The 72,089-nt window shown below is 39.4% G+C and overlaps 1 protein-coding gene across 1 annotated transcript; it reads right to left on the reverse strand.

The window, feature by feature from the left end:
- Positions 1 to 16,556: 16,556 nt before the first annotated feature.
- SYT10 (synaptotagmin 10) lies at positions 16,557 to 51,446 on the reverse strand. The gene is made up of 7 exons (XM_009557595.2): positions 51,165 to 51,446; positions 39,321 to 39,678; positions 32,990 to 33,554; positions 21,614 to 21,734; positions 21,083 to 21,254; positions 19,528 to 19,657; positions 16,557 to 18,669 (listed from the first exon to the last, which is right to left on the reverse strand). The coding sequence occupies exons 1-7, from the start codon at positions 51,313 to 51,315 to the stop codon at positions 18,598 to 18,600; spliced, it is 1,569 nt and encodes a 522-aa protein (XP_009555890.2). The 5' UTR covers positions 51,316 to 51,446; the 3' UTR covers positions 16,557 to 18,597.
- Positions 51,447 to 72,089: the final 20,643 nt, after the last annotated feature.

Raw genomic sequence — 72,089 nt, forward strand, 5'->3', positions numbered from 1 at the left:
CATACTTGCAAGCTCTCACCCTACTCGGGGACTTCAACCACCCTGACCTATACTGGAGAAGTAGCATGGAGAGCTGTAGGCAATCCAGGAGACTCCTGGAGTGCATCAAAGATAATTTCTTTGTCCAGCTGATAGAGACCCTCACCCAAGGAGAAGCAATACTGGACCTTATGGTCACCAATACAAGCGAACTCAGCAGTGACATTAGGATCGGAGGCAGCCTGGGCTGCAGTGATCATGCACTGGTGGAGTTCAAGGTCCACAGGGATATGGGACATCTGAGGGGTATAGTCAGGACACTAAATTTCAGGAAAGCAGACTTCCAGCTCTTCAAGGAATTACTCAGTAGGACCCCGTGGGATGTGGTCCTCTGAGACAAGGGAGAGGAGCAGAGCTGGAAAATATTTAAGGAAGCTTTCCACAGGGTGCAAGAGTGCTCAGTCCCTGTATGCAGACAATCAGGCAGGAAAGGGAAGAGACCGGCATGGCTGAGTTGAGACCTTCTGGTTAAACTGAAAAAGAAGAGAAAATGGCACAGGCAGTGTAAGCAGAGACAGGGAATATAGGACGTGTATAGAGACGCTGCTGGCTGTGTAGAGATGAAGTCAGGAAGGCCAAGGCACAGCTGGAGCTGAATTTGGCAAGGGAAGTGAAGACCAACAAGAAGGGCTTTTACAGGTACATCAATCAAAAGAGGAAGGTCAAAGAGAATGTACTCCCACTGATGGTTGGAAATGGTGATTACATATCAACAGATGAGGAAAAGGCTGAGGTGCTCAACAACTTTTTTGCCTCGGTCTACACTGATAACTGCTCTCATCGCCCCTCCTGAGTCATGGAACAGCAAGATGGTGACTAGGGGGGTAGACCCCCTCCCACAGTAGAGGAGGGTCAGGTTCACGAACACCTGAGGAACTTGAATGTATTTAAGTTCATGGGACCTGATGAGATGCATCCCAGAGTCCTGAGGGAATTGGCAGATGTGGTTGCCAAGCCACTCTCCATGATATTTGAAAAGTCACGGCAAATGGGAGAAGTCCTTGGTGACTGGAAGAAGGGTAACGTTGTGTCCATTTTTAGAAAGGGTAGAAAAGATGACCCTGAGAACTACCGACCTGTCAGCCTCACCTCTGTGCCTGGGAAGATCATGGAGCAGATCCCCCTAGAAGCTATGCTAAAGCATATGGAGGGCAGGGAGGGAATTAATGGCAGCCAGCATCGTTTCATCAAGGGCAAGTCCTGTCTGACCAACTTGGTGGCTTTCTGTGATGGGGTAACTGCAGCAGTGGACACAGGTAAACCGACAGATGTGATCTATCTGGAATTCTGCAAAACCTTTGACACAGTCCCCCACAACATCCTTCTCTCTAAACTGGAGAGAGAGAGATTTGATGGGTGGATGGTAAGGTGAATAAGAAACTGGTGGATGGTTGTATGCGAAGAGTAGTGGTCAATGGCTCAAAGTCCAGACGGAAATCCATGACAAGCGGTGTCCCTCAGGGGTCTGTACTGGGACCAGTGATGTTTAATATCTTTATCAATGATATTGGCAGTGAGATTGAGTGCACGCTCAGCAAGTTTGAGGATGACACCAAGCCAAGTGGTGTCATTGCCACACTGGAAGGATGGGATGCCATCCAGAGGGACCTGGACAGACTGGAGAAGTGGGCTGTGAGAACCTCATGAGGTTCAACAAGGCCAAGTGTTAGGTCCTGAACCTGGGTTGGGGCAATCCCAGTTTTCAGTACACGATGGGAGATGATGTGATTGAGAGTAGCCCTGCAGAGAAGGACTTGGGGGTGCAGGTCGATGAAGAGCTCAACATGAGCCGGCAATGTGTGCTCGCAGCCCAGAAGGCCAACTGTGTCCTGGGCTGCATCAAAAGAAGCGTGGCCAGCAGGTCGACGGAGGTGATTCTGCCCCTCTATTCCTCTCTTGTGAGACCTCATCTGGAATACTGTGTCTAGTTCTGGAATCCTCAATGTAAAAAGGATTTGGAGCTGTTGAAATGGGTCCAGAGGAGGGCTACAAAGATGATCAGAGGGCTGGAGCACGTCCCACATAAGTACAGGCTGAGAGAGCTGGGCCTGTTCAGCCTGGAGAAGAGAAGGCTCTGAGGGGATCTATAGTGACCTTCCAGTACATGAAAGGGTCTACAGGAAAGCTGGAGAGGGACTTTTTACAAAGGCTTGTAGTGATAGGACAAGGGACAATGGGTATAAACTGGAGAGGGGCTGATTTAGGCTAGACATTAGGAAGAATTTCTTCACAATGAGGGTGGTGATGCACTGGCACAGGTTGCCCAGGGAAGCTGTGGCTGCCCCATCCCTAGAGATGTTAAAGGCCAGGTTGGATGAGGCCTTGGGCAGCCTGATCCAGTGGGAGGTGTCCTTGCCCATGGCAGGAGGGTTGGAACTAGATGATCTTTAAGGTCTTTTCCAACCCAAACTATATTATTATATTATGATACAATGATATTATGATACTATAATACTATATAAAGTCACTTCAAAATCAGTCCAAGAGAATTAATGAGAGTCAGCTGAGAGCAAGCAAATGTTGTATAGTTTGACAATACCGTTTGTTTTCTTTTTCTTATCTACCCTGGATTTCTTCTTTCTGCCTCACCCCAAAGGCACTTCTCTGAATCTGGCTGAATGGTAGTTGAATTTATGGTTCTGCTGATCTCACTAAAGAGCATTTGCGCCACAGCTAGAGCATGTCAACCAGTTTCTGCTGCCAACAAAAATGTGAAACAATGAGAATGATCCCCTGTGTCGTTGCAGTGGGTGGTCATTTTGAATACGTAAGTAATTACATGGTCCTTGGGAACAATAGGAGGGAATATTTTTTCCGATGCTTGCCACTGTTGTATGCCTGTGTGACGAGTTCACTTCCCAACCTCAGCCTTAGTGGACTGATCAGGTTTGAGGAATAAAAACTTGATACACTGTTTAGGAATACAGTTTTAGGCCAGTTTCTTCCTGCTAGTTAGCTGCATGGAGGTGATGTTCTCCAGTCAAGTGTTCCCTATGTCTGCCTCACCAGTTAGATGGCCTGATGTTATTTGTATAAATCTCAGTACATTTAATTCAGAAGCACAATCCACAAAGGAAAATCAGTTTGATGCTGTCTCTCTGGATACCTTCCAGATTTGGGAGTTTGACTGCTGTACCAGAGTCTTATGGATCTGGGCACGGGTACTTTTCTGTTTGGTTGTAATTTGTTAATGATGTAGAAAGCATTAGATGACTATCTAAGATGGTTAGCTAGCTTGCTTAGGACTTACTTGGTATCAGAAGGATTTTAGCAGGATGTTTTCTTAAAGAAAAACCTCTTTCAAGATTTTGAATTCAGGGATGGTCAAAACTGTTAGTTATGACTTGGCTTTAACAAGCTGGCTTTAACAAACATACCCTAAAGAACAAGGCTAAAGGATGGAGAAGCTTATTAGGCAAGTTTGTTTGTGTACCGACTGGACATAGGGCTCAGAAACAGAGAGCTCAAATGTCAAGAATTCCCAAATTTAAATTCTAAGTTAAATAAAACCTGAATATAAGTGAGCCAAACTTCTGTTTTTCTAGTTTCATTTATGTTTAAGTACAAAATCAATGTAATATTTCAATACTTCTAGGATTTTTTGTACTATTGGCAAAATTAATATTCAAAGAGTAAAACACTTTGCATAAAACATGTCTACCCATTCCCAGTACTGCAAAGACTTTACAAATATTTTTTGATACGACATCACATATAGTTTTAATATGTAAGTCTTGAATCTTAGTGAGTACTTCATAAAAGCCAACCTTACAGAAAGTGATCCTCAGTTACTCCAAAGAAAATTTTGATCCTCAAAGTCTCTGTGTTTGAAATTCTGTTAGAGTTGGAACAGGCAAAACACTCTTGTCAATCTTACTCACCCTTTGGAGCAAAGCAATTTTCTTCACCATTTCCTTGAGAAGAAGCATTAGAGCAAAGAGAATTTGTTTCAAAGAGCTATGAAAGAAATTAAAATGGGAAACTATGAACGGCCATCTTAACTGGAAATGCCCTATTCCATGGGATGTATGACTCTAACACAAAGAGAACTGCTGTTTTTTTTAAGAATTGCAGTGTGAAACTTGAGGATATAAAAGATATATGTTAGAGAAGGCAAAAAGTACCTGAGTGGGAGTGAGTATGCTCACCACTTCAGTAGAAGGCTAAGACAGTAACTACTGCATTTTAAAATTCCAAAGGGGAGAGTGATTGAGCAATTTAAGCATGGTGGGCATGTTAAGCAAAATCAGTGGATAGGCAAATCAGAGCACTTGCACTGCTCCCAAAACACCACCTTCAGAATACGTCGAGTGCTAAAAATTTCTGTCTTTATACTGCTATAGACTTAAACCTTTTAAAATAATCTTTTTTGTGTGTGACTCTAACCAGCACTGTGATCAACTGAGCTGCATATGAGCAGCACAGAGAATGGAGTTCATGCAAGACCTTTTGTTCTAAAAATATATGTCTGTCATTTCAGTTAAACAGCAGACTCTATTATCTACAACAGTAACAGCAGGAGGGCTTTAATTTGGATTTCAGAATGAAATAGTAGGAATTATTGTGAGAAATTAATATTTCTGTTTCCTTATCTGAACAAATGTGTGTTAGCAGGATAAGAGGGCACTCTCTCTCTATGTATATACATAAATTCATTTTCTGCCTCCATACACGTAACACCTTTTCCTTTAAGAGACTCCTCACTTGGTCCATGGGAACTAAAAAACCATCGAGATGAATGGCAGTTATGCGGACTAGAAGAAAGGAGATCTTGATTCAGTTGTAATCCCTGATTTTCTCTGCATCACTTTTAATGTTGTGGTAATAGTATGCATTGGGAAAAGCAGAATGCTCTTCTCTACGTTTATATTTAAAAATTTTTCAAATTATATCATGTTTATTTTTTTCTAGTCTAAAGGGTAGAAGAGTGTGGCTTTTTACAGGAGTCATTCTACTCTTCTGAAGTCAATAGGATATAACCATTTTAGCATATTTCTGAGGCAAGCCAGAAAGGGAGGTAACAAATCACCAAAAGTTTCCCCAAATCGTACTGTTGTCAGATAATATATGAAAGTCTGGAAAAAACATACCATAGTGCATCATGAGTCCTTTCACTTGCAGGACCAGTTACAGGAGTGGGGAAAAAGTAAAGCCTTCCCTCTTGCAGCACAACTTGTGTCCTGCACTGGGGCCAGGCTGGGCTGGGGATGTAGCACTGTAGAAGGGAGAGACACCTACACCACCAGCCTGACACTTCTCTTGCAGCCTGCATTGGGAAGCCTCGGCGAAGCTACTACACTGCCCGAGGTAATACCTATTTCTTATTTCTTGATTGGGGGAGGACTACAGTGGTGTTTTTTTCCCAGTTTTTATCAGTTGAAATTAAGCAGCTGGTACAAAAAATATCACATCCAGCTTAAACCGAACACTTGCAGCTTAGGTTTCCTCTTAAAACACTATCATCCTACTTAATGCCAACAAAGTGTCTGACATGCTTGAGCCTGTCTACCCTGGATCGTCATTGCTTCATAATATGTTTCCATTAGCACCAATTCAACTTACACACAAATTAAGTCTTTTCCAAACCTGACTTGTTTTTCTTTTCACAGTGGTAAAGTTCTTGCCTGTTTGATCTAAATGATTAGGCAAACAGGCACAAGGAACCCGCAAATTAGGTTTGTGTCTCTCAAGTGAAATACTTCACTAACCTTAAATATTTTAGTAATCTTAAATTGAATAATTAACCCATAGTTTAAAATATGGTTTAATGACTCTTAAGATTACAGTAAGCAATATCATAGCAGGAAATGGAAGACAGCGTGGCAAGCACTACACAAAGTACTAGTTAACAATGGACCTGCTTCAGACTTGCAAAGCTGGTGGCAAAAATGTCTTACACCTTTTTGTGGTGTATTTTAAAGTAACAGATTTATGAGAGGAAAACAGTTAGCAATGATACAGAAAGAGGTGCTCACCCTGGGCCAAAAGGTTCCTCTTCCCACCCATGGAAAGTGAACTGACTTTTCCATTTTAGAGTTGATCTTTAGGCATCAACTCAATTGGAATATGCTGTAGGTGGCCAACGAATTCTGGCATGGAAAATACAAAGAATGAATGGGAAAAGATGATCTCTACATCTACTTAGTTATAGCTTTGAATCAATAGCAGATCAATAGCATTATTTTTCCAGTATTCACCAGTCTTGTTTTCCAGTAAATAGAATGCTAAAAGCAATTATAACCCGCTGACTTCTATCTACTTTTGAGCAGATTGGTTTTGCAAGAAAGACAAAAAAAAATGACTAATTTTAATCACTTTATTTACTGTTTAAAATACATATGAAACAATTAGAATAAAATTATTTCAAATGTGTTCTTTATCTTCTCTTTTTTAATATAAAATTATCACAAACTGTACACTTCATAACATCTTTTGAGGTTCATTGTTACATATTTTTTCAGAACTGACAAATAGATTCACACTTTCTAGAGAATACATTGTAAAAATACTGAAATGTGTTACAGCTCTCAGAGGCTAGTGCAAAAAAACCCATTTACTATCAGTAGTACAATTTTAGGCTGTCAAGTTTCACAAATGGCCATTTAGCGCATACAAAAAGCCAGTAACACAAGTTTAAAAAGTTTTCTTTTCTTGTCTCTATAACGCAGAAGCCAAGGATATTGACTTGAACAATGGCTAGGTATCAAATCACAGACTTCTTTTAAAAGTCACATCATGAACACTGAATAAAGGGAACTAAAACAGTCAGGTATTTAATATTAGATCTTGGTCAACCAACACCACATAGCAAGAAGAGACAAAAATCTTAGAACTCTGCAGTTCTTTGTAAGCTACATAGACTTGGCAACATTTCTGATCTAATCATAAAGATTATTTTAAAGGTAGGGAGTTCTGTTAGAGTTTGGGCCAGTTAGGGCCTAATCCAGAACCCCACATTGTCACAGCAAAGTTGCTTATTTTGACAGGCATCATATTGAGTGTTTTCTTTTAATATTACAAAATATGAAATGTTGAAATTTTGTGTGGGGATTTTTTTAGTTGTCAAAGTTTTCTATGGCCGGGAACTCCAATTTAACCTCCTACCTTTTGAAGCATACACTCTGGAGAAGGTCTTCCCCATAAACAAGTATATACTAGAAAAAACATTATGTTCTGTGCCGAAGAAAAGATGTGGCTAATTTCTGTATTCTATTCCCCTTGTTTCAGTTCTTGTGAGAAACTCACTGAAGCCAGTTGGTTTGAATGCAATGCAGACTACAAGCTCGTGAAAAGAAAGGAGAAGCTTTTTGGGATTCCCCTTCAAGCGATTAGAGGAGCTTCTGGCTGGCATGCAGAGGAGCCAGTGCTGCCATCCTGCTGTCTAAAGTGGTGAGAACTAGACAGAGTAGGATGATAAAGAAATGCAATTTGGCTTTGCCCACTGTCATCCTGGCTAGTGGATACCTATGCTGATGCGGAGAGTGCTGCGGTGTGCTTTAGCATAGACTGGCCATGACATACCCACATCACTCAATTCCAATCCAGAAAAGCACCTGAGCAACTGCTTTGCTCAGAGTGATATCCTAGCCATTGTGACTTCATGGGGACTTGATTAGCAGGCCAAATTTGAAAAACATTTTGCATGGTTTGCTGATCAAAGGCCCTCATGATAGCCACCAAAAATGGGAGAAAGCACAATTCAGAAGTGCATCTCCAAATCAGGAGGCCAACAGTGCCTACTTGTAGGGTAGAGAACTAGCCATATCCCATCCTTAGACATGTGCATTTGGATCCAACTTATCCTAATGAGACTACTCAACTAAATAGAGAAACAGACAGAATTTAGACCCGCCAACGGAAGAAAAGGAAACCATAATCAATATGAAATATATGTCTATACTTTCTCCTTTTCTTTAGAAATAGTTTTCTATTTATTTAACAAAAGTAAATTTTGTTCAGTATTTTTCCATAGAAATATAGAGTGAAAAGAAGTACTTTACATCTGATGTGCAACAGGACTATGTAAATGTTATGTATTAAAGGTTTAGTCTTTACAGATACCCTCTGAGCTTTACTAGCAAGATGGAATCATGTGGAAAACTGTAGGCCACTATTAAAAAGGAAAAATCCAGTAAAAATATATCTGACCTCCGTGCCTGACTAGAGAAACCAGTAACTTTTACCTACCAAATCAGACAGCTAAGGCTCATATTTCTGGCTGGTAGTAGTAAAATCAGCATTTGCAATAATAGTTCGTACCCTAGAGATGCACTGAAGACTTTCAATACAGCCTGAACTATCAGCAAGCCACAAACATCCATGGTACATATAAGAGAATTAATTCTGCTTGCCCTGAGACTTCTTAGTGGGTTCATTTCGTAAGACGCTACAATATATCACCACACGCAGTCTGGTGGAAAGCCAATTGAAATCAAGGGCAGTGCTTCTGCTCAGTTTCAGCGGTGAGACGGTCAAGTACATAACACTGCGCTTTGAAATTAACTGACATATTTAAAAGACCTACAGGGTAATTTTACTGGATATGTTTAATAGTCTATTGGCATGATATTAAAAAAAAATTCTTTTTACTCAACACAAGAATAATTGCCATATAAAGTAGCAAGTGACAGACCTAAAAGAAAGCTTTGTTTGAATGTGTGTTATAATTCTTGTACATTGGAAATAAGGTAGTGAATAGATTTCAGTAAGATTCTGTAGCAATGCAAAATATATAAATGTGTATTGTTAAAACTACACCTTAAACAGCTGAATTTAATAAATTTATTTTTTGTGCTATATTATTCCAATAAATATTAAAGCTACATTAGATACATACACCATTTTGTGTTTTTCTTGACATAGCCCCAAAAAGGGAGATGAAGTAATCTAATTCTATTTTATAAAAAAAAGAAAAAAGTCACAAAAAATGAAAATGTCTTTTCATCAGCATCTTTAAATTTTGCTGCTAAAGATATTTTTATAAAAGGTTTTTTAATTTTTTTATGTCAATATTGTTTTCAGTGCATAAGTAAATCGGTACTTTAGAACCACTTTTTGACCTGCTAGAAATTAAATTATTAAGTTTTGCCTTAGAGAAAACATCTTTTCAGCAACAGTGCAGAATACAAGGCAAAAAAATCTAAAACATGCATTGGAATAATTTGAATTAATCTCTTTTTCTCAGCATCGGCTGCTCATTAATGAGCCCTCTTTAGGTAGGACTTCTCTTTGACCTCATAGGCTGCCCTGTTTCTGGAGGCCATGCAGAATTAGACCCAAGATTTTAGAGAATAATCCTCAAAGTTTTTCTGAAACCTAGCTATTACAAATAATTTTTTGCCTGCTACCAGCAAGTAGCTAAAGTGCAATAGTACTAGGTTTCCTTTCAAAATGATACAGAGAAGGTCTGTCTGTGCAGATTCAGTTGCTGGCTAAGATAAAGTCATTTTTTTTTTTCTAGTGATTTTGATTCTCTGGCCCAGAGTTAGCTTGGTGGACTAAGAAGTGAAAAGCTTGTAGGTTTAAACAAATGAATCAAGTTCTTGTGCTATAAGGACAATTAAGATCATTAAACGCTTATCATACATAAGGCTTGAAAGGAATAAATGTAAGACTGTAAAGTGCTCTTTAGAGAGTCTACCAAAATCTCCTTACTCATTTTCTGTGGTAGCCAAATCTCCATTTACATAAAGAAGAAAGACACATTCATCCACACATATCCATCTGCCAAAAATAATTACAACTGGCAATTCTATGTCTTGTTCAGCTATGCAGTAATTTCCTTCGTAACTATTATTATGCAATTAAGCCTCAGAAAACCGTGGTGGGGGAAGTAATGGTCCTCTATTGATCACTCTGATTTTCCATAAGAGGCAGCCACTCCCAGGGTGAAAAGATCACCCAGTACTATGTGACAATTTAGGACAAAAGAATAAGAATTCATTATTCAACTGAACCTGCATAAATAAGAAGAACAAGAGGAGATGAGATTTGCCTGGAACATCAGTTCCAGGACCCTATTAATACACAAAGACCTGTGGGATATTAAGTGAAAAATAATTATGACTTCAGTTTTGTGAGTCATCGGAGAATTAGCACCTGCAACAGCCCAATGACTTTTCCTCCTTTGTGTGACATTAGTTTAGGCTTGATTTGAAAACAAAACCAGTACTTTCTGTTCCACAGCAGCATTTCCAGAGGTGTTTCCTATTGGTAATTCAAGTACTGATTGTCAGAAGCTTTGAAATATGAAGAGATGACATTATAAAAAAATACTTTTCACCTATTGGAGACTTTTCAGTCTATGCCAGGTGCAGACAAATAGAAGACCATTATAGCATCTAGAAAGGAATGTGCCTGAGCACATGCTGGCAATGTGCTTTTTTTCTTTTTTGCCTCAATTATGTTGCAAGACAAAAGCAAGAGGATGTGCCATGAGCAACTATCAGCAAACTTTGCGCATTGAATCAGGACTCAGTTCCTGTAAGGTGGAGGGCTGGTTTCATTTTAAGAACAGACCCAAGTTCTGCAATGTGGCTGCCACTACTCTTGTGAGCTCGAAAATACCTGTACAAGTTAAGAAGTAGGGGAATTACACACAAAAATTTTTTTTGACGTTTTCTACACACATATTTTTGACTACTGAAAGGCCTCTCAATTCACTCACTTCTTATATTTTCCAGTTTTCTTTTTTAAGTCTTTTCTACACAGCTCTTTGCATGCTTAATAGGCTTTCTCGTTCCTCTCCCATGTCCATAACTCAGATGCCACAAATGATTTAATATACCTTCTTATTCAGTGTTCTTCACTTCTAATGCAATCATCAACCTTAGCTCATAGTATATTGAAAAAAAAACCAGCTCTACCCTTTAGCTCTCTCCTCTCGCAGACTTTATTTATAGAAAGATATCTGCTTCACAAAAACAGCTAAAAGCCCACCACCTCTCCTCCCCCGAATTAACCTACAAACTGTTAAAAAACACAGGCACATTTCTGGTGATGTTAATCTCAGGTGCCTAATAGTAGAGAATAAGTTCCTTGTGATGACAAGCATTCGTTAGAACATCTCTGATATTAGCAATCACACAGGGCCTAGACAAGTAGGAATTCTGTACCTGAAATAAAATACTCTTCTATAGTAGGGAAAACAGCCTTTTAACTCTAAGGGGTCTCAAGACATCAGGTTTTGAATCTATACCATTGTTCTACACAGGAAAGCAACTTTAGACATCTTCTAGAACTTCACTGATTTTTACTGAAGATTTTGATTGAACTTTCCAGTTTTTCCCCTCGTGTATAGATACACAGATAAATTTGGTTTACTTCAAGGGTTTGAATTTCTAAGATATGAAAAGATCCTTAACTAGTTAACAAACCAACCTCTCTAAAACATTTCTATACTTGTGTTTTGAGGGAGGGTGAAACTGCGCATACAAGGTAGGCTGCTGTCACAAAAACATGCTGTTGGTAGTCATCTTCTATGCCCTGTGCAATAAATGAGTAACAAAACTCTCTGTGAGCTCTAAAGTTGTCATGAAATAGTCATACCTGCATCCCTTCCTTGGTCTGTTTTCAGCTCTCCCTTCATATTAGGCTTCCAGATCTAACCTTTCCAGCAGAGAGGCAAGATTTCACAGTTCTCTTGTAATTATGCTTGGCTCTGGGACATTATTTCTGTAGTAAATGCTAATCCGGACAGTCTGAATGGATTTGCAACTCTTCTGTCAGGAAGTCTGTGAATACTCCAGTTCATTAAAAACAGAATGCTATTTAAATATTTAAGCTAAAATATGTAAATTTAGCTATTTCAAACAAATGGGAGATTAATCCAGCCTGTTTTTCTCTGTAGTTTCTCTGTAAACTATAGCAACAGCTTGCATCCCAGTCTGCTCAGACATAAATGTTGTCTGTTTTCAGACAGATGTCTTGATCTTTCCTATGTTTTTTCTCCTATGCCTGCTTGGGTTTTCACCATTTTAGATGAGATGCATTTTTCAGACTGGTCTGTAGAATCTCCCAGGCCACCGTGACAGCCATTAACATTTTGTAAATCTCACTTTCTCCTAAGAGGCATTCCCACGTCAGCCCTTTCTGCCTGTTCTGTTTTTCCCTAAAGCATGCTCATTGAACTCACCTCATTTGAAACTAATAGCCAAGTCAACACATGGTATTCATAAATTATTTCAGAGAAACTCCACTTTCATCACAGCAGCTATGTGACTTCCTGCAGATTCAACTCTCAGAGCATACTGTCTTGAATTATGTATCAGGGTGTCAGTATATCTTTCCCACTGAAGAGAGCTTTGGTACACTGATAACGTATATGACCTGTATTTATATTTATTAGTTGTATTTTGAGAATGTTGAAACTGAAGGTCTCCAATGGTTCACCAAAATGGTCTTCCTAAAGTATTGTAGGAAATGCTCTTAGTAAGGCACCAATGCTGTTCTTAGTATCAACAAAGTTAATACTCCTCATGAATGTACAGTGAAAAGCTTTAATTGTTTTTTTCCTGTTCTGCAGTTTTGACAAGCTTTGTGTCATGACAGAGGACTGAGTCCCTTGTAACATAAGAGTCACAGTCTACAGCTGAGTGGAAAAATTTTACATAGTAATACCAGTGGCATTTTCCTCTCTGAGTCAGTAAAGAAGAGGTTTCCCAGCAACAGCAGCATTGTAGATGTACCATCAGATAAAACAAAAGCACAGACCTGAGCACTTGCTGTCATCAAGCATCCCCTAGGACTCAGCACAAGACTGAAGATGTTAGTTCCATTTACCTGGCCAAATTCCCCTGTGATATTTAAATCCTACCTGCAACTTAATTTTCTCTCTGAGTTCCAGCTCTTGGTTTTCCGCATGCTGTTAAAAAACCCTGACACTTAGTTTCCAGGGCTAAGGAACAGGGGAACTGTGTATGAGACATTTATTCATTTGGATGAGTAAACAAAAGACACTTCTGAAGTTAAGGTATTATTTGCCTTGGAAATGACAAATGGCTGTGATCAGCACCTCAATTAACTCCTATAACTAATGCTGCCTCTTCTTCAGAAACGCCTGTCTTTCTTCCTGCTTGACAGTACAGAAAGAAAGGACAAGTGATATTGAATATCATAACGATTATCAGTTTTGAAAGGAGGCTTTTCATTTCAGAATGTTTGCAGTTGCATTGTACAGCTGTGTGTCTACTGCCACATTTTCTTTTGTCCTTCTTAGCTCTGCAGTTTACTTTGTGCCATGATTTAGCTATCTTCTAGCTAGAAGAGCTAGACGCTAGAGAGCTTAGTTTAGGCTGGCAAGCTTCAGAAGCCAAGTGAAAGCGAATCATTAGTAAAGAGTTAAAGTGAGTCTCAGTTGTGGTGTGAATCAGAGAGAAGATTTTCAATCAAAATATTCACTAATATTCCTGTCACATATACTATATTTTACCCATATTTTGGATGGTCTGACAGATATTAGATGAGCTTTGTCCAAATATTACCACACTGTTTCATTAACATATAGATTATATTTTAACACCTGCAAAATTTCCAAGCATATTCCTTTGTAGAAATAAAGTCACATGAATTTTTCAGGTCAAGAAACTGTCATTCAGTAGAGATTTGTCTGATATTTATCATGAACTAAAACATATTTCTGATTAGGCAAGAATATTCTGTTGTAGTATAAGTGTTAAATAATAATGACTATACATTCTGCAAGTGCAAATACTTGTATGTGCAAACCTAGCGTTTTGCATGCTCTAAGAAAGTGGTTCTCAATTTTTACAGGCACATTTATGGATCTCTGAAAAATGTGACATTTTCAACAGGAGGAGAACTCTGTCACTGAGTTCTAAAATAGATACCCACACTTCTTTTAAATGTTTGCACACTTTAAAAATATAGTCAAATGATTTCACATGTATAAAGACTGTTACATAAATGGAGTGTAATAAAAAGTTAGTACTTATAAAAGTTTATAAGACACAAGCAGTTAATCGATTAAAAAGATACAGCAAAATAATCTTTGAACTAGGCTATTATGTCTTTGTTTTGCATCATAATGTTAAAAACTTTCAAAAGGATTACACAGAAGCCAATTAAAAAAAACCTGAAAAAATGGAGAAATGGAGGGATCAAATGTCTTTTCTTTGAAACTTAGTGTTTTCTTAACATTGCTCAAAAAATGCATCCTTAGAAGGAAATTGGAAGTAATTGCCATTTCCCTTGGGAAAAAATCAACCCAATGAACATTTCATGTTTGCTCAAACTGTTCTTCAAAAATATTAAATGTGGTTGTGATTCTTTAAGAATAATATAGTTTTGTTACTTAAACAAATCAAAACAATTCCACATATTGAAGAAGAAATTTTACAGGGAAACTTTCGTCCTGATAGTCTAAGTTTTGTTTTATGTTATTGATTCTGGCCGCTTTCTTTGTCCCTGATCAATATATGTAGCTCTGAGATGCACATATTGCTTTTTTAATGCTTGCCAGAAGCAAAAAAACCCAGATAGTCTTGCTGATTTCTGAATGTCTGATGATCATAAGTGACTGTGGAGAAGGGAAGTCACTTTCTTGATAGCTCTTTGTAGAATGAAAATGAGAGATGTAGCTTTCCTACACCTTTTGGTCAAGACCCCACAGGTTTCATATTACTACTGTTTTAAGGCCAGGAGTCAGTTTTCAGCACTGCAGACAAAAGTAAGGGTCATGTGTCTACTGCTTGACCAGAAGCCCAATAGAGACAAAAAAGACGGTTAGTAAAGAGATTGCTGGGAGTGTAAGGGGAAAGGTCGTATCAGCAGAAATATACATTGCAGTGATCTAAAGTTGAGAACATGGAGTGTAATATGTGACTTACATCTTATTGAGCATCTGCTCACCTTTGATAATGTCTGCAGGGCTACTAGAATCCTAAAACTACTTATAGTTTAGGGTCCTACTTAACATTTTGCATAGACCTAATAAGAATTTTATGGTTGCTTAGAGCATGTTTAATGGTCCCTGAAAACTTATTTAATGTGGGGAAGGGAAACAATTGCTGGAAAACAATACTTACTCAAAAGACTAGAATGGTTCATTAGATACATTTGCATGTGGGCTTTTTCACTTTACAGTACATTATTGAAAATAAATATAAAAATGTAACAGCTCCCCTGGAACCACTTAATCTATCATGTACTTTTTCTGTACAATTCTGTGGTTTACTGTTGTGAAAGTATAAAAAGGCTCTGCAGCTCAAAATACAATTCTTATTAAGTACTATTACTGTTTCTAGTAAATCATTTCAACAAAAATAATTCAGGCTTTTAGGAATGTGAGTTTCTTCAAGCGTTGTAAAATTACTATAATATATTTTACACCGTTTGCCAGATTTGATTTTGCCCAAATTAGGCTAATGTTTGAGATATGGCAGAAATGTAAGTAAGCAACAACAACAAAAAAATAATTCAGGATGGGAGCAGGGAGTTTACAGCTTCTCCAAATTAAAGTATTTTAAATTTCTTAATGAAGAGACACATAAAGCAACATATTCATTGACTAAAACTGTGCAAAATTTTTACATAGGGCTTCTTTGAGTACACTAAGTGAGTTACTTGTGAACCAGGCTCTAAAGGCAATGGGTTGGTTATACTAAAGATAAACCCTGTCTTGTAAGAAAGCTAAGAAAGCAGTAGGGGAAAAAAAGTAGAATCTTCTGCATCAATTCCATTTACAACTTGTAAGGGGCTAAAACCAATTATTAGGGGAACATTTTTGAAGTTAGATGTCTTGATAATTTTATAGACTGATTTTTCCTAGATGCAAAGCACCCATAAATCAAGTTTAGACATAGAAATAATTCACTACTGTTATTAACAATATCAAAAATAACACAACAGGAGGGCACAAACTGAGCTACTATTCCTTTGGTGTTTGACAACAATTTAAATTTAAGACAATGAATATTGAAATACCTTACTACTTATGATGAAGCATAGAGGATACGCATAGAGAACAATGAAATAGTTAAAAAGATGTTGCTCATTGTTGAACACTTATGCTACATTTGATTGTGAAATTGCTAGCTTTTTGGATATTAAGTGCAAAAAAGTGCAAAGAATATTTAGTTAACTGTTACAGTACCACATTACAAAAAGTATTTTCTAGGCCACAAAGGCCACTGCAGATATAAGTTATATTAAGATAAATATATACACAAAATAGTTCTTTAATCACCACTTATATATATAAATCTGTTTCCATATCAGCCTTGCAAAATCATGATGAAAATCGTCTAAGCCACAAACTCTCATGATGAAAACAAGGATGGGAGGAAAGAATTCTCCTTTTTAAAAATTTACTCAGCCAAAGAAGGAGAGGAATGAAACTCTGCAAGGCTGCTCCGTACTTATGGTGATGAAACTACAGTCTTGAGCAGGGAGGACCAGTGTTCAGCATTATCAACCCTCTTTGGGAAAAACTATCTATTTCTAGATCTAGAGGCCATGAATAGCAACCTGGAACAGACATTAAAAAATTTGGGCTGGAGCCTTTTCTTTCTTTTTTTTTTTTTCTTTTTTTTTTTTTTTTTTAAGTTTGTAAAGAATGTCTGAAAGCTTTATTTATTTTTTATTTGCTTGCTTTGTTTGTAGACACAGGAGGCAAGGTATAAAACCTGCTTCCTTTTTTGCTTTAGAAACTCCTGTTACATTACAGCCTCCCTAACTATCCTGGAGAAGTGAACACACGTCAAGGTGTGTTTGACTGTCTTAGAGATCACTCAGCAGGATGGAGGAACTGGATCTTCATAAACATATTCTGTGTCAATCAAGCCAAACAAACCAAGTCAAACCAAATCCTCAGAAGTCTGTTGGAACTGCCTTTTCCTTTCATAACTAGATTAATTCTAAAAAATTCTTCCATTATCCTACAACAATCTTCCATTGGCATTTTCCTTGTGTGTGACACCTTTCTTCTCTGAAAGTGCTGTTTTGGAAAACACTACCTTCGTAGTATTCTTTATATGTTACAAAGATACAAAAAGAGCCACCATCCCAATTCTAGCTGCAGTTCAGCTTTCAAAATGTCAGGCCCAATCACTGAGTCTTTGTTACGCTCTTTGCAGAAAAGAAAAAAGAAACAAAACCCAAAAAAGAAAAAAAGACAATGACTGTCTGATTGAGGTAAAATGTAGTGCTAAAAAGAGCTAAATCAAAAAAATCATGTGTAGGGTTCTTCCAGTTTTTAAAAGCGCTTACTTCAACCAGTACTTTTTTTGCATTTGCTGTGTATTCTAATAAATGAGTTTACTAGTTTATAAAATTGTAGCATTTCTATTTGTCTCTCCATATATTGACACAAAACATATCTCAAATTCGTATCTGGTGTATAATTCTAGAAGCATCCAGCGTGGCACCAGAAACTAGTCCACATGAGCTACTCACTGAGTTACAACAAGTCCAAAGAAATTTAATACTGTCACATTAAATTAATAATTAGAAAAATGTTCTGCTTAACTGCAGGTTTTGATCATTTTTTTTTAACCGCTAAAATGTATTAGATAAATTCCTTTACTTCAGAGCATTCTCCCACCTACAGTTTGACCTGCATAAAGACCGAATAAGTCCTGCATGATGCCAGCAGCAAAAGGGCTATTTTGAAAAGCCTGGATGCACCTCATCAGCAGACACCTACACGTTTGTGGAGATACATCAGCTTCCACAAAACTCATTGTAGATGTATTTGCTTTCCACAATGGTACCTGTACATGTGCTGTTCAGTGCCATGCAGAGACATCCAAGCCAGCTCTTCATCAGCCAGTGGGTAGCTGAATAAAAGAGCCACTGAGTACAGCCACCTGCCTGGGCGCATGTGCTCAGTTGTTTTGCTGCACAGGCTAGCGAGTTCCTGTAGGGGCAGCGGGCGTTTTGCTTGCTGGAAGATAATAACTGCATAGATCCAGTTGTGAAACCTGTTCCATAGAGGCTGAATCAAAACCCAGTGAAGCCAGCAGGGTCCTTTCTCATCAGCTTCGGTGGGCTTTTGATCAACCCTTCCTCCCTGCCCAATGAATGAACTGACTTTCTGAACACACAAGACATGACAACAGTTGTTTTTTCATGCAACATTCAGTTTGAAGTGTTACCTTGAGAAGTCATACAAGATTTAGTGCAATTTAGAAGAAATTTACTACAAGAGCGATAGAATACTATTTGCTTTCCCTCAAAAGAATTAGGCATTACAAGCTGCAGTGGTTTTGAATTGCTTAAGGGATATTTTTTTTCAATTTTTTTGTTTATGCAAAGATACAGGTCATATCAAAACACTGCTTGGTATGACACTGGATATATGTCAGTCAGAAAACAGGTGAATGAATTTGTATGAGGAAGGGTTATATTTGGTTCAAGTCAACTTCATTCATATGTTACAGTATTATTATAAACTGTAATATAAGACTTATAATAGGAAAAATGTATTTTAATAAAAAAATATGGATACAGTTCATCCGCAGAAGCCAAACCTTCTGTTTATGTAGATGTGAGCTACAACAGAGCTTTGGACACTGAACATGGTGGATCCACTCTTGTTTCCTAGGGTGTAAGCGGTGGTTTTGGTGATGAACAAGATCCCTGGCTATCAAAACTGGTTGCTCGGCCAGGTAACTGCAAGAAAAGTGTTAGTTTTAGAAATGTCATCATATCTGGCCATGCATCACACACATTTCAGAGGAAGAGAGAGTCCCTTACAGAAGAACCTGAATGACATCTACACCTTTCTGGATCCAAATCTCCAGCAGAACTGATAATGGAAAGAAAATTCCTAAAGAGAGATCAAAAAATGCGTCTGACTCATTCCATAGAAGTGGATTTTTCTCACCAGTCAGGAGTGGTACATAACCCAGAGAAAGCCACGAACTTCTGAAAAGAGGCTTCTCTGCTGCACTCAATTTCACTGCCCAAACAGTTTTGAACCCAAAGCTGTGAGCATTTTGCATACAGAAAAACAGTCAGATGTGGCCACAGCAGGTTGAAGGAGTCCAAGCCCATGAACTTGTAGATCTAATCACCCATGCATCTGCATAAGCTTCCAATAAATGTCTGAGTATGTCTGGAAGTATCTGCTAGTATGTTGCCTCAATTTAGCCTAATTAGCAGGCCAGTTTCAGATTAATATTCTAAAATCATAACTGATCATGTTAAAGATTTTTTAAGGGGAAATGATTGCTTTTGGAATACTTGCAAATGATATTTTCTAACTGGATGAAAGCCCCTCATCATAATTTCTGGAAATTTAAAATATCTTGCCTGTTTAATGCTACAGTGCTGTCATTACGTCATGGAAACTTCTGAAATGGTAAATTTAGTAACCAAGAAACCCATGCAACTAGATACAATTGTGCTAAGGATCTTATAGTTGTTCCATAGATACAGCAAAATTTTTTATGATTCTCAGAGGCACATTAGTGTAGGGAGACATATCCATTCAATATACTGAAAGAAGAGAATTTTGCTACTTCTTACCTCTACTAGTGGGTGCCAGTGAGTTATTGGTTTACGTGGGTAAGCCAACATTTCATTCCAATGATCTCTTCCAAGTCCTTCAGCATCAATTCCTGTCCGACATACACCAATGACCTCATTGTGCCCTACGCTGAGAATTGCAGAGGCAGATTTCTTTTAATAAAAATAGTTTTAATAATGTCTGATGTATAATTCACTTTACTGGTTTAGTACAGCACAGTACACATGCACAAAAGTTTCACATTATTTATTACAGATATTAGTTTTAGTAGTATAGTAATATTAAGTTCTGTAATGGTAACATCAAAACCCTCCAGCCACTGCCAGAGTGCTTCTAGTAGCCATAAAAGTAGAAATTAAGCTTAACCTTTGTCATTAAGAGGTTACAACACAAACCGCACAAGAACAGAAAAGAACTGTAATATACCACATGATCTAGAAGGAAAATATACTTAAATTTAGTGGGAGAAAAAGTTGAAGGGAGTACAGTTCCTGCTGCAAATGTTTCAAATTTTATTTCACATGATATTTCTCTAATCGTTACAGACATTGGAACTTCAGCCAAAAATGTGAAAGGCAAAGAGTACAGCAGTAATAGGCTCTGCCTCAATACTCCATGCTTCTGACAATGACATAGACTCCAGAAAGTAATTTCATGTATCTTAGAATATTGTTTCCTAAATTCCTGTTAGCAAATGCTTTGAAAAAGAGGACCGAAAGTGTGCAATTTGCTGGGATCTTCTGTCCTTAATGACACTACAATGCCCCTTTCACATCTGACTGAGAAAGCCTTCCTGACAAAGCCTTCCTGACAGAAGTTGGAGGAGGCTCAGAAATCCAAGGAAAAACAATCTGAAGTTGCATGTTTCTAAATTGGACTTTCACTGATTATTTGCCTTCTGATCTCAAGAGCTCATTACTAATAGCACTTGAACAAAGACGTCTTAGCTCGAGCATGATTCTGTCAGTCACTGTCTAGTTTAACCTGCAGTACTTGAGCCATTCTAAGCAGAAGTGTCTTCCTGTCAGTTCTTAGTGAGGACACAGATAATTGAGGCTCAGATGTGTTGTAAGTGAGGACTGAACCCCAAGGCTACAAAGCTTCTTTATTAAGTCAACTGAAGGATTAATTAGGACCTAATACTATTAGCATCCAATTCTTTTTAGTTATCCAAATTTTCTTCGATTTCCAATACTTGACATTTAAATAGAAACTAGAGGTGTGAGGGCCTTTTTTAAACTGAGACATACATGATTTATAAAGCTTTTACATATTCCAACCACCAGATGGGGACAGAAATATATGTGAATGCTAGTGGACCATAAGAAGATTGAGCCATGTTTCTTCCTCATCACAGTTATTTATGACTCTGATAAAATGGCCTGAGCTCTAAAACGTGTGGAAGCTTTAAACCTCTCAAAGAAAAGACCCAAAAGCTTCATCATTTGTGACACTGAACTAATTTAAAAGTTTGGAGAGGTAGAAGACAGTTGCTTACAATGATCAAGTAACTTCTCACTGAGTATCAATGTTCAGAGAGCAAACTGTGCTTACCGATCATAATCCATCACTGCAATGGAGAGGCTGACCTGGTCCACATTCTCTGGAGGGATATCAAAGATGATGGCCTCGTTATAGACAGGATTGAGCGTGTTCTTCTTTGTGGTTGTTTTCCGCTTTTTCAGTCTTCGACCCTCACACATCAGTGATACTTTGACGTATGGATCTGAATTACAGATAATCAGTTCTGGGCATTTGTGACTCAATGTCATTCAAATGCACAGTGTAAGAGCAATATTTTTTGTAGGAACGTCACATTGAAAAGAGAAAAAATTACAAAGATTTTAGTGACTCTGGCAATGCTGCTTTCAATGTGCTATCAATGCAAAGGAAATATATAGGCATTCTGAACAGACATACTGACTGTCAGACCAAAGACAGCTGGTAGATCTGAACAGGACCTATGCACATTCTTCTGCTATTTCCATTTAATAAGCATGGTAAGAATACAAAAGCTAAAGAGTTCCTATTAATCTCCTTCCTGAATTAACTCTGCCTTGTTATTTAAAGAAGAAGTAGATTCACCTGACGCGCCAGTTATATCCATTGCTTTGAGATTCCTACATTTGATGACTGTTAATGTCATTCTCCCAGCAGTAGGCAAATAACAGAGGGAAAACATGATCTCACCCAAATCTATGCTTTCCTGAAAAAGAAAAGCAATTGTTAGAAACCTGACCATAATCCTCACAGAGATAGTTTTTATGTTGAGAAAATGCACTGTGAATTCATGCAATATGATGTTGCTAATACAGTTCAGATGCTACAATACTTGAGAAATGTAATCTAGTTAAGAGAGGTCCCATCAATTCTTAGTGTTTCTTTCCTCACAGTTGTACAATTATCCTAATATTACAAAAGTTTATTTTCTCAGATGTCAGCTATGTTCAAATTTATTCCTATTTTTCTAAGATTTTAAATATTCCCCCTCAAAAAAACAAAGAAAACTGCATATTAAGAACAGCTCAGGATATTTAAATATGAGCTTGTAAGGACATGTTAGGAAGCCATTTCTGTATGGCAGCTGTTCTCAAGCATGTGATCTCAAAGTACTTTCTTTGGCTACTGCTAAAACTTATTTTTAACATCTCAATTTCAATATTGTGTCTGTCAAACCTACAGCTACCACAAGAGTACAAGTTTGAGAACTGCTGGGTATATGGTACAGCTGTTCTAGCATCAGAAGGTAAGCATGTTACAGTTTTAAATGATACATACTAAAATAATGATTGCTGCGTAGATGACAAATACATTGCTTATAGTTATGAGGCAAACTGAGGCTTATTGTTCACCTTTTTCAGCTGCTTATATGAACAATTTTATTGATTTCCTTTGGGTTAACGCTCTGTCTAAATTGAAAAAGATAATTCAAATATTTCTTGAGTAAAGATGGTCTTAATCACATGCTTCAGGGGTTTTCTGTTGGTTTGGTTTTATTTTTTTCTTCTGCATTGCAGACTCTAAACTGAAGAAAGCAGTTTTAGGCTAGCTTTAAATTCTCTGTTGCACTGCTAATAAAATACTGACTTTTGTGTAGATCGGTCAGTTCCTATGTTCAGGCATTATACTGGGTTATGTTCTGCGAATTAACAAATTGATAAGTATGTGAACATGTACGGCAGGTAAATTTCATGCTTGTCGAGATTTCAAGAGTTCATATTTCTCAGGATTTCAAAATTATGTAGCTCATTCAATCCACTCAGGATAAATATAACTATTTGACATCTCCTTAGCCCAACCCTTATTTTGCCACACAGAGAGAAGAATTTTGTGCCACAGAGTGCATTAGCAAACTCACTATTCTGTTTCAGAAAATATAAATAAAACTTGAACAAATTATTCCTTTCACTCATTAGTGGCAAGTGTTCTCTGTCTTACAGTTTTTTTCATATCTGAATCTGTTATAAGCACAGCTTCTCTTACTGGCATTACTTTCTGAATTCAGAGTCTGATTGTTGTTCTTTATATCCATTTGTCAATGATATTTCACTCCTTTGTCTGAAAAGGAAGTGTACTCCCCCTAAGTATAGCGCTTCAAAGTTTAAGGTCTGTATTGAGTGAGGTGATGAAGATGGGCTGGGTCATAAAACACAGTGGGCAGCTCATAAAAAGGACCAATTCTTCCTTCTCCAGAGATATTGCTTGTGTAGCAGAATAGAGAAAAAAAATTTTTTTTGCAAGACAAGAGTACAAATTTGAATATTCTGTTTTTTCTTTTTGAAGAGAAATTGGATAGTAACTGAGGTTTAGGTGAGTTCAAATGATAAACAAGTCAACACAGACAGGACTATTTCCTATGACTTAAAAACTTTAAAAGAAGCATTGCTCAAAATAGTCGCAAAACTCCATCAGGTGGTTATTTTACTGTACTTTTCTGAAGAGAAGAGAAAAGCATCAATGCCTAACAAAATGCAACAATGAGTCTTATGGTCAGTCTTTTTTCTTTCCTTTCTGAAGACTGTGTACTGAAGTTATATTGAAAAGAGCTTGGAAAATCCCCTGTAATCAAACCCATCGGCCATCTAATGAATAAGCAAGATATCTTAATGAGAAAACAAAGGCTTGGACAGCAATTGAGAAGAATCGTTTTACTTCACACAGCAGACTGTCCAAAGGGCAAATGCACTGAAATTAACAGAGCTCTATAACCCGTGTAATGACTACCCAATCTGAAGTGTCAAGCAATGGTTTTAGGATTAGGAAAAGGCTCTCTACTACCCCACTGTTTATGCAGGAATTTTCTGACACCCATGACCTATGACTACAAAAAGTGTTGCTTGTGCTGCCCTTAAATGCCTGATTTTAGTATTGTAGGACAACACTCATTGCTCCATGTACTACTACAACAGATACATTCTGCAGTAGACAAGAATAGATATTATTTCAAATAAAAACCCTTGTATGTATTGAAGATATTTACGAGTCACTCATTGTAAGGTCAAAGGGTTGGAAATAAAATTAGAAGTTACCCTTAACTAGTCCATAGACACAATTTAACTCTCCTGCTAGACTTGGCTTTTGACTGCCACAACAGATGAGGAGTGCCAATGGTCCTCAGATTGAGTTCAAATACAAGCCCTTTGAAACAAAGCTTTTTAATTTAATTTGGTATAAGTTGTGGCATCTGATGTTTACTGATAGTTTTGTCAACAGTGACTTCTTCATTAGTAAGGAATAGGAAGTCCTAACGCTTTTACTCAGTTTCTACTCTGCCGAGATTGGTGGTCTTTTTTCATTCTTAGGTGAACTGACTACATTTAGTTAGGAGCTCTAGAAAACACAGGGCAAATGGGGATTAACACATTAAAATGCATTATTAAAATAATAGAATCATAAAATCATTTGTGTTGGTCAGAAAAGACCTTTAAGGTCCTCAAGTCGAGACCTTAACCCAGCACTGCCAACTACACCACTAAACCATGTCCCTATGCACCACATCTGCACATCTTTTAAATATCTCCAGGGACAGTGACTCAACCACTTTCCTGGGCAGCCTGTTCCAATGCTTGACAATCCTTTCAGTGAAAAAATACTCTTTTGAAATAAATTACATGGGGTGAAGCACAAGATTTATGAACTTTTAAATGCACTTTTGAAGGATTGAGATTAAAATTATGCATATAAATATGCTATCATCAGAGACTAGGTATTGAGTAAAATGCCTGGTATATCATCAATTCCCATCACACACTTTCTTGCTTAACTTGAGCACTAGATGTTCCTGAATTTGTAGTTGAGAACATAGGTGCAGATAATGAACATGGTAAGGCCAAGTATTTAAACTTCTCATGGTAGTCTTTGTCTATTGCATTAATTGTCATGAGTAACATTTTTTAAATGCCCTGAATACTTAAGTATAATTGGTTTTGATTGAGATTTAAAAATAGGATTCAAATTACTTCAGAATCCCAGTGCTCTAGAAATTTTGTATTTTTCTTACCTTATAATACGCTAGATAATTAACTTCACACATCATCTGACAGGAACCTTTCAGTACAAGCAAATCTGAGGAAGCAAAAGCACAAGCTTCCCTCAACTATTACATCTGTATTACAGTCCACCTCAAACAAAACACAGCTAAGAAGACACAAGCCTGGACCCAGTGCTTACCGTTCGCATTTTTAACTATGCTTCACATGGTCTTATGTCCATCATGTTCACCTAGAATTGCACATTGCTTAGGTAACCCTCATGAAATTTTATCTCTTTCCTTTTTAAATTTTGAGGGTTTTCTTCTTAAATTAGAATCCTTAAATTTAGATTTCAATTAACAGCTAGCTGATGCTTGTAATGATTCCCCTCCACTGACTTCCAATAATGGGTACAGAAAAACTAGCATTGAGCACAGCTGCACTAATCCAAAAGGAAGAATTTCTTGGTACTGCATGTCTCTTGTTCATTTACTTCCCTTTTGTGTACACAAGCCATCGTATAGAGCTAAGGAATTGGAATGGTAGTAAGCGCTATACCAGCCTCTGTTATTTTTATGTCTCCCAGTTCACCTCACTATCCAATCCATTTTCTAGTACAGCAATGCTAGAACAACATAAAACAAAGAAAACATTGACCTCAAATGCATGTGTCAGCTATTCAGTTGAATTTGTAGTTTTTTAGCTATAGAATACATATTCTTTGAATAGTGTAATTCTCATCCCACACAAGCAACCACACCTGAATCTGAACTGAACAGGAAAAAGCATTTAGAGACTATACTGACAGTGTAAGATCTTGCATAGACTTCCTCTTGTATTCCAAGATCTTCACTAGTTTCCTATGTTAGCAGGAGTGAAAAGCCTTTAAGGAGCCAGTATGTGAAACAAGGCGTCACTTTGGCATTATTTTTTTGTCACAAATGAACTCTAGGTCACTATTTTACTGATATTTGTTTCTTCTTTCCTCCTAGTTTTTCCAGATACACAATTCAAACAAAGTCTTAAAAGACCTATATGGAGTCTCAGTATGAATTCTTAGAAGGAGCTATGTAAATGTTAACTGGAACAAACAAATTTATACACTTCCATTGTTACTAGCGTGTCATTGATTTCCATGGTTAAAACAAATATTTGCATAACAAATACTCCATTAGAAATTAAATTCCCTAAACAACCTTTCACATTAAGTAATCACATTCATTCTTTATCTAAATTTTAATACCCAGAACTACTGGATGTTAAGTATTACAATTTAAGTGAAGTTTTAAAAATTGCATGTGAGAGTAGCATTGCAAAAATACTAAAGGTGATAGGAATTTATTTGGTGCTTGATGCCTAAACGAGTGATTTACAGTTTTTTTCTTTTCATTTTCCTGCTGCAATTTGGGTAAGCATCTGTACTAAGGAATAATATTTTTTTTAGATATCAAAGAAGTTACTGAGGCATTTACAATCCTAGACTTTTAGCTGCTTCCTTTAGTCACAACGAAAATTGCTTTTCTGGATAACATGCAAATTTGAAAAAAAAAAAGCATTGCCAGAATTAGACCTTTGGATTACTTGAATACCACAGGAAGATAATTCCCCCAGAGGACACATTTCTCTCTCTCATTTCTTCTTGTTCTGTTTAGAAACATCTTATGTACCTTCCAGCTTTCCAATAAAAAACTACTGACCTCAAGCTTCAAGAATCAGAGATGAAATAAAACATAATGATAAATGTTGGGAGTTAGATGAAAAGAAAGGGTGAGAGAAACCTGTCCCATCAGTCAGTTGCCTAAGAATGTATTAAGACATTTCTGGTTTTGATGCATAGATCAAGAGTTAGAAAAATGATAGAAAAGAGCAGTATGAATATCTACCAATCTGTCTGTTTTCTCATCTATGTATTTAGAATTTGACGGTATTTATGCTATCACAGAAATTATCAAAAGTAGCTGATGCTACTACTCCTCCGAGGGGATTTTACTTTGGAAAACTTGTCCTCACAGCTAATATTTATTTTACTTTCCTGTTGTTCTTTGCATATCATATCCAGCTCTTTTTCTTCCTCCCAGCACCACTTACTGATTGTCCTGGGACATGAATCAATGAAATTTGCATTTGTCCTGGCCTTGGTGGAAACAGTATGGAAGCATTGGGGCCTGTTGCTCTATTATGACTGATTTTTCTGCTTGTGGAGGCCTAATATTTGTTTTTGCCTGACACCCTGATTGCTCTGTGTAAGCACAGCTGCTGATTACTGCCCTGATTGCACAGAGAGGACTCCCTGAGATAGCACGCTGGGCCCAGCAGGCTGAATGCTCTCAACAGCACCTCAGAAAGCCTCTTAGGTGCTTCTTTTCCCATTCCCTCTGTACATAACCATCTATCTTGTGCAACAGAGAGATAGTCTTATCTTCTCAGAAAGTAAGGAAGCTCATTCTGCTTCAGAAGAGCTGAGAACAGAGATTCTCAGCTAAACTAAACATGGCATCTTCTAGCACATGAAGCAAACACAATGGATGTGGGATGTGGCTTCCCATATCAAGCTGCTGTTTTGAAGCAGAAACGCATTGACTGCAAAGAGACTATTTGCAGTGAGAAACTCAGAGAGCACACAGGGCACAACAGCCGTCGAGCCATGCACCTTAGCATAGCTACCACTGTACTGCAGAGACACAGAGATATTAATTCCCTTGAAGAAACCGTGTTCTTCATTCATCTAAGATTTCTTACTTTTAAGGCAGAATGAAAGTAGCAGTTTGGCTCTAGCAAAGCAGACTATTCAAATAACTTGTCATTTCAAATAAAAAGAATCATTCAATTTAGACTAGACAATGGGAAGAATTTCTTCACCAAGAGATTGGCGAGACACTGGAACAGGTTGCTAAGGGAAGTTGTAGATGGATGCCCCATGCCTGGAGGTGTTCAAGGCCAGGTTGGACGGGGCCTTGGGCAGCCTGATCTAGTGGGACGTCCCTGCCCACGGCAGGGGGGTTGGAACTAGATAATCTTTAAGCTCCCTTCCAACCCCAACTATTCTATGATTCTGTAACAATAGAAACCTTCCAGGCTTTCAGTAACTGGACAGAAACCTACCTTTTCTCCATTGCCTTTTCTAGTTACTGCCCTAAAGTACTTCCAAACCTAAATGGAAAACCTCAACACATTTTATGAGAAAACCAACTCAGCTACTCTGTCATCTACTTGGCAGCATTTGATCATGTGAACCCTTTGTATCACCAGCCCTGATTAGAAATGATAATTGCTACCTATTGCCTGTTTTAAAGGGACTGTTTCTATCATACAGATGACGTTTCTGTGCTGACCAGCTTTTATTCTTCTACACGAGTTTAACATTACGTCAAAACTTTTTGCAGAAACAATAGTAGTCTAAGTTCACTCTGATGAGGATGGCTAATTGTAGAGCACAGTCCTCTACATTGCTGGTGATAAAACATTTCCTGGAGGTGCCACTCTTTGAACACTAAGAAATAAGACAGTCTTCATCATGTGGCCTCAAAGCTTGACTGCCATAAGACAAAGCTTTGTCAGCCCTATATCACCATTGCCTTACTCAGAGTAAGGAGTAATGTGACATTTTTTTGTCCACTTACAAAATGGTGAACTATGGAGAAAATGAAGCAAAGACAATGGCAGCAATTGCTTTGGGTGAACTGCAGAGGTGGGCTTCGTTCTTATCTGCTCAGGCAGTCAGAAGACTCTCTTTCCATAACAGATGCCAACAGCTAGCAGGATTACCTGTGTGACATCCTACTCTGGCAACTCTTAGAGATAGATCTACTGAGACAAATGTTACTCTTCCATTTATTAAAAAAAAGGTATCTAAGCACTTCTGTCTTTTCTAACAATGCTACTCACTTATATTCCGAACGCTTTAGAAACAGCAATCACACATCATGTGCATCATAAAACCATCTTTTATATCCCACTTCACAAATGAGAAAAGTGCAGCACTGAAATGCCTCTGGTGTTGGAAAACTAAATAATAATCAAGTTCCATCAGTCTACAAGAGACAATTCAAGAGGCTACAAATATATAACAGCTCCATGACTAACATCCTCAAGAGACTGCTACTGTGCAGGAAATGGCTTTCATCTAAACTCTGAACCCTATTTATTTTTTTTCCCAGTTGGATAGTTTTCTATAATTGGTTACACTAACAGAGTTCACAGAATACCTTTGGAAAGAGAACACTTCTTCCAGTCACTTGCCAATTTTTTTCAGGCAATGTTGTTAGAGGTAGACATTTCCAAAGCAATCAATCATTTTTAAAAAGTATTATAGGAAGTTAATAAGCTTTTACACCCAGAAAGTGTTAGATCACAGGAGGTGGTCTTTTTGCCTAAACAGTTCTACAACACTGAATATTTGCACTGAAATGCTTGTTAGCGATTCCAATAAATTTTCTTTTCTTAAAGTATGTGGTATATTTTGATAGTAAAAAGCCCTCAGAGATGTATGCAAAACTCACAAGCACTTTTCAAAACCAAAAGCTAGATATGTTGACTGAACAATTCATTTGATATTGTTTGCCTCTGATGTTATGAAATCATTTCCTAAAGTGTATTAAGAATTACAGGATTCTAATATGCTGAACAACCTTTGCAGGTGGTCCAAAGCTGCCTCTTATTTTTTTTAATTAATCAAACAAACAGGAGTAAATGATGGATCATTTATTGAAAAATCAATTACCCATGTATAAGCAAAATTTGGGGATATTACCATCATTAGATATTTAGGATGCTTCTTTTCCACAACTGTTTTTACACCAAATTTACCTTGATAATTTAACATTAAGAAATGAAAATGCTTTAGCACTCACAGCAGGTACATGCTATGTATTATACAATAGCTGCAGGTTTTCAACATAACATATAACAGAGAAACAATGACATGGATGAAAAATTAAAGGAACAAAATACAAAATACCAAAGATGAATAATTATCAACAGTTTAAAACCATAAGAATAAAAATGAGAAAGTGGGAAGGCCAATCCTGCACTTGCATAAAATGCTTTCGAATTACTATTATGAACAGAAAAAAGTATTAGAACTGTGGATTCCCACAGAGTCACTGGTTGTATGGTCAAAAGGACTCGGTGAAACCATCCAGTCTGATTTCCCCCAGACTGTGTATTTCCTGTACCAAATAAAAACTCCTTATGCATGTGAAAACAAATCTTTTAAAAATTATGTTAACTACAGACAGTCTTTGCATAGCAGAGAATCTCACAATCTCTTGTGATAACTTCCTTCACTAGTAAAATGTTGCAGTTCACTTCCTTGGCAAATCTGTCTAGCACGTGTACTAACACTGAGATTGCAGAGCCCTGTGTCACAAAAACAGGTTCCTTCCACATAGATAATATGAATGATAACCCTCACTCTGCCTTCTGAATAGAAAATTCTTGACCATGGAAGAGATGTAAAAGGCTCAAAGCTGAGGACAGGCTACTTCTGCTGTATTTTTTAAGTTTTGGACCAATCTTTCATCTATGACTTCCATGCTCTCTACCATTCATCATTTGGCAAACGTGTGAGTAAACCACTGGGTGTAGGAAGCACATCTGAACAAAAGGCTGAAAAACTTCACAGAACGTACAACAAAACAGAGCAGAAGTGAAGAAGGAAAAAGCATGAGAGGAATATATTTGTAGAATGGCATCTTGGTTCCATACGCTCCACTGTGTAAGTAAGGACTTTCCCACTGAGACAGTCAGTTTGCATTTTAATGATCCTTTACGGACACCAAAGCATACCTGCCTGGAGTACAGTTACTTTTCAGTAATTGTAGAACCAGCTGGTTCTTTTCTTTCCAAGTCTTAATCCAAGTCCAATTGACTCTGTCAGGCATTAGTTAGTTATTTAATTTCAAGTTGGTGTCTTTGGATAAATTTTACATCTGGTAGTTAAGATTATAATTCCCCATTGATTAATATCTTATGCGCTGCTTATTCCTGTGCAGGATTGGCTCCCTCATCTTACAGTTTCTGCAATGGCAGAGCTAGAAACCTTTATTCTAACCAATTTTAAGCAACATGAAACAGCTGAATTGAAACACAAGGCAGCACATTGCACGTGTAGTAACAGGACATCTTATAAGAGGGTTTCATTTTGCCCCCCAAAAATAATTCCATCACTTTCTTAAATAATTTTCTGAGAATAGTGTACAATAGGGTGAAAGATGATGTGGTCACCCAATACTAGAAGATACCTCAATCACACGTGCTTATTCTTAATAGTTTAAGTGGAGATAACTTATTCACACAATGGAATATTGTGAACTATACTGGCTGAAAGGCTGACATTTAAATTAAAACTTCATGCTTTCTCTTAAACTTCATCCATAGGAACAGCCAGCAGAGTGAATCAAGCACTATTACTGCACATACCAACTCTTGCTGAGGAAGAAACACAAATTAGAACTCAGCAATAAAATTAGCCACCATTTTCATCCAGATCTATATTAGGATCTCTCCCAAATGCACAATTTGGTATGGCATTTCAATCTACTCAAAACCAGTGATGAACTGTCCAGGGATTCTAATTTGCTGAAATCATTCTAGTTATCATCTAAAAATCTCACACACAGGCCTGTTGCAAAGGACCAGTGAGCATTCAAATAATTACTAGAGTATTAAAGATAATATTAGAGATAGACAAAATTTAATATTTCTTTTTTACTGTGCAATTATTCCAAGACACAGATTAAATTTTAAGCTTGAGCATGCAGTTCTTAAATTTACCTGAAATCTGATCTTGATCAAACAAAGCAAACTAAACAGATGTGGTTTTCTGGAGCTGTGCTGGAGGCTGTTCAGTGGACCCAGCAGTTAAAATAAATAGCTAGTTTTGTGAATTCACATTCAAAAACTGTCTCAAATATGATCTGCTGTCTAATATTTCTCCCTTCTTAGAAAACACATTGCTTATGGTCAAACTGGTGAGAAAATATTAGTCTTCTCTTGTTACGCAGTCCTAGACTTCCATTTCTAGCAGGTATGAGCAGCACATACTCATGGGAAAAGAGCATGGGAAGTCTACAGCTCTACTGAAGGGAAGCTTCTGCCACTTAAGCAGTGTCTAGTACAGGTCTGCCACTGTTCATCCCTGCTGTGGAAGTTCAGCCCATGCTCAAATCCAGGGGTAACTCAAGACAGTTTTGGGTATCTCCATAGAGCAAAGGATGGGAAAACTTCTATAAAAACAGCATGGTAGTTAAAAAAAACAAAACCAAGACAGAAAAATCCCCCCACACTCCACCATTTAATTTTTTTCCCCTCCTCAAATACCAGCCAAAGGAGATGAGTTTGGATTTCAAGGTTAGTAAACACAACGTTTGGAGACTGATGATTTTCCTGCTGGTAGCCTATCATCCATCCTGTCATCCATGCACAAGCCTTCTCTTCTTGCTGACAGTAATAAACAAATAATTTCTATTTCCTAACTCTACTTGTTTGTGCTTCTTGAGTTTTGCTAGTAAACAGCAGCAACACAGATATATCTGCTGGGGACCCTAAGCACAGGGCAACCAACAAAGAACATTTTCAACTTCAAGTATTTTTAGCCTCTTTCTCTTCTTCCACAGGATTCTCAGCCTATGGAAATCTGCTAACAAGAACAGGATATGCCTTGTTCCTTAATAGATGGTCACTTTGAAGGACAGCGTATTTTGCTAAGAGGAAAATTATAACTATTCTTGTTAAGCAGTGACATCCATAAGGTACTATTTAATTTCTAAACTTATTTATATTTACACAGTAAGCCATCAGGGTGATGGTATGTTCCCTGAAGAATTTTTAGTAATCGAATTTTATAGCTTCCTAAGTATCTATGCTCAAAGAACAATATTGACAACTTCTTTTTTTGTTCCAGGCTCTGCTGATAAACAGGATGCTCTGACACAAACTACAAAATAGAAATGGAAATATCACGTTAATGCTTTTGTAACACATTACTTACTGTGGTGGCACAGTGGATGTCTTTCCATACATTGGCTTCCCTGGAGAGATCTGAGACTTCAAAAAAATTATCAAGAATAACTTCCCCAATCATGTCATGTCTAGAAAATCTGTCAAAATCATAAACACTGAAATGCAATTTCCTGTTGCTGAGTTGATCATAGGCTACAGGAAACTGAAAGGTTTCATCAAAGACAGGATTTAATGTCTTTCTGTGAACTCGTGTCTGAAACTTCTTTTTCCTATCTGGAAGCAGATAAATCTTAACGTAGGGGTCGGATGTTCCTGTGAAGTCTTTAGCAGGCAGATCTAAGGCTTTGACAATTGTGACAGCCAGAAGTTCATTCTCATAATCATACCGGAGAGTGAAGTTAAGTTTTCCACATGTTTTCACATCTTCTTGTTGCCCATCAGAATCCACAGACTTCTGTTTGTAGAGTTCCGGTTTTATCCTCCCAATGCTGGTTGTTGTCTCTCCCCTTTGCAAAATCGGATCTGTCCCCATGTTAAAATCAACACTGGACACTTGCATCTGCCTTGGCAAGTGCCTCCTGAAAGAATTGTGCCTGCACACATACACACATACAGACAAAATGAGCCATGGTTATCTCTAGGAAAAGACCTGGCTGTTACTAAGTAGAAAATACAAGAACACAAAACTAGTAAGTGTTCCTCTCCTTAAAGTAATTTTAAAGTACAACCCCCTCAAAAATTTTGCAAATAACCTTGAGAGGAAAAGGTCATTCACAGTGAACTTCTTGTCCCAAGAGACATACAGTGTCCTGGCAATACATATATTTATAATCTTGTTTTCAGGCTATGTAGTTGAAACTGAATTCAAGCTCTTTCACAGAACAAGTTGACTCTTCTAGCATTGCTTGATTCCACTGAGCTAGGGCCTGAGTACAGTATAGTCAGACAGGAAAAAAATCACTTGCAGAATTCTCATCAATACTTCTTGTTTTTTTGGAGGCATTCCATGGTGATTTTCCAATTAAATGTTTACCAAGCTTCACCCTGATCACTGTGAAAGGCATCTGAAAAGGCCATGCAGAGCTACGTCTGGGGGTTTTCTGCATAGTGCTTTGCCTAATCTACATTTTATAGACACCTGTTTGGTATTTGCTACACTGAGCTACAGGGTGCCTTCTCCAATCCTACTGGGGACATACTTTTCCAGCTGCAATACATTTCAAAGTTTTGGTCAACATTTTTCTGTGATAGATTTTTTTTCCTTCTCTTCTCCTACTCAGTTGTGTTGTGTATTAGAAAACTGATTCCTATACTCCTACCAAGAAAAAAATAGATTTAAATCCTTGTAATTCTGAATGCAGTGTTGCATAAGTACACCTGTTTATAGACTTACCTTGACTCATGACGATCAACGGAAATTTATGCCTTTCTAATAAGAATGAAATCAGACCCCTGCCATGCCATACAGAAGTATAAAAACACTGGTCAAAGAGTTTCATAGAATTAATTATCAGCAGTGGATATTATGACCACACTGTCCAGTTTATTTTTTTTGTACATTCTCACATTTCCTTGGTACTTTACTACCCCAGCACTCTGTACTGGAAAAGCTCACTACTCCTCCTGTGAGCATATTTAGTTGCCATTAAAAAACAATTTAATTGTCAAAATTTCCTCTGCTTTTTGCAATCAATTACTTATTAATGCCACATGCAGCCTTGCCTTATCACTTGGTTTCCCTGTGGTGTTGTGTTCTGAAAACAAGAGGTGTCACAGCTGTGTGTTTCTTTCCTTAAATCAGAAATGCAAATTGTCCATTTGAAAGCTACCGGGACTCATTTCATAGATATTATCTGTATTTTTGCTGTAAGTGAAGTGGTTGCAGAAGGCACGAAGTACACAACTACTGCAGTTCAGCTGAGCAGAGATACAAGAGGGTAATCTGCAGACATTAAATAATACACAAGAACGTTTCCCCTTTTGGCTATTTCAGTACTGCTGGGTGCAGGAAGAGGTAACGCAAGAACAGAGGAGAGAGAACTTCATAGTTTAGATCCAAAAAATCCAGGTGTTTTGATCTTAAATTTAGATGAACAATATACCCCTCTCATTACAAATTCTACTTTTCTTTTTTTTACACACAGACAAGTCGAAAGATTTTCTTTTCTCTTAAATATTAAAATTCCCTGGATTCACAGTATGTTATGTCCAGATTGGAATAGAGTGAGGAGTAGGAAGGCCCTAACTAGTTCAGAAATGTAACACGTCGTCCTCAGGGAGTTTCAGGGCAGTCCTTGTGCCTTTGTTCTCTGAGATGTCCATCCTCATAGGTGTGTTAAACACAGGCAAGGAACTCAACTCCACCCAAAATGGAGTGGCAATAAATGGTTGGACACGCAGCAAATTAGGTGCTAGCTCTCTAGCACCTTTGATTCACAATGAAGTCCAGGAAGACCTGTGCTACTACTACTTCTAACTGTACTAACAAAACCTGTGCAGATAAGCCTCCCTGAGTGCTCCTCACATCTACAGCTGTAGTATTGAGTGAAAATGGGTACACAACAAATTATCTTTTCCTCAACTTCTCTTGCATTTATGTGGATCTGGGTTAATACTCGTAAAAGTAACACATAAAACCCCAAGTCTATGATTTCTAAGGGGCCAACCCTCTTTCAAATTTTCAAACGTCATGCACTTAAGTTCCTCTAGTGAACATAGACATTGCGAGATGTCACTAAGTAAAACAGTGCAGCTGTATGGCTGTTCCCCATGGGAATCAGGAGCACTTTTGCTCTACTAAGCCAAAGACCTAATTACACAGCTTCTAGTATCTGTTCTGAGTCATGGTATTTCACCAAGATAACTAATTGGTCCGTTAATTATTAAGATGCTTCATTGTTGTCATGGCAACATATTTATCTTCCTTTGTTCTGCAATAACAAAGGAATTAATGACTGTGTTAATGAAGTACATGGATGTCAGGCAACCAGGTTGTGAAAACACTGCAAAGCTACTACTGTGTACAAATCCAGGTACTTCAGTCTCTTCTGGCTCTTACATGTAGGGCTCCTACAACAGGCATGCCGTCCCTGACTTAGAACTAAGTACACTTTGAAAGACAGTAAATTTGCATGTAAATATCTAATATAAAATTGTGCTTGATAATGATAGTATGAATCTGATTTCAAACTCAGTAAGGCTGCCATACGTAAGACGGACGAGAAGGACAGGATGTTGATTTATGATATGACTAGAGATTTGTTAGAGGTGGCTCTGGTCGAGCTTTCCTAGATGACATTAGACCAATCTTTTGGACCAAATTCAGGAACGGACACCAGCATTACTCTCTCCTCATTGCAGACAATAAAGTCAACAGACCTGTTGTTTTTCTTTAACCTTAACGTTCCCAAGCATCTCACTTTTTTCTTTGTGCCTCTTGGGAACTGACTTTCTCTTTACAGAGCTGAATGGCGAGCTCCTCTCCCACCTAATGCTAAAGAGCAAGAAGCATGTCCTTTGAAAATACATTTGAAGAAAGGAATATCATAGAAGCAATAAATTATATTACAGAACGCTTTCACAAAGTACTGGGAAGAGTGGTTCTCAGAAACAGCAAAAATGTAAATGAACACCAGTGACACAGGACTTTTTCTATCCTATTTTACTGGTTAATTAAGATCAGGAAGTAAAGTGTTTTGTTTTTTTTTTTTAAAGCAGGTCTTCAGGTCTTTTCATATTATTGGGAACTATTAAAATTATATAGTTATAATTAAGCAGAAATGTATCATTTCCCTACACTAAATTATCTGTATGTTAACTATACAGTCTATTAAAAGTGATAAGACACAATTAATTATTGTTATGAATGCCTTCTTAAAATTCTTATGCTTCAATTACAGTGACTTAATATCATTGCATTTCTTTTATTAAGAGCTGATGACTGCATGAACCTATCACAGAACTGGTTACAAGCCTTTCCTTTGCTCCACCTCAGGTGAGATCAGTTTAGAAGAGACAATCCAGACAGCAAACATTTCTCTTAGATCCTTTGTCAATGGAACACACTTAGGAGATGGTGCATCTGGATCACTCAGGACTTCTCAGTACAACTAAGCAGTGCTGATGACGGTGTAAGAGAAAGTTATTTTAGTTCTGTATCTGCTAAAGACTACTCTTTATTTACAAGTCCACAATGAAGGCCACCAGAGTCAGGTTTTAGTGGCTTTGTGATCCAAGATGCTGTGATACAAGGGAGGAGCTATTCAGAAAGCTGGTCTAAATGTCCAGCCTTCATCTCATACATGATATTCTTGGCAGTTATAATTATTATGGTCTGTCAGAGGGTTAATATTCCCTTAACGCAGGCAGGGTATAGGAAAAATGCATTCAGAAACACAGAAAAACATTTCTGGATAATTTTTAAGACGCCTCATTCTAAACATGTTTTGTAGCAACAGTGCAGATTTTTTCAGCAAACTATAAAGGAAGCTGATGTCTCCAAACACTCTGCTATTAATTGGTCAAGGTGGGATATTCAGGGTTACTTAATGCAAAGGAACTGTCCCTCTCAGGAGAGATTTAACCCTGATAATCTACAGACTATAAAACATAAAACTCCCGTACAAAGTTACCAAGATATGCAGAAAGAGTAGGACTGATGGTAGGTTTTTATTTTGCAAGACTGTCTTTGGCTTCATGGATATTTTATATGTATTTAGATCCAGTCCAAATCACTCCAGAGGTCTGTGGGAATACTTTCACAGCCTGAAGTAACTCTGGATCATGTCCCTGGAACCTCTTTCTTCCCCTATAGTACCACAGGGAGTATTCAAGTTCATTTGCCAGCCAGCTATTTCTTCTGTCTGTTCAGAAAGTCAGACAGCCCGACTACCTACAGATTCACTTGTAAGTAATTTACCTGAAAAAATCTCTCCCAATTAATATCCTATTAGGCAACAGTGAGTTGTGTAACATCCTTGCATGCTGAGATGCATTAATTTCGGTCTCTCTGTGTTCAACAGAGCAGTTACAACTTAAAAGTTGTCCCAGTATTTTGGAAACATTCCTCAGAATGCCCTCTCTCTTAGCAGATGGATACAGTAGCTGGAGCCAGGCACAGCCAGGGCAATATGGCTTCAAGCCAGCTGTACTGTCTCATCATTCAGGAGATGGTTCAGCTGCCAAAGTCAGTTAGATCTCCCCTGGCTGGAGTGCTGTCGCTTATAGGAGCTTCCTGTGGTTGCCTGCTGGCTGTTCCATGCTGTTGGAATAGCTGGAAAAAGCACTTCAGCACTCATCACTGCAATAAGCACACTGAGCAGGCAAAATGCTTTCTTAGGGACTCCCAGAACTCCAGCAAAGTATGTGCTGTATGTATGTGCTGTATGTATGTAAACGTAAAGCATGTGTCTTCTCCAGTCTTGTGCCTCCAATGATTATTGTGAGCTTTTTTCTTTTTTTGCTTTGGTAGCCTGTGCTTGATAGCAAATGTTTTATTGAGGAAAAGCTACTTCCTATGAAGTATTTGTTTTCTTGCTTATGGCATTATGCAATACTTTCAGTGTCTCCTGTAGCCTTATTTCTCCCAGTTTATATAAACTCCCCCCCCCTTTTTTTTTTCTTCCTGATCTAGAAAGTGATCTTTGAAGTTCACTGTTTGTTTTCCATAAACTAAATTTGCTGACCCTCCTTGAAGAAAAACTCGTTCGAAACCACAGGTCACTGCACGCATCTTCACTACTTTTCAATATAAAGCAGTACCCAAGACAGAATAAAAGTTTGTGCCATCCACTTTAATACTAAAGAAATCACTTCAGCAATACTACACGCTTGCCATTTATTTAAGAATGTATATGAATTCTGTACTGCTTTAAGATCAGTCCATAAGGATCTACATTGTTAGAGTGGATTTTAATTTCTCTGTAAGTGGCAAACCATTTCTTAAAGAAACGTGCCATCAACAACAGATCTGTAATTTTTTTAGAGGAGAGGGAAATTATCATCCACAAAAGCAGTTGCTGTATCTATTAAAATATCTCTGTGACAAGCCAGACTTGCAGTTCTTAAAAAAATAGCACTGAGGTAGATTTTTCTGGACACAAATCCTGAAATGGAAATGCTTAAAGTACCAACATACGAGTTTATAAAGCAGTAGAAGGCAACGTAACTGAAGGCACACTGTATGTTTCAGAATATTCTGTTTGAAGGACATTGAGGCTTTGCCTTCACATGACTGCTGTTTCACTCATAACTTCTAAGCAGTCAGTGAATAATCCAGGATCCTGGAAATTTTCAGCAGCGTGTTCTGGCTCTACGTGTTCCCAGGAAATGTGCCATAAACACAAGTTCCCCTGACTTACCTTGATGATGATGTGGGCTCAGTGATCTGTCTCTGCATACGTGCATGTTTGATCAGATGCTCTTTCAGTGCATTCTGGACCTCTGCTGGTATATCAGGTGAAGTGTGGCTAATTTTCAACGCAGCTTCAAGTACCTTAGTTGTAGGTTTCCCATTTTCTTTAACTTCCTTTTTCTCACTGGTCTCAAAAACCTCTGTAGGAGCACTGGAGTTGCTCTGTGGGACATTACTGGCATTGGAGGTGAGAGGTTTGCTCCTCCAACAGGGCCAACACAACTTCCAAAAGACAAAAAGCGAGACCACCAGCAAGGCAAGCCCGCAGAAGCTGACGACTACTGCTAACAGACTAACTGAGATGTCTGCAAGGAATTAGAAACAAAGATCATCATGACAGACAAACATGGAGAGAAAAGAAAAAAGTGACACAGGTAAGGAGAAAGAATTATTTTGATTATTACCTTGTATATAGCTTTAAAGTCCTATTTAGTGGGGATTTTGTGCCCCTTTTGATATCTAAGCCTGTACCTTTAACATGTTATCATTCTCTATTATTTATTTCACAAACACTCCATTAGCTGTTGTTCAGGCCAGGGGCCACTATCTGTACCACAAGTCACGCACCCAGTCAGACTTCTTAGGATGTAAGAGACTTCCCAAATGGTCCCAAATACACCCCGTCATTGCTGTCAAAAGGGTGTCTGCTCATCAACACATCTTGCTGAGAAAGTTAAACCACAACAAGTCAACATTTTCTATAAGTACACGTGAAGAGAGACCAGTTCTCAACCACCAGGTTGATACACAAATTTCTTCAGGACTAGCCAAATTTCAACTCTGCGTGCTAACTGCTTCAGAAACATGTTTAACATTTAAGTGGCATAAATAGAGATAGGATATAGTCTGCAATAACAAGAAATTTGTAGCGTTAAATCCTGAGCAGTGGAACAAGACTCTGTTAGATCAAGACAGCACACGTACACTGTTATCTAAAATTCTGCTCTAAAAATGCAGCTGGCTTCAGAGTACACTATACAATGCCCTGAGTTGAACAGAGACCACACTGTACACTCAGCTACCCCTGCTGCCCGTATTTGACTTCTTCTGCCACGATCAGGTATCATATCCAATAGCACTGCCAAAGTTAGAAGAACAGATTTCACACCAATGAAATTCTGTGAACAGACTTGTATTTCAGAAGATGGTGGATGACTAGAAATGCCAGTTAGACCCTAATGAGAAGTTTTATTCTATGTGACATGTTTCAGTTTGATTTTTCCAGTATCATGTAACATTCTAAAATATAACTAAAATAATCCCTTTCCTTTTGAAAAGAGCCCTTTGTGTGCTTTAAAAGTATCCAATAAACCTTGTTTGAATGTCCCTCAAGCGATGGCTGCTGCTGCTTGTTACAGGTTTTGACAGTTTAACAGCTAATATTTTGTATCTGTAGCTCAAGGCTACAGGACTACTAAACTGAACAAGTGTAAAAGTGCAACAAGAGTCCAAGCATATTTTTTCCAGGAGATCACAGAAAGATGATTAGTCCTCCATGTATGTATTAGCTCCATGAAACAATATGTAGCTCACAGGTCCCTTTAGGAGATGAAGATTCCAGTATGAAATTTGGCAATATTTTCTTTATTAATATATAATATCCAGATACATATCTTATTAACTGAGCCTAAAGCCCTTTCAACACGAAAATGTGAGAGAACAGCAAAAGCAAACAGAAAATGATTGCAGTCTGGAGATTTGAAAGGTGTAGTTCAACCTTACTTGTGATAGATACATCCTGGCCAGTGTCATGGGGGAACTGGCAAAGGATGTGCTTCTTGATTTAGAGTTTGGCTGTCCTGCCTTGAACAGCAGTATCCCTCCTTGACCACATCCTGACAGGCCTGAGAAAGGTGTCCTTTTTTGCCTGTAGTTTAATAACAAAACGTAGCCCTTGGAATATAGGTCAGCTGAATGAGAAATTCATACCGTAAATTCTGACTTAAGATGTTTCTATAAAATGAATGGATGCATAAATATATTTAATACTACTGCAAGACAAGAAGCAAAAGATACTTTCACATATGTTTTTTGTAGATAATTTATCCCCAGTAGAGATTACTTGGCTATTTGGTTTAATCTTCTGTTTACCCTGATATCCTCCCTAAACCCCGTAGTTTTTACTTGGCTTGTGCATGTTCCGCAGCAGCCTGTCCAATCTTGACAACAACAGAAGACATTAAGAGATGCTGAGTTTACAGCTTGTTTCAATGATTAATCATTTTGTTGCAAGTTTGTATTTCTCATTTGTATTTTTGTAGTTCTAATTTACAGTCATTGCTTCTTTCGTGTCTTTTTCTGAGAGATTAAAAGATATGATACGCTTCATAAGACACGCCTGTACAGAATACAAATAAACAAACACTGCCAGAAAACAAACCCAGGATTTGAAGCTAAATTGTCTGTAACAGTCCTTGGAATGGCTTTAAACTGGACCAGTTCATACCTTCCTAGCCAATTCCTGTGCACGGATCAGGAATTAGAGCAGGGCAGTGATCATTCTTAATAGACTGTCTGGATGTGGCTCTTCTGTTTCAGCAGATTACAAGCTTTAATAGCATGGAGAGAGGCTGCTACATACAAGTTGGCCTCAGTGCTAGAGAATAGTCATTAATACATGAATGCTACAGTTGCCCCCATGAAAGAACTTTCTTGGTAAACTGAGCCAGCCAAATTAGCAATGAAGCAGGAAAAAATAATTCTCAAGTCTCAAAGCCTGACAAAAAGTAGAACCCTTGAAAATGTTGATGATGTATCAGAAATAAACAGAAAACAAAAAGCAATTAAATTTTGGGTAATTTGCAATATTTCCAGCTCATTTTAGTGATGTTTCACATAATTAGGTTATGTTTTGAGAGGAAGGCTTTTAGAACTGAAAATTATTTTTTTTTCATTTAGAAAATGTTGAAACAGGATGTTATATCAAATTTGAAACTGTTGGAAACATTTTGAAACCAGAAACATGAAAATTGATCCCTTCCAGCAGAGTTTCAATTTGATGAATAGATATTATCAGCTGGAGAACATTTCATCAAAGCATTTGCAGCCAACTCTATTTTAAGTTTTTCACTGCAAGACATTTTTCAAGCCTTCAAATAACTTGATGTCTCTTCTCAACACCTACTCCTGTACTTCAACATTCTCTACGCTTTTTTCTATACTTCCATTAAACTCTTATAAATTCTATGTCAGTCACAAAATCTTTACAGAAAATGTATGTTCTGTAGCCTTAATAAAATCACATTAAACAAGTGAAGTCTCCAAATCGGGGAAAAAGTGGTAGGACTCAATTCTACAAGCAGTTGTATAAATCACAGTCTCCATTTTTGCTGTTTTACTAATAAACAACCACACATACTGTGCTTCATAATACAACAAATACTTAAACAGAATCATAAAATCTTTTAATTGCTAGAAGTCTGATAAAAAATACTTGGCTAAAAAAATTGCATTTACTGCCATGATTGCTAGAAAGCAATCAATATGCCATATAAATTGAGATCAAAAGTATGTTGTTTCATTTCCTCACTTGTGATAGTCTAGTCAATCGAGCAGTTATTAGAGATTTGCGGTTATGTGACAACTGAAATCATCTGTAGAAGATCAGGCAAATTGAGCTTTCCATTCCCTTTGTGTCTTAGACTGGGTATGCCTCTTATAATATCTTTTAGTAGGAAGTTTGGCTTAAGAAGACAAAACATTATCAGACAATTCTGCAGACTAGGAGTTTCCTTTCCTCCTTGCCAAGGAAATCTGTCTGGGAAGGAAAATGGTTACTGGAGGATGGATGTGTCATCAGACCAAGATTACACCTCATGTATGTAAGTATTATTTAAAAATGTAGTACTGGTGGCAAATTCAAAGATCGCTTAAGTTTTTAGAAGTAGAACCTCTAAAACTTCTGATTTTTTTATAAACATCCTCAGAAACATTTCCACCATAAGAGGGTCCTTGACAGACAGTCTTTCATGTTAGGCGAGCACTTCATAAATGTCCCAATCGCTTTTTCTGGATGCCTGGGAATGTTTTAAGCAATGGCTTCTGTACTATGGCTTCCAACAATTTGTTGTTTGAAACTTGCCTTAGAAAAATTCTGCACATAAGTGTATTCTCAAACATGCACATTGGCAGACTTTCACTTCCAAACAAAATTAAGTTCATTTACATTTTAATCAGTGCCCTGAAAGCATATGTGACTCTTGATGGTTAACTTTGGAAAAACATACTCTATAAACCCATGACCTTTAATGAGGAGAGAGACCAGACAGTGCTGTGATGTAGCTGCCTATGTGTATAAGGGGCAGGCAAGTATCTGATGTGGGCCACACTATAGAGAATGTACTCTTGTCAGCTAAGGAACACAGGGAAAGGAATGTGTCAAAAAAAAAAGGAGGTTGTGTTCTCTTTGGTCTCTCACCTCTTGGTCTGTATCTGATCCTGCTTCTCATAAATATTTAAAGTACAATGCCTCTGTAACTTCTTTTCAAAACTATTTTTCTTCAAATATTAATTTTTTTGCTTGTTCAGTAGCCGTAAGCAACTCCATCTTTTCCATAGGGACCATTCTGAAGGCAACTGTGGTGTCTGGAATATCCAGAATCAGCTCAGTCAGATAAATTAATATGTCTCGGATTTTCTAGAGTTTGGAGGAAAGCAGGAGCTTTATCAATTATAAAAGATCTGAGTCTTTCATCCCCATGTATATGAACTAGTTGGCCCAACCCATCATTTTTGCTGTTCATCTTTCCTTGGGGAAATCGGAAGAACGTCAAAAGTTGCTGGTGTTCATTTCTACTTGGCATTAGCAGATGTTTCACAATTAGCTGTTTCATCCAAATTCCTACAGATGGAGTATAATGCTTTAACGTGCCTCAGAAAGAGTCAGGTTGCAGAGTCTTGCATTTTCTCTCTCATGATCTGAACTCGCCAAAACACCTGACTTAAGTTTCAAAATGCAAATATAGCCTTTCACTTAAAAGTCTCTGTGTAATCTTCTGTGCTGTTCTCATGGAGAAACATACTTTGAAGATCTTCCTCAAATCTTTTGATTCTAGTCCTACTGTGAATGTGTTCCCTCCTAGGCTGTTAATTCAGTTTGATGTGTGAATTTGTTCAAATCAGCCATCACTATCTACTGGCTGGTATATCACTTCTTAATGCTAACAGAGCTCTATGGTAACATGTTTCTTGACAATAAGGGAATAAAATTGAGTCAGGTATCACTGTGATTTGCTACATCTCTACAGCACATAAAATTATTAATCTCTTCATCAAAATAATTTTATCTAAGTTATTTATTAATGCATCTCATGTCTGTCCAACCACAAGTTGAACACCCTCTTTTGTTATTTCAGACTCCATGCATGGGATTAAGATCACATGATGTACAGCAGGTACAGGGTATTTTCGAAAAGTAGGCCTTCTCCTAGCCCACATTACTTCTGTTTTCCAGGAATCAGAAGGAATTGCTACAAGAGATGTGTATTCATGAGTTTCAATACATGATTTCTGTTGTGTATGCAATTAGAGAAGATGGGTCTCACTTTTGCCTGACTGGGTCATCCTATTTTGCCTGAAGTGTAGGAAGCAAATGATGTTGCGCTGAGCAACGGCCACTCCTCTCTAAGACACCAAATGTAAATTATTTGTCTCCACTTCCAAGGCTTTTTCTGGCCTACCTACTTCCCTACCTTGTTAACTCTCACTTAATTTCTGTAGGAGGTAACTCCCATCTCTGCTCAATCCACACCTGTCCCTCTTGACTTCCATTAACAAAAATCCAGCTATGGAGTTGGTGCCATGCTGCTCTCACATTTGCTAGGATGTCTCTATTAGCACCTGCAAGAAACCCACATTTTCCTCTTTCAGACAAGAGAATGGAGTGAAAGGACATCATAAGCTCACTGGACTGTCATTAATCATAAGCTGTACCATAGCTGTAACACATTTCATACAGCTGAATTGTCCTTTTAGACTTGTCATAGTTATGTTTATTCTTACCCAGCATTATATAAAGAAAATCTCACACATATGATGAGACCCAGCAAAACACTGTCTCTTCATCAATAAAGATTTGTCCTTCAGCTGTTATAAACATTTCTGTATTTTTCAGCTTTATTTCTTTGCAAAACACTTATGGAGGAAGATTCTTTCACAGAACTCATTTCTACTGTGTATCACTGCTGCCCGTATGCTGAACACTTCTGCATTGTTGTGACTGCCTTCACATTTAATGTAAATAAATCTGGTCTTGTTGTTATGTTCTGCCTTTACACTGCTGAATTACATGCATTTCTTGTTTTCATAGCTTGTTAACTCTGATTTTGTAAAGCATATTTTTCAGTAACCCTGCACTCTTCTCCCCACAAAACATATTTCTCTCTGGTAATAACTTCGTTCTGATCAGGAGGTGAGCTGTATCGTAAATAATTTGATCGGTATGTTTCAAGTTCAAATGTTTACTATTCATTTTTATCACACTTCACTGTAAAAGAATGCTCAGTAGTTCAGTTTCACACAACAGTTACTTTCTCATGAAAAAAAAAATGTTTCTTTCTTGTATGTCAGTCCTACACACTAGTCTTCACATCACTTAAAGACATTTCTGGTCCACTTCATGCTTGCTTTGGTTCATTTGAGAAGAATTCACAAGCACACTACTGAGTAACTTAGTTCTCTCCCCCCCAAGATGTATCCAGGCAATGTAAGCATACCTACAGCTTATACTGTGCGTGTGACTAAATGCAAACCATCAATTGCCATTAGCAGGCTGAAAGCCGGCAGGGAAGCAGCTGACAGCCAACAGGAGACTCATGCCAGCTACAGCAGAAGGACCCAGGACACTGCTCTTCATGGAAGAGTGAGACTATGTTGCAGAACGGCCATTGTTTTCTTGCTCCATTGTTTTCTTGCTCTCTCTATACTTCTACAGTAAACTGTCAATCGGGGATAGGGTTACAATCTTGGTAGCTACACTTTTACAGTAATAAAATAATTATAAGCAGAATATTTAGGTGAATAACAAACAACCCTGTAGAAGCTGATGCTCTTTGCATGGTCAATTTAAAAAAATTCATTATCTGACAAGCAAAAGAACAGAAATTAATATTGAGCTCTGGGACTCTCTAGCCACTCTCTAGATTGCTAAAATATGCTCCCTTGGCAGGAAAGCAACTGGTTTCCCTGTGAGAAATTATAATGAGATTGTGAAGTTCTGTAGGACTAGCAGGCCCCCCCAAAAAAGCGAAGACGACAAAAAGTGCCCACCAGTTGCAGAGGATGTGCAATGAATTTTAAACGTGTCCCTAGAGCAGAATGCTGAACCTCCTCTCATTACACTTTATGCAACTCACTTAACCTTCAGAAATGTTCCCAGCTGGGACTTTGATGTGCTTGGTTCCTCTGAAAATCAGGAGGGATGCTTAACTGCCATAAATGAATCAGTCCTTTACTAATTAGATAAACTCAGTCAAAATACATGTATAACCAAGCTGCATACATGATTTTTGGACACTTCTAGAAAATAATTTACTTGGATTAGAGATAGTCAGGTGCAACACTGCACATCCAGCTCCCATTTATTTTCCACCTGAACTCTTCCTATTAGTTGACAAACATCTTATTCATTTTGCCTAAACTGACTAGAAATAAAGATGTAAAAAAAAAAAAAGAAAAAAAACCAAACAAACACAACAAACAGTTGCACATCTAATTCATTACTTTGCCAAAAACCCTTTAGAAGAAAGCTCACATAGTTTTGTATCTATATAAATGTACCATAAATGTAAACAGCTTCCTAATCTTTTGCTTGAGCATTCCCCTGAGATGAAAGAATTAATAGTCCTTGTAATTACCAGGGCAGAAAATATAACAGCAGATGTCGTATCTTCACTAATTGTCTAAAGCTCTTAGAAATATACAAAGTGATTTATCTCACTGAGGTTTTTTCCTATGAGTTCCATAGATTAATTATCCATTACACTAAATATGATTACCCCTTCTTGACCCAAGCAGAGAGCAGTAATTGAAGGTCCTAAGGTGGCAGTGTTGTCACTGAGAGAAAAAACTATTGAAGAATCAGCCACTTCTTTAATGTAAACCTGTTTGCCTGCAAAAAAATGTCCAAAATCTTAATTCTCTGAGGAGAAGATGAATCAAACACATGGAGGGTATTTTTTGTTGTTAGCAGCAAACCTGAATAGCACTCTTTTCTGCTTTGTTGTTTCATTTTGTTGTACTCCAACTTCCCAAAGCCATACTCTCCACTTTTTGTTCTGACTTTGTCTTTGGCTCCCCCTTCTTTGTGTTTGATTCCATTATGTTTGTCTTGCTTTTTCTCCATAACTTGACACTTATGCTATCAAAAAAAAATCAGGACCTAGCCTCTCTTCTCGCCAGTGTAACTTCTTGGGTCACAAAGTCAACATGGTCTTGCATTTTGCTTTGAGACTGTGATTGGGTGTAGCGGATTCGTTTGAGAAGCTTGGCTGCTTTTGATGGCCTAGCTGAACAGAAAGCAATCATCACACCCAACAACATAACCATATCACAACACTTTTGGTTGCCTTTTTAAATGTTTTTGACTACCAGAACATGTTTTTACACTTGCATTAAATAGAAATTAACTGTTCTCCTTTTTACCATCTACGCTTTTACTTTCCAAAATGTTTCTTGCAGTCTTTTAGACTTCTCTCCTCCAATGAAATCTCATTAGTGACTTTTACCTATGCTACCTTTGTGACAGTTATAGGTATCTTCTTTTTGATATGATGAAAACTGGATGAACCCACCATTTAAAGAGAGAATATACTGTCCCTATATTAACTCATTATTTTTTCTTTTATCTCCTCTATTTACCATCTTCTGGACTATTTGCTTTCCAGATTTTCACTGAAAATTTAGCTGTCATTCTATTACAACATACAGTAGTAAACCATTACTCTGTAATAACCTTCTCTTGGTCTTTTATCTCCTCCTTCCAGAAGTCCTCCTCACAACTCAAGTTATCTTCTTACTTTTACTATAGTAGTTTCTTCTCCACACACTTCAGTGCTTGTTGCAAGAACTAATTCCCAACACACTGCTATAGCTGGAGCCCCAGGGAGGAAATAACTGAACTGATTCCATGATGCATATCACCCAGTGTGGGCATAGACCAGGAAAGTGTTCCCACATCATCAGTTGGGAGACAGAGCAAAACTGATAGGGTTAAATTAGCCATTCCTCCTCTCTACCCTACACTTACAGATGCGTAACACCGGAACTGTGCAGAATTCACACAGAGAGAGAAGGATACGGCTACATGATATGGCCTCATACCAAATGCTACCATCCTATGAATGAGGCACAGATACATCAGAAAAACACAAATATTTTATGGCTTCATTCTCAGAATAATGACAGGGAACACTCTGTTTCTGCTTTTAATGAACAGGAACTGCAGACATTCAACATTGTGGACAGCATAAACTTTATGTATAGAGATTATAAGGAACTCTATATGCATTTAAAGAGCAGAGGAGATATGGCATGGTTCACCTTTCAATGACCACAATTCTCTCAGCCTAAATTGTATTTACAATCTTTCAGCTCATGAAATTCATGTGACATTTATATCTTGTCTATATAAAAATATCATCAATTATCAACAATGACAGTGCGTCTATCCCTCCTATGAAGACATAAAGTATTAATATATGCTCTTTAGCACTGTTATTAATGAGACAATGCTTAAAGTAAAGTACATGCCAATAAATTTGGCACCCACCATCTAATAATCATTTCCTTTCAAGGAGGAAAAACTGAGATTTAGGAACTCACCTGAGATGTGGGACCCAGTGGCTCAAGCCCTTGGTCTGTTATTATCAGCTTTTTTCTAATCCAACAGTTGCAAGTTAGTTAGGGTTTACAAATGAAAAAAACAAGATAATTGACTTCGAAGAAATGTCTAAGAAGCAGCTCCTGTCACTGTGCACAATGCAGTATCAAGGCAAATGTGGAAGGATCAAATTTCCTAAACAGCAAACCTTGTTTTACCTCATGGGACATTTCTGTACCCTCCACATCCCACCTGTTTGTATATCCACTTTGTTTTTATATGACACCTAATACTGACTGCCTGGGCAGTAGTCTTTAAAAAATCAGACTGAGAAACTAATCTTTTCAGAGCCAAATTTTCCATATGGTCATTTTATTTTCATGCAACCTTCTACAATTTGAACCAAGACAACTAACACAGTGCATGACTGGAATATACTTGGTAGTTTGCATTACAAAGGATAACAGAGCCACAATCTGCGCTGGTGGAAGCACGCTACACCCCCGCGACCTCTGCACCCCTCTCCCGTGGTGGTGGAGCCAGCTGGGGAAGGGGTGCCCGTGACAAACCAAACCCCACCGGGCCAGGATGCACTGAGATGCCCGACTACACTCGCTGGAAATTCAGCGCAAAACCCTTGGAAAAGTGTGCAGGTACTGAGGTCTGAAAGATGAATGGGTTCTCTTTCAGACAACAGGTTTTTCTAATGAGATAATACAAATACTCCAGAATTTGTAGTAAAATCTGTGGGCATTGGAAAAGAGGGAAAAAGTAACAGCTGCGGTGCAGCAACAGCACAGCTGGGGCACATGCTGAGAACCTGCTGCTTTTCATGACTTGTTGTCAATTTATTTAATTTGTACTGTACGCTTGTTATTTTTTGGCTGTAATGTAAGCTGTCCATTTGCGCTTACGGACAGGCAGAATAGGTTACCAATCCCTACTGGCAGAAATGAAGCACAGAACTTGGACCAATTTTCAAGCGCCGTCCTATAAATAAGTACCATGGAAAGGAAGGGGTCCAGAGAGCACTGCACAGAGCAACGCAACAGCGCAGAGCCCATCCCGAAAGATCCTGTCAATCCAGAAATCAGTGACCAGATATCACGAGTCAAAATCTTGGCTTTAACCTCGACAATTTTTTCTGGCCTGAAAATTTAAATATTTCATATAACTATTGACCCTAATTCTTTCCTCCCTCCCCCACAAACTGTCCTGGACGTGTCCTGGATCTGACCAGGGACGGCTGCCGACTACACAGGTTCCCACCGGCCGTCAGAACCCTCTCCCGCCGCCCTGAGCGACTAACGGAGAGGATGTAAAACATCTCAACCTCCTCTCAGAAAGCGGCGGGGGCTCTGCCAAGTTTGACGGCACGGATGCTCCGAGCCCCGCTTTGCCGAGCTGCTCCCAAAGAAGCCCGGGCTGCCCCCCGAGCCCTGGCGGCTCCCCCGACGCCGAACAGCGAACGGACGGCTGGGGACAAGAGAGAAGGGCGACGGGGCACAGAAACGCTGCCCACCCGTGACAAGAGCAGCCAACACCGCCCTCCCTCCCGCTCCCCCCGCACGCATGCAACAGCCTGGATCCCAGTGAAACTCCCGCCGCGGGGAAAACCTTGCTGGAGCGGAGCTGCGGCGGAGCGAAGGAGCGAGCTGCGGGGCAAAAGGGCATCTCCGGCGGCGGGGCTTGCCGATCGGCGGCGATTCCTCTCCCCTCGGCGCCTCTCCTAGCTCCTTGCACCCCCACCCACCGCCCCACGCTTCCCCAGTCGCCCCCCGGGCGCTGGTCCCCATCCCAGGTGCGTGGGGGGGGGGCAGCCGGCGGTCCCGATGCTTCCCTCGTTGCTTCCCGAGGGGAAAGACAATTTGAAAGCGAGCTCTGTGATTGCCCCCCCCGCCTTCCTCCCCTCCGCCCCCTCTGCAGGCAAAGGAAAAAGTTGCGTTCTCCGGCCGCCCACGCCGGTACCGGTACCTGTGCCGCCGATGCCTTGGCGAGCGGTCTCCAGGGGAAAGATGCCCGCGCACTTCTCCCTCTCCACCTGCCCGCCCAGGCACAGCTCTGAGATGATCTGCAGCGCCTTGTGGCACAGGCTGCCCACGCTGTCCTCCACGGGGAAACTCATCTTGTGTTTCCCCCCGCCCCGGCCCGCTAAGCCATGGCCGGTGCGGGACGGCTCCGCGGCCCCCGATCCGCGCAGCCTCCCGCGGGGAGCGGAGCGGCGGGAGCGGAGCGGCGGGCGCGGCGCGAGTGAACCCGTGCTCTCATCCGAAGAAGTAGTGGAGGGGGGAGAGGAGCGGGGGGGGGGGGGAAAAACAGACAGGAGAAAAAAAAAAAAAAAAAAAGAGCGGAGGGGAGGGGGGAATAAAAAGAAAAAGAAGGGGGGGGGGGCGGGAGGGGACGGACAAGCATCGACTTAGCAACGCCTTTTGTGCCTAGCGGGTTCGGCAGGCGGCTCGGCCAATAGCAGCCCAGCGCAGGGGGGCGCAGAGGGGCTTCTCGCATCTCCGGGGAAACTTTTCCTTCCCCCGGGACTGTGCGCGGTCCAGAGCCGTGCGGTGTTCGCGCTGGTGGCGGCGAGCAGAGCCCTGTCCCGCTCCCCACCGCGGGAGCCCCGAGCCCCGGCGGCGTCGCCGCGCTTCAAGCCGAGCTCGTCGGGCGTTCATCGCCCCGGCTGGGCGAGGCAGAGCTTATTCCCCACCTCTCCAGCCATTTTTACCGGAACGTTATTTCTTAGGTTGATCTGGGCGCTGTTATCATCAGTAGGATCTACCGAGGCAGCGTCAGATTAACTTCATTAACTAAACCGTCTCCACTGCGCTTTTCAGCAGGAGAGTTATAGAGTAGTTGACTCCAGCTGTTTCTTTGACTTGTAAAGGAGTTAGAGTAACCTTAGGGTTGTCTCGTCTGTTTCCTCGGCAAGTTCTGTAAAGTTGAGATTTATTTTTATAGATAAAAAAAGTTCTAGGTACTCTGTGTGCTTGAACATACTCCTAAAAACCAATACAGCATATGCTGCTAGTGGTTGTTTTAGTTACTGGTTGCATAGCTGAGCTAGACTTAAGCTGTTAATTTGTTCATGTACTTAACTGACATTCTGATACATTTTTACATTTGTGAATATAAATGCTTCTATTTCCATGGCATATGTATGTCTTTCGATACTTAATTCTAATTAAGCATGGTGGAAAGAAAGTCTGCTGGCAGTTTGCTTAACAGCACTGCCTGTAGTCTGCTGCTGGAGTGTCTTGGTTTCATAAGCATGAGAACTTAAGTTGTGTATTATTCAGTTGTTTGTTTGGGGTTTGTTTCCTCCAGATTTTGAATTTTTGATCTATTACCTGAAAATTAGTAATCTTCTCTAACAAACTGCAAAGTTTAACATTTCCAAACTTCATAGCCATCAATCAATAACTTGAAATTATGAAATAATACAGAAATGTTTAGTCCAATTTTAATTCTGAGATTTTGTGCTTTGTATAGTATAGATGCTTGTAAAAATACTACATGATACTTATAAAAATCAGCCACTTGGCTTTTTGAATGCTCATGTATTTATGCATATGAATTCATACAGACGTATTTTTCAACATCTTAGGAAAGTAATAGACTCTCTTGTATACAATCCATAACATCAACAGAAACTCTGTTCCATAAAGTTCTTTTCTAGAAGGTGTTTCAGAAATACCACATGCTACTAAAGAAATTCTGCATTGCTTAATTATTAAAGAAATTATTCATTTCCTGAGACTAGCACTGTCAAAACTCTGTGTTATTCCTGTAAAGTGTTCTGACAAATCCTAGAATGTTTAGACTACAACTAGTCAGGGCAAAGAACGGTGTAGTATTAGTTGAAAATCCATTTAACCCTCATGGTGACATAAATCTGTACAATTATTTCATGAAAATAGGCTTGCCCCCAGTAAAAAGCTATGTGCATATTTTCATTACAGTGAAGGCAACTGATGCCTATTGCCAAACTTCAAAATATGAACATATTTACTGTTCATGTGACATTTACAGTCCTGTTCCCAAAATTCTGTCATGCACCACCAACTAATAATTTAGCAGTCTGTTTATCTTTGAGGCATATTCAGAGCTCTAACAAAAGCTAAGAGGAGATACGTATACAGACTGGTGAAGGAGGTCTTAAACAAGCACTGGTTTTAATGAGAGTAAGGACTGCATTTAAAGTCTGAGACCTACAGCCCTTCTATTTCTGAACCTTCCTAAAGGTTGTCTTTGTGTCCATGGATGTTATCTGTCGTGCAGTTCATGAGTAAAATCTTTTGTCTCTGGAGTTACTGGAAGTTTTGCCTTTGATTATAATAGTCAGTGTTTCACACTTAAATCAGTTTGCCACCCTGCTCGTTTACTTACGTAGTGAGACTTTGGTACATTCTTCTACTGTTTGTCTTTGCACACAAGAACTTCATTTCAGTGAAGATCATACCACATTATTTCTATTACTGTTGATAGCATTGATCAGTACATTGATACAGAAAAGCACTAACAGATATATTCTACATTAGTTATGGGTTTTTTAAATAATGGAAGACACAGATTTTCATGTAGATGTCTGGAGACAGGTACCCAACAGGTACCTCTGTTAGCTGTCTTAAATACTTTAAAAGATGCTTTTAAGCATATGGAAATTTCTAGCCGCAGTAAGTACTATCACTGTATCTTCATCAAATGTTTCACCATATAAATCCTCTCCTTTAGTAAGCAGCATGGATATAAACTTTAATTAATCAATAGAATAGTTTTTCTCAGCCTAAGTACTATGAGATGAGCTTCACTACTGAATGATTCTACTGGTGGGATATGCTGACAATCTTGTCCCAAACCAGATCCAGACAGATCTTTTGTTGTTGGGGTCAAGTTACTGATGAAGGAAATTCTTCACTCTTGCATTAAGGAGTTTAGTCCAAAGTGTGAATCCAGATTAGGAATCATGGCATTTTTCTCCACTGTGTTCTTTGGGTGGAAAACTGCTTTCTCTGCATATAAAAGGATATAAAAGCTTGTTTTCTACTTTCAGCTCCCACTGCTTGGATTTTCAATAGCCTGGCAGTTTTTAAATGAATATGGAGTTACATCATGTGCCTTTGTATCCACAAAGACCATTTCCCCTTTCAAAGTGCTCTTAGGCTGTCTTACCACATGTTATTTGTTAGGACACAGTGGACTCATGCCTCATGGATTCCAGCTGCTGGGATCACATCAGACCTTATCCACTCTGACTATGCTGACTGTTGGTCATTACCAACTTCATACTGGCTTGATTGCTTTTTGATGTTGACAAAGGGAGGAAATTTCCTTTTTTCACATTAATTGTATGTATTCACATCCTCATATTGTCCATGCACTTCCCAGGCGGTGGTTAAGTTACTACATTTTGTACTGGAAAAACATGGGATAAATACCCAGTTTTGTAATATGTGTCCTCTAACAAACACCGTGCTAGAATTTTTGAAGTTTAGTCAATATGGATAGCCTAAAGGCAGGCAAGATTCAAACACTTTTTAGAGTTAAGCTGCACTACCTAATGTAAGGCCATGAATTATCTGGTGTAAATGAGTGAAGCCCTAGTAGTCTGCAAAGAAACAATGGGCTGGTGTAGTAAGCATTGAGTCAAAATTTCTCTCTTTCAGCTGATTAGGAGAAGGCGTAAGAAAGCCACAGTAATGGTATACTCCACAGTCCATAGCTTTTTACCACTTTCTGAAGTGAATTTCTGTCTGAAATTCCCCTACAGTGGCAGTGTACAATGTCGACGACATCTGCTATAAAAAGTAGTCCCCAACTACATTTGTAGCCTGCCTGCGAGTAGAGGCTGGCTCTGAGGATACTGTTGGGCATGGCCAAATGAAGACTTTGTAGACACACTTGGGGGAATGGTGATTTGCTCTTGACTTGTGCAGTCTTCAACCACTCCCCGGTGTACTTCTTGTGTATCATGCCTGTTTAAACGTGGCAAAACCAGCAGCAATGCTCAAGTGGAGTCATTTGGCCGCAGACAGGGTAAGTGCTGCAGCTGGGCACTGGATCGAGGCGAAGGGGTGATTGCCAGAGGAAGGGAAGCCCAGGAACCCCAGGGGGAGCTGGGCAGGTGGATCTGGACTCCCAGAAGTCGTGGCTGATGCGGGGGGTGCCATCTGAGAACCAACCACACGAGATTTAAATGCCCCCCAGAGAATGCCAGCAACCAGAGCGCTGCGACTAGGAGCGTGCAAACAGGAGCGTGCCTCATCAGAAGAGTGGGCTGAAGCAATTTGTGAGAGGAGTTCGCAAGGGCAGGGTGTGCAGGGAGGGCACAGTTTCCATGTTTAGGTGAGTTTGGTTGTTGAAAGGGAGCCCAGCCATGGTGCCTACTCGGCAGGTGGCTGCATCCTCTGCACATGCCAGGAGGGATGCGTCAGCCCAGACTGAGCTCCCAGAAAAGCATTCAGCCATCCAGGTCTCTGGCTGCATGGAGTGCCACCAGCTTGCACTGGAAACAGAGGGCTGCAGGGGCAACAGTTACATAAGGTGTGAGCAGGTGGATGATCTCCTCAGCCTGATGGCAGAGCTGCAAGAGGAAGTAGAGAGGCTAAGGAGCATCAGGGAGTCTGAGCTAGGGAGAAACTGGTGGAACTACACCCCTGAGCTCCAGCATACAGGAGCAGAATCAGCCACTGGGAAAAGCCCATGGTCAAAGGGATCTGATATCCTCCCCCTACCAAGATGTAGGCAAGGGCTTAAAGAGATGTAGTGAGTGGAGGCAAGTCCATCGATGGGGCAGAAAACGAACCCCCTTCTTGGCCACACCTCCCCAGGTGCCTCTGCACAATGGATATGATATGGAAGACGGACTGGAGGAAAATGTGGGGGGATGACTCATCTACATCAGAGCAAGGGCTGAGACCGAAACGACACACACCCCATATTACTACAGCTGCCACAAGGATGAAAAGGCGAGTCATAGTTGTTAGGAGACTCTCTGCTGAGGGGAACAGAAGGTCCCATATGTCAAGCAGACCCAACTCTCAGGGAATTCTGCTGCCTCCCAGGTGAAGGATATTGCTAGGAAACTGCCCGGTCTGATAAGGCCATCAGACTACTCCCCATTACTGCTGTTGTATGTGGGAGGTGACAAAGCTGCAGTACGTAGCCCAAGGATGATTAAGAGAGATTTTAGGGCCTTGGAACAGCAAGAGAGGGAATCTGGGGCCCAGGTGATTTTTTTTCCTCCCTCTTTCCAGTTACAGGTGGTGACCCTGTAAGGATCAGATGGACCCACTCTATTAATACATGGCTCTGTGGCTGGTGTCAGTGCAACAACTTTGGGCTTTTTGACAACAGGATGGCCTACACAGCACCAGGGAGGAGGGTCTTTGCTGAGGAGCTTGCAGGGCTCATTGACAGGGCTTTAAACTAGATATGAAGGGGGAGGGGGATAATATTGGGCTTGCCTATGACAAGCAGCGAGAGGACACGCAGTGGGTGGAGGGATGGGGTGTGGTATGGGCCCTCCGCCTGCTGTCCAGGAGCATGCTGGGGATGCCGCAGCACAGTTGAAGTCCTGTGGAGATGAGAAGAAGGCTCCTGAGGTAGTAGGTGCCAGGAAGAAAACTTCCCCAAAACACCTTAAAGGAAATAAAGGGACTTCCACTAAGAAGGCAATGCAGCCAAAAGCCTGGCTGAAGTGCCTCTAAAAATGCACAAAGCTTGGGCAACAAACAGGAGGAGCTGGAAGCTACTGTGCTGCTAGACAGCTCTGATCTAGTTGCCATCCCTGAACCTTGGTGGGACAAATCGCATCACTGGATTGTGGCTATCGATGGCTACAGGCTGTTCAGAAGGGACAGACTGGGAAGGAGGGGTGGAGGCATTGCCCTCTATTTCAGGAAAGAGATAGAATGTGAAGAGCTGTCATTGAAGAGTAGCCTCGAACAGGTTGAAAGCTTGTGGGTCAAAATAAAAGACCGAGGAACTAACGGGAACCTTGTGGTTGGTGTATACTACAGGCCACTTGATCAAGGAGAGCCAACTGATGAAGCCTTCCTCCTCCAGCTACAAGAGGCTTCACCCTTGCAAGCTCTCATCCTACTCGGGGACTTCAACAACCCTGACATATGCTGGAAAAGTAGCATGGCAGGCTGTAGGCAATCCAAGAGACTCCTAGAGTGCATTGAAGATAATTTTCTAACGCACCTAATGGAGACCCCCACCCAAGGGGATGCAATACTGGACCTCATGGTCATTAATACAGGTGACCTCATCAGTGATATCAAGATTGGAGGAAGCCTGGGCTGCAGTGATCACGTGATGGTAGAGTACAAGGTCCTGAGGGATATGGGGTGAGTGAGGAGTATAGTTAGGACTCTAAATTTCAGGAAAGCAGACTTCCAGCTTTTCAAGGAGTTACTCAGTAGTTCAAAAGAAGCATGGCCAGCAGGTCAAGGGAAGTGATTCTGTCCCTCTATTCCTCTCTTGTGAGACCTCATCTGGAGTATTGTGTCCAGTTCTGGAATCCTCAACATAAGGAGAATATGGAGCTGTTGGAACGGGTCCAGAGGAGGGCTACAAAGATGATCAGAGGACTGGAGCACCTCCCATACGAGTACAGGCTGAGAGAGTTGGGGTTGTTCAGCCTGGAGAAGAGAAGACTCCAAGGAGACGTTATATTGACCTTCCAGTACCTAAAGGGGTCTACAGGAAAGCTGGAGAGGGACTTTTTACAAAGGCTTGTAGTGATAGGACAAGGGACAATGGGTATAAACTGGAGATGGGGAAGAATTAGGCTAGACATAAGTAGGTATTTCTTCACCGTAAGGGTGGTGAGGCGCTGGCACAGGTTGCCCAGGGAAGTTGTGGATGTTCCATCCCTGGAGGTGTTCAAGGTCAGGTTGGATGAGGCCTCGGGCAGCCTGATCTAGTGGGAGGTGTCCCTGGCCATGGCAGGGGGGTTGGAACTGGATGAACTTTAAGGTCCCTTCCAACCTAAACCATTCTATGATTCCATGATTGTGTTTTTTCTAAATAAGTTCTCACTTTGTATTTTTAACAAGATAGCACCTAAGTTGTAGCTGGAACCTTCAAGTATTTTTGTGTCTTTTTATCTCAACTGAAAGTTTAGCCTTGTTCTTTTGATCAGAATTAACTCAGGAGACAAACAAAAAGGCTTGACAGAAAAGAAACATTTCAGCCTTCTGTTTTTTAGCACTGAGTAGAAGGAGAAAGTAAAAACACAGGCTAAAAATACAGTTTTTGTTTGTAACAAAGTTACAATTTTTTTCCTGATAGCACCTCCTTAACTTTAAAAAAACTTTTCAACAGTAAAAAAGCCCTGAAACATTAAAGATTGCTTTACTCTAGCTTCATATTTTTAGCCCTCTAATTTTGAGTAAGAAATGCCTTTCACTTTCACTTTTAATGTTAAAAAAAAAAAAAAGTACCTATATGACAGATATTATTACAGTTATACAGCAATCCAGCAGACAGTCAAAGTGGAATGTTCCTAACCTGCAAGTTAGAGAGGAAGGGTACAATGATCTATGCAAAGGTGCCTGTAATAACAGACTGAAACATTATGTCAGCTAGATGTGGGAATGGTAGTGTTCTGTGCAACCTGATTGAATGAAAATAAGATTATTTTAGTCAGAACTGGGCCTCCATTCATAAGATGAAATACCAGCACAGGTATCCAACACATGAAATCAAACCCTTCCTTCTTGTGACATGAAAAGGTAACATGACATTTTGTCATCAAAGCAAATATTGGATACGTTGGGAGAGAGCTTCTAGTTTTTTTGAATATTCAAAAATGCATCCTTGATAGAGGACTGAGGCTTTGTGTCTACAGCGGTTAGGGGCCACAGTGTGCATTCCTATTTTCTAACAGTCTTCAGGCTGTGACTTCGAGAGAGACCTTTAATTTTTTTGAGTTACAAACCATAACATCAGGACAGTAACTCTTCCTAGCATCCTTTATTGTCTTGTCTCTGTAAGTTTTGAACACTTTTGAACTGGAACCCTATCTTAGTTTTAGAAGTAAAAAAAAAAAAAAAAAAAAAAAGTTTAAATTTCCTTTTTTTTTCTACCTGCTCAAATTCTGCTCAATTTGCTCTTCTCACTTCTATACTTTCATAGTACCTATAGAATGGAGCCCTCATCTGCATTGGTTTCTCCAACTTCTAATTCACTATGAATGAAAACCGTAATCATAAAGAGAGCCCCCCCCCAATTTGGTCCAAACAGATGCATCATTGATTTTCAGAAATGCTGAGTAACCATTACTTTATTTTTTTCCACTTTATTTCCTACAGGGCCTGCACAGACAGCTGAAGCTACTTCAGAAGGTTGGCAGCAAGTAACATTTGCAGTTTTGTGGGAATGTTTTTTTGAAGACATGTAGCATGGATTCATTTAAGGAGATTTAAGATGTTATAATTCCTTGAGAATAATTAGTTGAAGACAGAGGGCAAAGTGATTACTGTTCTATTTCACTTCAAATCGTGCTTAGAAAAGCGGTACATGAGATGGGGAAGCGTTTTGTGCTTCAGAGTCCCAAACCCACTGTGAATTGTTTGATTTTCAGCTACTAGCTGGTGAATAATTAAAGTATTAAATTAAATTAATTAAATAATTAGTTAATAAATAATATTTAATAGTATATTTATAATATTTAAGTAAGTAATTAAATAATTATTAAATTATTTAATTAAATTAATTAAATAGAAATGCCTTTTCTTCCCTCTCCTCCCCATTGCAAAGTAATAAGCCTGTGGTATGATCTTTTCTGTGGCTGTTTGAAGAAGAGGAACAGTGAACCAATTTATTGGGAAGCCAACAGATCCCAAGAACTCACTGTGGCCACCTGGGCAAGTGGTCTGATACACCATTTCCCCCATGAAGATTTTAACACCTCCCTAACCAGTTATGTGCAAGGGAGCTATGAGTGTTCATTAATTAATGACCACAAAAAGAACAAGAACATTGCTGCCAGGGTGTGGAAAGTGCAGGTGGCTCACTGAGGACCATGCAGCTGAAAGCAATGATAGCTCTCCTTATGGGTGGCAGCAGGGCTGAGCCTGGCAGCCAGGACCCATCTCACCCCCCAGCCAGGAGTAGGGCAGTTAGGGGGAACCTAGGCATATTTCACCTCCCTGGGGACAAAGATGGCCTAAGACTGGGCCAGGATGTGGGCCTGGCTTGGTGGGGCCCATGGCTAGGCTGCACAGGGCTGCAAGGAGATGGGAGACTGGCCCTGCTGCAGTGTCCCTGGGGCAGGGGCTGATGTCCTGGGGGACTGAAATGGAGTCCTGAGACATGGGCAGGGTGAAGGTAGCATGCACAGGGATGGTTTGGCCTGGCAGTGCTCTTAGAGCTCTGACAGTTGATACATAGAAGTCATAATTATTATTAGATGGAAATAAAGGGCGCTTAGAAAAACTCATCTGGCTAATCTTCTGTTCTAAATGAGGTGAGACAGTGGTTGAAGATGTATGTGGTGCTCTGTGAGGAGGTGGCTCCAGACAGATGACAGGCAGTGGAGCAAGGTAGCAGTGACTCCTGTTGTGTGATGGCTAATTACATGTTGGAAGAGGTGAGAAGAGTGGTCTGGAGGCAGTTTCCTTCTCTGATGGTCCTTTGTACCAGTTAAAGCATTTTTGAGTCTAATAAGCCTTTTATATCTGCCATTTCTCAGTTGAAGGGCTTCCTTTTCTCCCCTCTGTGACAGCTGGCTGTAGCACCTGCATCATACAGACTCTCATTTTTATAATTTTTCACCTACACTTTTGAAACAGAAGGAAGTCAAGGTTACAGAAAAACAGTGTGTCTGAGTATGTGTCTGATGTGGTGCCTTAAAAAGATGCATTCTGTCGATGGTAGTGTGTTAACAATCTCTGTTGATCTTTTTTTTCTCCTATTACTTTCCCTTCTTTCTCTTAGTTTCACTTATTGACTGCGGTATTAGAGAGGTTTCTTCAGCTGTGGATAAGAAGTCATGTTGAAATAATCTTATGATTTGCAGAGTAGGAGAATTTTAAGAATTCAGAATAATAGAATAACAATTTCTTTCTTTCTCGACAGATTTATCATGGAATCATGGAATCATAGAATCATGGAATCATGGAATACTAAGGGTTGGAAGGGATCTCAAAGATCATCTAGTTCACAGAATCACAGAATCACAGAATCACAGAATCACAAGGTTGGAAAGGACCCATTGGATCATCGAGTCCAACCATTCCTAACACTCCCTAAACCATGTCCCTAAGCACTTCATCCACCGTTCCTTAAACACCTCCAGGGAAGGCGACTCGACCACCTCCCTGGGCAGCCTGTTCCAACCCCCCTGCCATGGGCAGGGACATCCCACTAAATCAGGCTGCCCAAAGCCTCATCCAACCGGTCCTTCAACACCTCCAGGGATGGGGCAGCCACAACTTCCCTTGACAACCTGTGCCAGTGCCTCACCACTCTCATGATGAAGAAATTCTTCCTAATGTCCAGTATAAATCTGCTCGTCTCCAGTTTATATCTCTCCCTCCTCATCCTGTCACTACAAGCCTTTATAAATAGCCCCTCCTCAGCTTTCCTGTAGCCCCCTTCAGGTACTGGAAGGTCAATATAAGGTCTCCTTGAAGCCTTCTCTTCTCCAGGCTGAACAACCCCAACTCTCTCAGCCAGTCCTCATATGGGAGGTGCTTCTGATTATCTTTGTAGCCCTCCTCTGGACCCATTCCAACAGCTTCATATGCTTCTTATGTTGAGGATTCCAGAACTGGACACAATACTCCAAATGAAGTCTCACAAGAGAGGAATAGAGAGACAGAATCACCTCCCTCAACCTGCTGCCCACGATTCTTTTGATGCAGCCCAGGGTACGGTCGACCTTCTGGGCTGTGAGCGCACATTTCTGGCTCATGTTGAGCTTCTCATTGACCAGCACCTCCAAGTCCTTCCCTGCAGGGCTGCTTTCAATCACATCATCTCCCATCGTGTACTGAAAACAGGGATTGCCCCGACCCGAGTGCAGGACCTTACGCTTGGCCTTGTTGAACCTCATGAGGTTCTCACAGGCCCACTACTCCAGTCTGTCCAGGTCCCTCTGGATGGCATCCCATCCTTCCGGTGTGGCAACTAAACCACTTGGCTTAGTGTCATCCTCAAACTTGCTGAGCGTGCACTCAATCTCACTGCCAATATCATTGATGAAGATATTAAACAGCACCAGTCCAGTACAGACCCCTGAGGGACAGCATTCATCACGGATCTCCATCTGGACTTTGAGCCATTGACGACTACTCTTTGAATATAACCATCCAACCAGTTTCTTATCCACCTTACCATCCACACATTAAGTCCATCTCTCTCCCATTTAGAGAGAAGGATGTTGTGAGAGACCGTGTCAAAGGCTGTACAGAAGTCCAGATAGATGACATCTGTTGGTTTACCCATGTCCACTGCTGTCCCCATCATAGAAAGCCACTAAGTTGGTCATACAGGATTTGCCCCTGGTGAAGCCATGCTGGCTGCCATTAATAACCTCCCTGCCCTCCATGTGCTATAGCATAGCTTCTAGGAGGATCTCTTCCATGACCTTCCCAGGCACAGAGGTGAGGCTGACAGCTCAGTAGTTCTCATGGTCATCTTTTCTACCCTTTTAAAAAATGGACACAACGTTACCCTTCTTCCAGTCACCAGGGACATCTCCTGACTGCCATGACTTTTCAAATATCATGGAGAGTGGCTTGGCAACCACATCTGCCAATTCCCTTAGGGCTCTGGGATACATCTCATCAGGACTTCTATATGTTCAGGTTCCTCAGGTGGTCATGAACCTGATCCTCCTCTTCTGTGGGAGGGGTCTACCCCCCTGGTCACCATCTTGCTGTCCCATGACCCAGAAGGGGTGACGAGAGGGGTTATTGAGGAAGACTGAGGCAAAAAAGTTGTTAAGCACCTCAGCCTTTTCCTCATCTGTTGATACGGGATCACCATTTCCAACCTTCAGTGGGGCTACATTCTCTTTGACCTTCCTCTTTTGATTGACGTACCTGTAAAAGCCCTTCTTGTTAGTCTTCACTTCCCTTGCCAAGTTCAGCTCCAGCTGCATCTTGGCCTTCCTGACATCATCCCTACACAACTGGGCAGCACCTCCATACATGTCCCAGGTTATCTGTCTCTGCTTGCACTGCCTGTGCAGTTCCCTCTTCTTTTTTGGTTTAACCAGCAGGTCTTGACTCAGCCATGCCAATCCCTTCCCTTTCCTGCCTGATTTTCTACATAAAGGGACTGAGCACTCTTGCACTCTGTGGAAAACTTCCTTAAATATTTTCCAGCTCTGTTCCACTGCCTTGTCTCGGATGACCATGCCCCAGGGGGTCCTACCGAGTAATTCCTTGAAGAGCTGGAAGTCTGCTTTCCTGAAATTTAGTGTCCTGACTATATCCCTCAGCTGTCCCATATCCCTGTGGACCTTGAACTCCATCAGTGCATGATCACTGCAGCCCAGGCTGCCTCCGATCCTAATGTCACTGATGGGTTCACTTGTATTGGTGACCATAAGGTCCAGTATTGCATCTCCTCGGGGGTGTGTCTCTATCAGCTGGACAAAGAAATTATTCTCAATGCACTCTGAAGAGTCTCCTGGACTGCCTACAGCTCGCCATGCTACTTTTCTAGCATATGTCAGGGTGGTTGAAGTCCCCGAGTAGGATGAGAGCTTGTGAGTGTGAAGCCTCCTGTAGCTGGGGGAAGAAGACTTCATTGGTTGTCTCTCCTTGTTCAGGTGGCCTGTAGTATACACTAACCACAAGGTTCTCATTGATTCTTCCATCATTAATTTTGACCCACAAGCTTTCAACCTGTTCGTGGCTAGTCTTCAATGACAGCTCTTCACATTCTATCCTTTTCCTGAGACAGAGGGCAACTCCTCCACCCCTCCTTCCTGATCTGTCCCTTCTGAACAACCTGTAGCTGTCGACAGCCACATTTCAGTCATGGGATTCATCCCACCACGTTTCTGTGATGGCAAGACTTATCGAAGTCTTTTCTCAAAGTCAGCTTCTTCAAAATACTCTGTCTCTGGTAATGCAAGCCAACCATAAGTTCTGGTGAAAAAAAAGGTATATTTTGCTATTAGAACAGTTCAATGCAGCCAGATTTTACCTGATGAATTTGGGCTGTTCATCTGCATCTAATGAATTTATGTTTCTGTGTGCCTTCTAGTGAGATGGTTATGGGCATGCTCCTTATTCATCTCCAAAAACTATTATCAATCCAGCCACAAGCAGTTTGTTTGGTGATTATAATTTTTGTTCTGGTTTCATTCCTCTAAACTTGATCATTTCATGGCAGAGTGCTTCTCCCCACAGCTCCAAATTTTGCTTTAAAATATTTCATTAAAAAGCCTGATCAATTAAGGATTTCGTGGCCCACTATGCTGTATCTCTCTCTCACAGCAACACTGTTTGGTAAATGTATGATTAGGTCCTAATGGAGCAGTACGAAACTGAACGAAATAATTTGTGGTAGTGCAAATACAGCAAAAATGTTTGTTTTGAAGGACTACACTCTTTTGCTACAGGACATTAAGACATCTTCTGTCTAAGCTAATTAGGATAAAATAGGTCAACTATTTATTAAATGAGCACCTGTTCATCTATGCTATCAATAGCCACTGAACAAAATTATTACTTCTGTATCAGTCATTTAGTTCCACGTAATAGAAACAAATAATCACTCCTCAGCATTGTCAAAGGAGTAAAGCTTCATGTTTTTAAAATACACCAGCTCTGCCTCGACATTCATTCATGATAAATGAGCCTCATTTCAGCATTTGTTGGGTGGCAGGAGACCTTTATCCTGTGACATTATTCTATTCCACTATCATTATTTCTTAATTATCTCTGTCATCACTAGTTTGGAGCTTGGTATATGTTACTGACCAAATTTAGCTTTGACTTAAGTGGGTACAATGCCATTTACTCACAACAGAAATTATGTTCATTTGTGTCAGGACTGAGCTTAATATTCAGCTCTTAACCAGTGTCTCATGATTCACTTACCTTGTTCACAGCAGATGCTGGAAAATGAACTCAGAAAACTAGTTTTCACAATGAAATGATACCACTCAATAGACATCTGTGGATCAGTCTCATTCTGCTGTCTTTCTCCTCTCCCTGCCACCTACCTTTATTTTGCTGGAGAGAATGGAGAGCTGCCCTAACAAGGAGTCTGACGTGTTCACCAAGCCAGGTCTTCTATTTGCACAGTGAGATATGCTCTTTGAAGGTATGGTGGTGGCAGCAGGAATACATTACTCCTTGGCTACCCTCAACCAAAGTACTACCTTAGGTAACTGAAAATTAGTTAAGATTCTCCCTGCTGTGCTCAAGTCTTTTGTACTTAAACAACTGCTGCATAATATTTTGGCTAGAGCGTGGGGCAATAGTAATGTGCCCATTTGTAAAGTGATAACATCACGTGCTGATTCTGAGACAGCCTGTTTCCCATCAAGATCAGGGTAAATTCTGTTAGGCTTAGAAGGAAGTTTTCTATGCTGGAATAATTTGTAATTTAATTATTTTCAGTGAGAGAGAGGTACTAGTCTCTGGTAATTCTAATTGACACAACTTCTGGTGTTGCATAGTCAGTCATTTCAGCGTTTTCTTCCTAGCCCTTAATCACTGCTCTCCCTTTAGTCTACAGTCAGGGGAATAAGCTAGAAACAATTTTCAAAAACAATGAGTTAGCATCATGCAGATACCTGTTTATCAGGTCTTTCATTTGCAAGCAGAGCGCAGTTGCTACAGACTGAAGAATTTGATACAGATGGAGGCTGGTATTGCACATGGTTTCCCAGAAGGGTTGGGAAGGGAGCACATAGGGCTGTGGCATCAATTTTTCCTCCAGCACTGACTGACAAAATGGGCAAGTCTGGTCTCTTGGAAGAAGTATGCTGTACCTTTTTGAAAGGTTGTCTTTTCCCTTTCACTCAGCCTGAGAGAAGTCAGATTTCCTGGTGGACTCCTCATACAATAGTTGTGGTTTTGCAAATGGCATAAATAAATGCCAGGAATGCTAATTCCCTCCACCCCACCCCAGAGGCTGGTTGCCCCTCTCAAATTAATTATCACACCACAAAGTAGAATATTTAAAAAACTTCTTGATCTAACGTGTGAGCATTGAGGAAACGGACACCAGCAGAACCTGCCTAAAGGTCACAACTATTAATAATTATGAAGGCTGTATGTGGGCTAGTTTATTTTACGTGTACTACATATGTATTTACATGTTTATGTTAATGGACAAGAAGAGTTTTTTTCTGGTTGTTTGAATTTGCTGTGATATTGGTCCACCACTCCAGTAAGGATCCTGTGATGTATACACAAATGTAGAAATGGATCAGGATATAAGAGTATACTTACAGTAATAACTCAAGCATGTAAATCAACATGTCAGAAATGTGGCCGAATCATGAATATTCTTATCAAGATTTCATATCAGGATTTCTAACTTTAATCATTGTGTATATATAAGGACAATATTTAAATAAATAAGTTGTGGCGAGGCACAGAGCTAAAAGGGTGTGAGCAGAGTCAACCATTTTCTCTAGTACATCTTAGTCTCTGAAACAGGTGATTCGCTAACTTCCAGAGGCAGCTTCTCTTGATATGTGGTCTCTGTGTCCTCTATAGGAAGGTGTCATAATATGTATTTGCTTGAGTGCTTTAACATTCTGGGAAAGAAAAAAAAAAAAAGGGTCACAAGTAAGAGTGATGTGAAATTCAGATTTGCGTTTGAATGAATATTCGCAGATCTCTTTCATATTATTCCCTCGGGCCATGAAAAGTGGAAAGTACAGTCACAGATTACTGAAAACTCTCCAGCCTGACTGTATTTCATTCACAAAATACCCATTTGAGCAGGAACATGACAGAGCTGTAGAGGATGCTTTAGCATCTATACCTAAAGAAAATCATAGCTCATGTTCTTAATACCTAGGCCTGTAAAAGAAGACTGTAGAAGAATTTAGGGGTGGGATTCATTTTACCTACATTTAAATATCTACAGTTGATATATCTGAACTGTCATCTGTTTATAGCTTATGGACAGAAGTGGGTACTATACTGTGATTTATCTGAGCCCTCTTGTTTACCGTAAGATCAGACAAATTTGTCTCTTGGCGTGCCTTTTCTTCTCCCTTGACTGTGAAGGTATCACCAGGTCAGACAGGCTTGTAAGTGCCAATGTAGGACAATGTGTCCAACGATGTGAGTTGAAATTTCAGTCTTCTAAGATAATGGCACCCATGGAAGCATCAAGATGTTGCAGTATACCATGAAACTGTAGAACCATGAGGTTCTGAGGAAAATTGTTCCCATTTCACTAGCTCCCCAGCTGTTCATTCAGTATGATCTCATGGGGGTGCTTGGATTTGTTGAACATCAAACATGACGGAAGCCCTAGGCCAAGATAGCCCTGAAGTGCCCTTGCACAATGTCCTCCTTCAACTAGTCATCCTCTGGGAAGCTAAACCGCTTCCACTGACCTCCTGCATCCAGTGTCTGCTTTGACAGACTACCAATGAAGGGCAAAAAAATAGCTGCTTGGTGGGAGGGCTGGAAATGGGGCAGGAATGGGACTGATTTGGGAGAGAAGACTATAACAATTTGTTTTCCTTTGTTTTCCTTGCCCTTCCCTTCCTCTGGAACAACTTCTCTCCCCATGGCTGTTACTGGGACTTGAATGAATATGCAGAGGCTCCATTGCGGGTCATAAGACTGTTACAGCAACAAGATTTTAAGTTACTGATATGGTATTTGCATACTGACCATCCTCACCAGGAAACAGACACCCTCCTTTCTGAGTTGCTTGAGTGATCTAATGTTAGACAAGGCATGCTGTGATAGATTTGGCATATAGGAGGAGCTTTGGTCTCTTAGAAAACATCATTGAAGCCACATACTTTCTAAAGCTTCTTGGCAATGACTAGTTGTCTGTGTGATGAACAGTTGTTTCATGCAGATCTTATGAGTCTAATGGTAAAAAACCACTAGATTTCCTGCATAGGCTCATGTAGTCAGCACACGTTAAAATTGGCAGCTGTGAGATGTGTAGAGAGCCCACTGTTTATATAGTGATTTTTCAACTACAACCCTTGCTCACTAAGAGGAACTACCTTCTTTGGGAGTTTGTTCCTTTCTCCGAACCCACATATTCTAGGTGTTGCATGATAGAGCAATTAGGATGAACCAGAAATTCTGTAGTCTGCTAAGCAGCCTGAGAGACAGAAGGGTTTGGACTGAAGATGAGAACTGACCCACAAAGCGTGTTGATGGATCCAGCTGGTATTGCCTTGCAGTTATGCAGAATCAGTTATTATAGGAACAGACACACCTTCTAAGAAGTGCTAAATCTGTTCAAAGAGCAAATTGGAATAGGTTGAACTGGAACAGCTTTAAAAGAATGAAATTAATGTGTGTATGTGTACACTTGTAAACGCACTTGTATATATGTTATACACGCTGTGTATGAGGAACAAATCTAAACAGCAACTATGTTTGCAGCAATTTTTCCACATCGTAAATAAGATAACATTATATCATTTCTAAACAGGAAGGTAATCTGAGCTAATTAGAGAGGGCAGTAAGAATGGGAGCGAGTAAGCTAATCATTTTATATTAGTATTTTTTGTGGAAGTGGTAGTGAAACTCATGAACTGAAAGTGGTTTGCATGAGAAAATCGGCATGCAGACATAATGGATACTGACATTTAAGGAATCTGCTATAAGACATTTAGAAAAACTTGCACTACACAATGTTTATGTGATATTAGGTGAGCAAATCTGATGAAAATATAAACAAATCTGATGAAAAGTAAGTGTAAAATAGAAGAAAAACTCATGAATATGAGTTGTAGTCAGTCAGCTGCTTGAGTGGTGAGAATTACCAACCACAAGAGGTTCTTCAGGGGAACTGAAGAAAAACTTTTGAAAATACAGAATCAAAGAAAAAGTAGGTAAACTGGGGAAATAAAAGATAAATTAATCCGTAAGGTTATGCCTCTTATGTTTGCTAAAAAGAAAACCCAAATCATCAAAATAAACAGTAAACATTGCTTAAAAAATTATCCTAAGACAAAGAATACAGTAGAAAGGCAAGTTAGAACAGAAGGCTGAGATTGACATCAATGTATTAGTGAAAAGTGTATTGAGTAGAGAGATCATTAGTGAAGTTGGCCAATAAGGTTCAGAGGCACTCAGTTTTGACTCACGATCTGGTGACACGTCATGTTTATTGCAGTATGATGAAGAGAGTTTGAGATTACATTCTTTTGTCAAGGCACCTCTAGCTCCTTGATTTTGGTTGGCAGTACCAGATAGTTTTCACTCTTACCCACACTTAGTAAACAGTAAGCCGTGGAAGCGTCATAATTTGCTACTTTTATCCATCACCTCAGCCAAAATATCCATATGTCCTTTGGCTGGGAACAATGTTTGACCATATCAGAGATGACCTGGTTACTTTCAAACAGACTGAGAAGGCATGTCTATACTATCCTAATGAAACAGTGTGTATGCCTATCATTTTCGAGATTTTTTTAAAAAACTGATTAAAATACTGTATAAAATTATGCATTCAACACTTTAAAAGTACAATAATATAATACTTCAAAGTATGAAGTCTGTTTAATTTCAACTGTGCAGAACCATGATGGTTTATGGTTGAAGGGAAGCTTGTTGAACTGTAAGAATTCAATTAGCATTAAAGATGGATATCACATTTTAACAGTTATAGAGATATATACATGCATATTTTTACATGAAAAAATATATTTATATATTTTTATATATGCATCTATAACTGGTTTATCAGTGTCCAAATTTCAACCACCTGCTGCTTTTGCTTTATTTAATTTATCATTCTCCTATAGTAACAGATGAGTCCTGAAGGTGTCTGTGTGACTGGTTAGCATTGTACAATGCCTACTTAAGACCAATACAAAGCCACTTAACTAATGCAAAGATTCTTATTGACTTCCAGAGTTTTTAGAGCAAGATCTCAAAAGATGTCTGTTACTCAACAGGTGCACTGGATTACTGCTGTTATATAATCCTAGATCATTAAAAAAATATTTTCAGAAAATATTGGAAGCAGAAGAAACAATCACACCATTTTTTATATGTATATGTACACGTACACATAATGTACTTATCTTTGAAATAGTATATTTGCTCTAAAATCTTTCGTATGTCAATAGATACACATTTTAATAATGCACAGCTGTCTAATCTGTTTTGTAGGCATTATATCTTTGAGTACTAAATAATTAATCACTTCATCTTACTTTTCAGTAGAGGGCACTCAGAACAAATCATAGATCAAAATAATGTATAAAAGACACTAAACATACTGTAAGATATTCATTAAAAACACTCCCATATCTGAAATAGAGGAGCTATACGTTTACATTTGTTTCATATGATAAGCAACTATAAGAAAAGATACAACTTTTCAAAACTTGAGCTGTCTCTTTTGCACATTCTTACGTATTTCACAGCATGATGTAAGCAAGCTATTAAACTTTGAGAAAAAGCAGTTTGTTCATTTTTATGGATTAACTAGCCAGGGTCTAATAAAAAATTTAGCAACTTTTTAATGAACTAAGCCTGTCCTCTCCTTCTAGACATAATGAATTATGTGTATAGGTCTTGGCAATAGACATTATTCCCTTTTTTGGTACAGATAATTTAAAATATGTAAAGTAGAAAACACGCAGGCTTTGTTTCCAGCAAAAACTATTCTGTTAATAAAAAGAGTAGGATCCTGATTCCTCACAGCTTTTGTCTAGTTTTCATACCAGTATAACTATAATAAATGTTGCTATCGCACCATTATAAAAAGAGTAATGCAGTGTGGATCTGGATAAGCAATTTGATTATACTACATTTCATAAAGACAAACTGCAGATTCAAATGAGCTTCTATAAAAATTCCAATATTTTAAATAATATTCAAGAAAAGAATCAACCTTTATAACTTAGAAAACATTTCCAAGGGGATGCGAAATGGAAACAACTTAAGGAATTAAAACTTTTGATACTTCTCATTCAGTCGTTATATAAGAGATCCATTTTGTTCTATAAATATAAAAGAGAAGCTACGTTTCTCTGGTTTTTTTTTTTTAATTTATCATACAAATATCTGAACTTAAAATATGTATATGCATTTAGGAAAATGAATTCTCTGTGTTTTAATATTTACTAACCTAAGCCCACAAACTTCATGCGCACACAAGTGTTCCATGAACATATGATTTAAATTTTGTTTAGGAAGGGCTTCCATGCTTACATGGAGATTAGCATCTATCATCTATTATGTCTGGATTAAATCTAGGAAGGTGTGTGTATGGGGGGTGGGGTGTCCCTCTGATTCTTCATGAAAAGAAATGTCACTCACAGACTTTTAATTATTTCTTTTTTTTATAAATTTTCTATCCTTGTAGAATGCTAAAAGTGCTACTGTTTATCTGTAGAAGAGGTTCATCAAGACAGTAGATTTTCTTATACTTTTCCTAAAGTGTGATTTAATTTGATCTGCTGGAGGAGAAGGAAATTCCATCTGCATGCCAATTCTTTACTGGGTGTGACTTATAGAAAAATGGCCATGCTAAGGTGAATCGTTAGCACACTTTTTGAGTCTCAATGACTAAAAGCATTGACTTTGGCTATAGATGCTATAAATTTATTTTGCCATGTAATCCTGCTCACTAATACTGCACTACTCCTGCTATGCTGGTGATAAGTTTCTATTAAGCTAGTGCTGGTAATCATCCAGAACCAGGCACCAGTTCTTTGAGGCAAACCACTAGGTATTAGCAGGAAAATTGCAAACTCAT

The sequence above is a fragment of the Cuculus canorus genome, chromosome 1 (assembly GCF_017976375.1).
Source record: "Cuculus canorus isolate bCucCan1 chromosome 1, bCucCan1.pri, whole genome shotgun sequence".
NCBI classification, from domain to species: domain Eukaryota; kingdom Metazoa; phylum Chordata; class Aves; order Cuculiformes; family Cuculidae; genus Cuculus; species Cuculus canorus.

Coding starts and splice junctions, on each gene's coding strand:
- SYT10 (XM_009557595.2), bottom strand. CDS start 51,315: ATGAGTTTCCCCGTGGAGGACAGCGTGGGCAGCCTGTGCCACAAGGCG. Junction 39,679..51,164: donor CCAAGGCATCGGCGGCACAG/GTACCGGTACCG, acceptor AATTCCTTGCAG/ACATCTCAGTTAGTCTGTTA. Junction 21,735..32,989: donor ACATCCACTGTGCCACCACA/GTAAGTAATGTG, acceptor TTTCTTTTTCAG/GAAAGCATAGATTTGGGTGA.